At 37.6% G+C, this 60,073-nt stretch overlaps 2 protein-coding genes across 5 annotated transcripts; both read left to right on the plus strand.

Moving 5' to 3' along the window:
* The first annotated feature begins 2,162 nt into the window (after positions 1–2,162).
* On the plus strand, positions 2,163–7,738 carry LOC136229511 (protein NPGR2). 4 transcript variants are annotated; one of them, XM_066018356.1, is made up of 6 exons: positions 2,163–2,491; positions 2,970–3,275; positions 3,649–3,910; positions 5,095–6,311; positions 6,550–6,703; positions 7,288–7,738. In XM_066018356.1, exons 2-6 carry the CDS (start codon positions 3,015–3,017, stop codon positions 7,650–7,652), a joined length of 2,259 nt encoding a protein of 752 aa, XP_065874428.1. In that variant the 5' UTR covers positions 2,163–2,491; positions 2,970–3,014; the 3' UTR covers positions 7,653–7,738. The 4 variants fall into 4 exon arrangements, with proteins under 4 accessions (XP_065874428.1, XP_065874430.1, XP_065874429.1 ...); XM_066018358.1 differs by having other exon boundaries at positions 2,992–3,275; XM_066018357.1 differs by lacking the exon at positions 2,163–2,491 and having other exon boundaries at positions 2,558–3,275.
* Positions 7,739–25,545: 17,807 nt separating this feature from the next.
* LOC136230080 (rho GDP-dissociation inhibitor 1-like) lies at positions 25,546–28,665 on the plus strand. The gene is made up of 5 exons (XM_066019018.1): positions 25,546–25,951; positions 27,208–27,271; positions 27,362–27,583; positions 28,165–28,289; positions 28,453–28,665. Exons 1-5 carry the CDS (start codon positions 25,724–25,726, stop codon positions 28,519–28,521), a joined length of 708 nt encoding a protein of 235 aa, XP_065875090.1. The 5' UTR covers positions 25,546–25,723; the 3' UTR covers positions 28,522–28,665.
* Positions 28,666–60,073: the final 31,408 nt, after the last annotated feature.

Genomic DNA, 60,073 nt, shown 5'->3' on the forward strand with positions numbered 1-60,073 from the left:
ATTTATTTATTAAGGTATTGGATTAGATTATCAAGTTATTAAGGTTTTGGATTAGATTAATAAGGTTCAGATAAAACCAAGTAGAGCCATTCAAATCATCAGCCCCATATTAGAGATTCAAGTGTATCAACTTTTGATATTATAATTCAAGTGTATCAACTTTTTATATCATCAGCGAGCGGCGGCGACTCAGCTGTGCGACGACAAACCACGAACAGACCGGCGGAGGCGGCGAAGACGCGGCGACGGATTGTTCCGTGAATAGAGCGGACCGGCGACCAGATCTGCGAAATCCGAAGCACCTAGTAAGAAGCGAAGCGCGGCGGACGGCAGCAGCGTCGAAAGGGAAAGAGCGGCGGCAGAGCACAACCCAAACCGCGAAATCCCAAGCACCGAGAATAAGATCCGGCGGCAGGGAGAAGAAGCGCAACGGCGGTAGAGAGAAGAAGCGCAGCGGCAACAGTGGCGACGGAGAGAGAAAGCAGCGACGGCGGCCTAATCGCAGAACCCTAGCGGAGAAGATGATGAAAACGCGTCCTCTTATTATTATTATTATTATTATTATTATTATTATCATTTGCTAAGAAATTAACTTAAATATTAAAGCGGAAAATGAATAACCATTTTAATTTAAATATTGTATTATCTAGAAGAAAGGTATATGTTTTTTGTCATTTAATTTTAGTATCACTAATTTCAGTTCAGTAACATTTAATTCAATTCAGTAGCAGTAATTTATTATTATTTATTATAATTATAATTATTTATTATTATTATTAGAACCATTACTATTATTATTATTACAAGATTTTTATTTTTATTATGGTTAATTTTAAAGTCTAATAATATAATTTCAGTTTAATAGCATTCAGTTCAGTTTACTTAATTTCAGTCAAAATCAACAGGACCAAACTTGAACTACTTATAATTTGATGCGAAATTATAAATCAGTACTAACATTAAGAAAAAATTACAAAATTAGGTCAAATGGGAGATCCATTTATTTATTTAACCCATTTACTCAACCTACTACATATGTAGACTATTTTTACGTGACTTTTCCAAAATACCATTAACCTTTCATTTTCCTCCTTCCCTTTTCTCTTCATTGGCACACGGTTTCTCTTCCCCGGGAGATTTCCAGACCTTTGATCTTCCTCTCTTCCTTTATATTGCGAGATCTGCACCATTTCTCTTCATCACCATGTCTTTCTCTTCTTCATCTATTCATCTCTTGATTCTTCATCTTCCTATTGCTAGAAAATTAAGCCATGATTCTTCATTTTTTCTGTTTCTGCTCGTCTATTGGTTTCTTCCTTCTTGTGCAGATTGAAGAAATTGTTATTCTACGTTATTTTCATATTTTTCTGCGTTTATCATATGATTATTGACGATTATAATGGTAAAAGGCGGAAAAATGCAAGTATCTACAATTTTCTCTTCGTTTTTTTTTCTAGAAAATCACTTCGCGTAATCTGGTTTCGAAAATGTCTGCGATGAGAAAGAGCCTGAAACGGACGATTTTACTTCACGAAAATGGATTATGTGAAGTCTGCGAAGAGAAAAGTTCATGATTTTTACCTTCGTAGACTTCGCATAATCTGTTTTCGCGAAGTAAAATCGTCACATTTCTCCTCGCAGATTTCGCGAAATCCTCTTTTCGCGAAGTAAAATCATCATCTTCCTTGCATATTTCTCTTTGCAAACTTCACGAAATCCTCGTTTCACGAAGCCAAATCATCATTTTTCTTCCTAACATGATTAAAAATTTTCTGAATGTGGTTGAATATATAACATCACTTTTTAAGAAGGTGATGTATTGGGATGCCCATCAAAGTTGGTTATGTTGACTTTGAAATGATTTTAATGTTGTTATTGTTGAAATCTTATTATAAATTTTGATAATGCTATGATTTTAATGTTGTTAAAAAAATTAGCTGTAAATCTCGTTAATAACTTCACTATCAAAAAAAAAAATCTCGTTAATAAGTTCGAGAAACCACGAAGCATGATCCATCCGACGTGGCCAAAAAATAGCCAATGCCACCGTGGTTATTTTAAAAAGTGGGACCCAAAAACAGAATTTCATCTGGAAAAAGAAAAGAGTTAAATTCTGTGCAGTACTCTTTCTTTACATAAATAAATTACAAATTTCAATATTAAATATTTTCTTCTTCTGAAATTTTTAATTCCATATAACTGCTGTATCTCTCTCTATCTATCTTCTGTTTCACGATTCACTTCAATTTCTGTTCCTAGAAAAGTCTGCATTTCAAATTCAATAAAGCGAAGAAAAGAAAATTCAAAGCGACACGAACGAAAAGAAATAAAACAGGAAAAAAGCAGATTGAAGTTGGTTGCTTTTATGTTGATGGATACTTGATTTGTTCAACAATCTCAATTAAATTACAGAAAAGAAAGGTTCTATTCTATTGGATATGGGTTTTCCAAGAGACGGCTTTTGGGACTTTACTTTTTGGGAAATTCATTGGTCAGTTCTTTTTCTTTTGATTGTTCTTTATAGCCTTGAATGATGGGTTATTATTGTTCAGATTAAAGCTCTTTTTTTTTCTATTTTTGGGGTTTAATTTGGGATTTTTGTCTCCATTTTTTGAAGTGGGGTTGTTATGTTGATAGACGGTTCGCTGATTTTGAATGCTGAATTTGGGTTTTTGGGTTTCGATTATGTTAAAGTTCATGTTTTTAATTTTACAATCTGTTCTTCTCATTTGTATATTTCAATTATAATCCAGACTCGTTTATTTTTTAAGCCGATTTGGTCATGTTCCGCTAGCATTTGTCGACTCTGTGATCAGTTTCATAGTGTAGTTATTGAATTTATTGCTTTAAAGGATTTGTTTGGATGATGGTTATCTATTGAATGATTGCTCTCTACCCTTACTCTATCAAGTTCGTTTTCTTGTTTTTTTTGGCTCGTATGCTAGCATCTTACTTTGTAGTTTTTCTAGCTGCTGCTGCTTCTGCTTGAAGGTTATTGAGTTTGGTTTAGCGGTATGAAGAGCAAATTTAGGGCAAGAAGGCAAAGGAGAGACATAGTTAGGCAAGATTTAGCAAAAATAATGAAGTGCCTCTGCTCCAGTGAGCAACCAAAGGCAGGAGAGGAAATGGTACCTTCATCTGAATCTCTTGGAACCAGGGGTTCTTCATTGGGTGGTAATTCTTCTAAAAATGGTGAATCTGACCACAAACCAGATATCAGAAACATAGAGGAGGCTGAATTTACTCTCCGTGAAGGTGGTTCTCTGAACAATGAGGTTTGCTTCATCCCTTTTCACCTTGGTTCCTAGTTGGCTTCAAAATGAAAATCTTAAGCACCTGTGTTTTTTTTTTTTTTTTTTTTCAGTTTTTGATTATTACTAATCTTTTGAAGAATAATGCTGGGGGAATTTTCACTAATTTTTCAAGGGCATGAGGTTCATTTTTGCTGGCTCTATGTTGACACATATATAGTTACTATTTTACTCTTTTCTCAACTTGCCAATAGTAGATTTGCCTATCTTAGTTAACGGAATTATGCACGTGAATCTTGATTTGTAGCCTAAGATGAATGATAAAAAGTAATCAAAATTTGGGATGATATTCTTTATGTTTTGTCTTTTTTAAGATGAGGATGTCTGCAATTTACAGGAAGCCAGAGCATTACTTGGAAGAATTGAATATCAAAAAGGAAATATAGAACCTGCTTTACAGGTATTTGAAGGAATAGATATTGCTGCAACAACTTCCAGAATGAAAATTGCTCTTGCTACTCTTGCTAGAAAAAGGGATCTCCCTAAGAGACATTCACAAAACTTCGCTGCCCCAACAATGTCTATACATGCTGTTAGTTTGCTATTCGAAGCAGTCTTTCTGAAAGCAAAATCATTACAACACCTTGGCAGGTTTAATGGTATTCCCTTTTTTCCAGTTCGTCCAGATGAAAATTGCTTTCTAAAGTAAATTCTTATTTTGTGTTTTTAATTTATTCCTTTTTGTAGATTTTAGCTTTTTTTACCTAGATGTGCTGGTTAAACATTAAATTTTGGAGTTTGGATTTGTGCACCTTTCATCATATGATAACTTGTTCGTGAAATGTACACATTCTAGTTTTTCTATGTCGGGATTTTGGATTTGTGCACCCTTCATCGTATGATGTTAGATGGGTTCCAGTGATGTTAATAGCTCTGGGGAGACTGGAAGGCAATTTTATTGCAATTTTGGGTTTCTCTTAAACAGAACCAGAAAATGTTAGACTCTAGCTATCTGTATGCGGATGCTTCTAACCATGTACTAACCGCAGAAATCACATGTGAATCTTTGTACATGTAGGCATGGTGCAAAATGAGGATAATTGTTGTGTCTCGTATTCTTCTCTTTCTGTTTTTCCTATTGTAATCTCTGTATGTGCTGTGTGGGTTTAGAATTGCTTGTAGTGGTTTATCAAAACTATAGTTGGGTTGAGAAGGAAATAGCTATTTTGCCTGAAGTTCTAAGAAAAGTAATGGGGATATGTTTGTCCCATTGATGGCCTTTGCAAATGTTTGTGAGGAAACTGTTTTATTTCATAATCCCACCATTAGATGCGCCAAACGTCTGTTGCTGTGTTCTCGGACCAATAATATTCTCAAAATTCACCTGATTTTTATCTCCAATATGTTTGTTTAGTCTATCTGTCTGGTCAGCTAAGGGTAATTAAAAGACTTCTTCACTAGGCACGTATGGCTCGACATTAAAAAAATCTTAGTTCAGCCCATTCCTTTCTCCCATTCTTAGATTAAAAACATTTAGTAAATGTTTCTATTTATTAAATCTTGAATGTTCACTTACTTTTGTCTTCTGAAATATATATATGTATATAATGTTTTACTCCACCTAGAAAGTCCTATGACAGTAATTGATGTTCTCTTTGGGTGCCTCTCCCACTCGAGCAACTGGACATTCTTTTACTTCTCTTTGTATAAAATTATATTAAAAGATCAGTTCATTTAGTATAAAAATGGGAATAAAATGAAGACGAAAAAATGCAGATTTTTAGATACATAACAACCAAGAAATCACTGTGAGGCTAATAAGTGTTTCAAATTATTCTTGCAGAAGCTGCTCTGTCTTGCAAAGTTATTCTGGACATTGTTGAAACTTCATTACCAGGAGGTTTGCCTGAAAACTTTGCTGCTGACTGTAAATTGCAGGAGATTCTAAACAAGGCTGTTGAGTTGCTTCCAGAACTATGGAAACTTGCTGATAATCCGCGTGAAGCAATCATGTCGTACAGACGGGCTCTCCTTCATAATTGGCATCTTGATGTAGAAACAACAGCAAGAATTCAAAAAGATTTTGCTGTTTTTCTTCTGTACAGCGGAGGTGAAGCATGTCCCCCGAACCTCCGCTCCCAGATGGACACTTCATTTGTACCTAGAAACAATATAGAAGAGGCTATACTTCTATTGATGATACTGTTGAGGAAAATTTCCCTTAAAAGAATCGAATGGGATCAATCAATCTTGGAGCACCTTTCTTTTGCTCTCACAGTATCAGGGGGTTTAAAGACGCTAGCCAATCAGATTGAGGAGTTGATTCCTGGTATTATTAAGCGGAAAGAAATGTACTATATGCTTTCTCTTTGCTATCAGGGTGCAGGAGAGGATCTTGTTGCTCTGAATTTACTCAGGAAATTGTTACATAGATCAGAGGATCCAAACAATGTTCCAGCTTTATTAATGGCCTCAAAGGTTTGTGCGAATATCCCTGAACTTGCAGAAGAAGGAATAACTTATTCTCGCAGAGCCCTCGAGCATTCGGGAGACGGATGCGAGCAATTGGGATGTGTGGCTAACTGCTTGCTGGGAGTCGCACTCTCAACGCATTCTAAATTGGCTGTATCAGACTCTGAGAGGGTCACAGGACAATCCAAGGCACTTCAGTTCCTAGATTTGGCTGTAAAAGAAACCAGGATGCAAGATCCTTATGCACTTTATTTTCTTAGCCTGGAAAATGCAGAGCAACGGAAACTAGACACAGCACTTTATTATTCAAGATGCTTGTTGAAACTGGAAAAAGGATCCACCATTAGAGGGTGGTTATTATTGGCCAGGATCTTATCGGCTCAAAAACAATATGTGGATGCTGAAACTGCTATCACAAGTGCCCTGGATCATACTGTGAAATGGGATCAGGGAGAACTTTTGAGAACTCAAGCTAAACTTCATATTGCACAGGGGCGGTTTATGAGGGCCATCAAGAGTTATGGACAGCTTCTTGCTCTTATTCAAGTTCAGAATAAAAGCTTTGGCACTGGAAACAAGGCACTTAAGGTTTCTCATTTAATTCCCAGCCTTGGTTATTATTTAGTTTAAACATAAATAAAATTAACTTACTATCACAGTAGTTAGAGTTATCTGAAATCATTTTGTCATATATTAATAATTAGTTTTATCATCAAGTTCATCGATTAACTAACAACCTGGTTCATATGATTTACGGCCGGTGTCTAAGTGGGTTATTATAGATTGGTATCTTATATCTTATGACCTTTCTGGATAATTTTATCAGGACAATGGAAATCCAACCAGAAGTTTGGAATTGGAAGTTTGGCATGACTTAGCTTCTGTATACATAAGCCTGTCGCAGTGGCATGACGCGGAGATCTGTCTTTCCAAATCCAAGGCCATCAGTTCCTACTCTGCTTCTAGATGTCATATTCAAGGTAAATTGGCATACCATCTTTGGGATTATGAATCCTGTACACAAATCATTTTCTTTTCTCTTGTCAGTCAATACTTCAAAATAAGGGCTGGTTGAAGGTAAAAAATACTCCCAACTTATTTGATCGTTTTCAAGGAATTTCTTCAGTAAATTTGTTGGAATTTACCAATCAAATTGAAATTTTTGGGTAATTTTCATCGGTATTCACTTGGAAAAGGGCAAAACTCAGCCAGGTCCAAACAATTTGGGTGAAACTGCACTCTCGAAAACGTCAATGGTATAATTGGGCTCGCCCTAATACGTCACTTCAGTGCTATTTCTGACCCTTAACCCTTTCTCAACAATAAGCATGGCATGTAAAACCAGTTTACTCAAAAAACTCAAAATTATATGGAGAAGCTAATTACATATAATCTAGTTGGTGCCCAGGATTTTAATTTCTGTGCTAAAGCTGAAAGCTGAAACTTTTATTGTCGACCTAATTCATACTTTTATTGGTGATATGCTTCTATCGTTTCACTTAGAACTTAGAGCTTAGTTTGGTTCAGAACTAGAATTTTCATGATTAAATCATATACTCTGCAGGAAAGCTCTGTGAAAAAAGGGGTAATCTCAAAGAAGCTCTTAAAGCCTTCGGTACCGCCCTAGAGATCGATCCAACTCATGTCCCAAGCATGGTATCGACAGCAGTGGCACTTAGAAAGCTCGGTGACCAACGAAGCGAGTTAATTAGAAGTTATTTAATGGGTGCTCTACGGCTTGACAGAATGAATTCATCTGCGTGGTATAATCTCGGGTTGCTGCATAAAACCGAGGGTACTGCATCCTCCCTGCAGGAAGCAGCTGAATGTTTTGAGACTGCAATGTTCCTTGAAGAGACTGAACCAGTTGAGCCATTCAGGGAACCAACACTAGTGAGAAATTCTACTTTGTTACAACTTCATACATAATTTTTTTCTCCATTTTACCGAAATATGTATTTTGAACGAGTTTTGTATATAATTCAATAGGAATAAGAAGGAAAATCTTTTGTCTGGTATGCTGCATTTTAGTTACTGTAATTAAATCATCTGGTTAGTTTACGAGTTTCGGCTCGAAACTAAACAGTTTGTTAGTTTTGTTAGTTCGGAAGGTGATGGATGGATGTTTCTGAGAAAAGCTGTACATTTCAACTGTTAAAAATGTTATTTTGAATGTAGAATAATAATGTGCCACACATTTTGATTTTAATATTTGTAAACAATAGTCTTCTTAATGATAATTTGGGTCTACACTTTCTGGAGTTTGAAGCATGCACTATTATTATTCACGAGAAAAGCTTAGGTGTGATAAATGCAGTGACCATGTAAGGGTCAAAATGGAATTTTTTATTTTTTCAGGGTGTATTCAGATTTTTGTTTTTTTATATATATCTAGGAGAGTTTGCTTGGTTGGTAGGAACTTTTTATTTTTATTAATTTATAAAACTGTAATTGGTAATTACTGAAAATGGCAACTTGGATTCCTTAGCCGGAAGAAATTGATAATTAATGATGAAGGATATGGGTCAAAGGCTATGGTTCTAGTCCATTTGCTGCACCAGCAACTCTCTTTGCGGCCATAAGGACGCGGCCATTGTGACGGAGTCATGAGTCAACTCAGGGGTATTTAGGACATCTCATACTCAGTGACGGTAATCTATAAATTGGAAAATCCATCCTTTGGTATGTAGATGCTTTTCTCTCTCATTTCTCTATACTTTCTCTCTTTCTGTGCATATCACGCTTATACTTTTTACACTAACTTGATCGTCAGAATGTCTACTAGGGCTCGCTGCCAATGCAGTACAGACGGTCAGACCCATCGATCCCAGTTGCTCGTCATTTGGTGATGAACATGGACTTATTGATAGAGACATTTTATCCATATCTTTTATTACGATTTCCGAGCTTATTTTGTGTCTTTTATTGTCTTTTTATTTAGTTTAAATCAATTTAACCTTTGTTTTATCAATTTTAAGTTTTTAGTTTGTGTCTAGCACTTTTGTTAATATTTTCACCTTTTTCAAGTTATTTTTGATATTTTCTATACTAGATCATTGTTAATTTAATTTTCAGATTTATATTGGAGCTTAATTTGTTCCAACCATGGACTAATTGATAGTTAGATTGGATGGAGATTTAATGTGATTCGATAAGATTTGGCAAACTTTGAAGAAATTAAGGCAATCAAGAAAGGTTTGACTGAGATTTAAGAATATTATGCGCACTTGCCATCTGCCTCCTAGTTCGAGGAGCTGTAATTTCCAGCTTGTTGAGCTGACCTTGTTTGAAGCGTACAATGACCATATGCCCTCCAACTCGGCGAGCTGACATAATTCTTGTGATTTGCACTTATGAAATCAAAACAATTTTTAGTTGTGTGAATTTTAGGTTTAATTTTCTATTTAAAGACCGTTGGTTGTTCTTCTACCCTTTCCATTTGAAAGTAGTCATCACTTCCTCCGTATTCATCTTCCATCTCAAGTTTTCAATCCTTCATCAATTTCAACAAGCCATCAAGGTTTCTCCTCTGATTCAAATGATGCTGCTCGAATTGGCAAAGTTCCAAAGGCGGTTTTCTCTCCTTTGTTGTTAGTTAATTTGTAAGGTCTTTCCGGATTTGAATTGATTGTCAACATTATTATTCTTTTCCATCTTTAGTTTGAATTTGATTTTAATTTAATCTCTCTTTGTATGATTTTGATGGATTAAATCTAGTTGGGCGAAGTGGAAGAGTGCTACGGGTTTCCTTTGTGACCCCGACATGCCAAATAGATTGAAGGGGAAATTCTACCGCACGACAATCAGACCAGCACTGTTATATGGTACGGAGTGTTGGGCAGTGAAACACTGTCACACTCATAAGATGTCGGTGGCGGAGATGCGTATGTTGAGATGGATGTGTGGTCATACGAGAAAGGATCAGGTGAATAATGAAATAATTAGGACAAAAGTAGGGGTTACATCTATTGAGAATAAAATAGGAAAAACCGACTAAGGTGGTTTGGCCATGTAAGACGAAGAGCGCTTGATGCGCCGATTAGGAGGACTGAAGAGTGGCAAAGGGATGTAGTGGTGAGGAGTAGGGGAAGACCTAAGCAAACTTGGAGGAGGGTGATCGAGAGTGATATGAGTTTACTGGGAATTGAGAAAAATATGGTAGTGGATAGGAAAGAGTGGAGGGAGAGAATTTGTGTCGCTGACACGAATTGATTTCACGGTTTTATATGACGGTTCATGTTAGCCGACCCCGAATCATTTCGGAACCAAGGCTTTGTTGTTGTTGTTGTTTGTATGATTTTGATATTTGTGTACGTCTGGATCGGTGGTTGAGTTTTTCATAAATCTGAATATTAATCTGAGTTTATATAGGAGAGTCTTAATGGTATTCATACCGGAAACCGTAAGTATTGACAACACCATGTTAAACGGACCCTAGTTCCTGAACCATTTGAGTTAGTCACGGCCCAATTAGGGAATCACGTGTTAAGAATAATCATAAAATGAATTGGTTCAACCCTTAATATATTTATGCATGAATGTTCAATTCTTATTTAGGTGTTGATTATTGATTGGACTTTCTTATTATTGTGTCATCTCCATTTTCATTCATAGGAAGCAATAGTTGGTCTGGATCACTCATTAGATATAGGAGTAGAATTAGCTAGTAGACTTTAGAACTAATATACGAATACAAAAATCCAACCTTTCACCGCTTAAATAACAATTAGGAATCGAGTGGTTCGATACTTATGATATAAATTCCGTGGATTTGATACTTGCATTTCTCCAGATTATTACTTGATAATGGCAGGATGCACTTATCTCTTAATGAGTCTTTGAGCGTTAGCTTGAGGTATCATCAAGATTTTGGCCAAATTACTAGTGATAGTTTTGCAGATGATTCTAATCACGATATTGATCAGACACGTTTTTAAGGATATATATTACAAATTTATATGTTTTTCTATATTAAATCATGTGATATTACTATTTTGGGTTAATTTCAAATAAAATCCATGTGGTTTCACGTTTTTACAGATTGATACCTGTGTGTGTTTTTTTTGTTGCAAAGCAAACCCTGTGGTTGACATAGTTAACCATTTGGGTTAATTTTGCTAAATTTCGCCGATAATGACCTCATAATGAAATTTTTTAAGAATTAAAGTTGTTTAGTATCATATTTATTATGGAACTATTTTTTTATTTTTCAAAATCATCATTTTTGAAGTTTTCTCTCTCGAAACATTAACTTTCTCTCTCCTAAAAAACAACACCTAAATGACATGAAACCTACAAAATTGAAGAATTAAAGTTGCTTAAAATATCATTCAATTCTTGGTTTTTTTATTTATTTTGAGATTGTTATCGGTCAAATTTAGCAAAGTTGATCCAAAATGACTAAGGATACCAACCATGAGTTTGTTTTGTAAAAAAAAAAAACTATAGATACCTATTTGCAAAAATGTGAAGCCATATGGGTTTTATTTGAAATCAGCCTATCGTTCCCGCTTAGCAGTGAAAATAAGAATAACTTCTACATTTTCAGACTCAATAGCAATAATGTCTTAAATCCCCAAATCTAAGGCTAAACACACTTTAGAGAATACCACCCATAACTCAGGTTGAAACGAATTCTGAATGCCAATTTTTGCACAAACCCAACCATCCACACACCCAAATCTGAACGAATTAGCCCTCTAGTCGCTATATGGTTATATGTATTCAACTTACACAAGCCCACATCGAGTTTAATCCAACAAACACCACCATTGGTAAGATGGCGTCTCTTTCACTCTACATTACTCAATAAACGATTATGCCAACAAAGCCACAAAAACCTACGAATCCGATAAGGGAATTTTTTTTATTAATTCTAATAGGGAAAAGAGTTCCAATATTCATATCATCTTGGATTAGATGGACAAGCCTCTCTATGATAAGAACAAAAAGATACAACGAGACTGATTCCTCCTGTCGCACTCCTTTAGAAGGATAAAAGATCCAACATGTCACCATTATTCAGAACCTTCATAGAAGGCGAAGAGATGCATGACTTAATAATTTTGTTTGATCGACCATCTGATCGATGTTAGGAAGTGAGTAACAATCTCTAGGGCATGTGTAATAAAGGTCAGTGAAGTCCATATACATTTTGTAGTTCCCGTTCGACCTTTTTACCAGGACTATATTGGCCATCCACATAGAGTAGCACACTTCATTGATGAAGCTTGCACCATAATCCTTTTGAGTTCTTTTTCAATAGCTTTTTGTTTGTTCTTTGCGTGATTCCTTCTTTTCTAGTGGATGGGGGGCTTTTCTAGGCCCTATATTTAAATTGTGGGTCATATATTTTGGAGATATCTGCTTGATGTCTGTGGGATCCTGTGCAAAAATGTTCTCAAACTCTCACATGGTTGTTAGTAGGTCTCTTTTGAGGGAATCAGACGGTTGCTTGCCCATATTTAGTTGTCGCTCTTCCCTGATCTAAAATGTCTTTGTGCCTTCTAATGGATGGGATAGCCTCTCATTTAATTTGGCACCTACAATGTCTCAATTACCAAAGTTTGGTTTGGGGCTAAGGATGGCCAATGCACCTTCTAGGCTTCCCTCTTGTACCTTTTCACTATGATGACACCATCGTGGTAAGGGATGGACATAGTGAGCTTTCGTATATTGATGATCACATCCACTTCGGCTAGCATTAGCCTGTCAATGATGGTATTATAGTCTAATGCTATGTTTTCCAATACGAATTCAGATTTGATCGCTCGCTTTCACTTAAAGTCTTTGAAGATAATTTAGAGCTATATCGTTCCTCTATCGGGAACCTTGATATTGGTAAGCTCGATGAGCGGATATATATTTCCTCACAAGTGTCTATGAGGTATCTTCAACTGCTCGAGCGCTCGTATGGTTAGCAAATTTACCAAACTGTTTATGTCTACCATGATTATATGGACTAGGTAGTGGTTGATGGTCACAGAGACTACTGGGGATTTATACATAGGAGAAGGTATGAATTCCAAATTTAGAGTTTTTATGGAGAAGGCCATCTTGTGGAACCTTGTTAGTAGTCACGCAGAGGCCCAGTCCTTATTCGACAGATATCATGAAGATCAATGCTAATTCTTCCGGCCTTTACCGCTCCAATAAATCGGGCTACAAATCGGTCTTTCAGGTGCCTGAAAGTGTTGATTGACCCCATCGGTAGTTTTTTGTACCACTTTTGCACTATTCTTATCAAGGTTGTCAAAAATATCTTAGAAATGATAACATTTTCCTGAGTGTACATATTCATCATACTCATGAAAGAAGCACAATGCTCATTAGGGTCTTCGAGCCTGGTGTAGTGGGGTAGCTGAGGTGTCTTCCAATGCAGGGGAAATGAGATGTTTATCACCCTTTGGACCAAAGGAGTATGAGAAGGTATTTGATAACCTACCATGCCTTTACAGACTCTTTTATCGAGAAATCTCAAGAATAAACTTCCTATGACTCATCCGTCCTCGACATGGCAGGCTCACTTACTATGTTACGATTCTCAGAAGCTCTGCTATTAGAAGTTTCTTTTGGGTTAGATATGTTGTTGACCTTGACTTGTTCGTTAACGACATTGTCGTTAGGCCCGTGAAGGGGACTGTTGTCTTGCCTGATCAGCGTGTGGGTTTGGTCTCTAATGAGGTATTCTTATATTTGGTGGTTGTTGTGCTGCAACTGTAATTGAGTCTCCCTCAATTCGTAGTGGGACATGCAACTTTTGCAAGACGACTGTGAAAGTTATAGTAGACTCTATTTGTTGAAGGTGAAGAACATTTTCATGGTTGTTGGTTTTGTTGCCATCAAAGGGCGTGGACCCTCATTCTTTGGTTGAAGAGAAGTCATCGAAGCCACGAACACTTTTAGGATGCTTTCTAAGCCCTGTTGAGAACTCTAGGCTAGCACTCCAATCATGTAGGGTGAGGACCTTTTACAAGAAGGTTGCTCGTTCGATCAAGTCAAGAGAATAAGGTTGAAGGTTGTCTAAGTAGCTATCCACGCTCATCGCACCAAATTTTGTGTCTGGCCAAGAGCTCGATTATTGACCTAATCTTCAGAAATGGGCTCATTGAATATACTCTGATGCTAAAGCGATTATGAGTGTTAGTACGTCTTTTATAGGATGTCCCAAACGGTGGTATTAGACGGTTACGGCGAGTCAGTGTTAAAACTCCTAGATTTGTAGAGAACTAGGCCTGTTAGAAAATATGTCTATTTGCATTTGGATCTTTAGTTTATAGTATCCATAACATTTAGTTTTGATTGGATGGAAGTAGACAAAATATATTTTTTTTTGACTCTAAAAAATGCTTTATTGATTATCAACAGAAAGAATATCAGTCAGAAAAGGAGGCGGAACCCCCCATTCCATACGAACAGAATTAGATTCGACGGCTCGAGCTAAACAATGAGCCGCTGAATTCTCTGAACGTTTAACGAAAGAAATAGAGACATTAACTAATGCTCGTATTAACAAAATACAATCTGAAATTACTTCACCAAGATACGATAAATGCATTGCAGACTTATTTATCGAATGAACCACAGAGATACAATCTGAGCGGATCTCCACATTTCTGAAATTGTTCCGTTTTAACCAAGACAATGCCTCACGAACCGCCATTGCTTCTGCGATAATCGGCTCATATGGACCATCTAACTTCCCATTAGCCGCCACAACAACAACTCCAGTAGAGTTGCGGATTAAAAAGCCATACGAGCTATATTCATTGTTTAAGAAAACCCCAGCGTCAACATTACAAGCGAAACGCCCCTCAGGCGGACGCTGCCAACATGAAGACACGAGGTTCGAACTGCCGGGAGCAGACGACCTGATATGACCAGCACTTTCCCACTCTTCTTTGGCAACTTTTTCCCCTTCGTTAATCTATTCTGCATTTTCCGAAGAGCCCTGCCAGACCATCCGATTCCGGTTCTGCCAAATAGCCCATAACACCCACGACACCTCCGACAACAGACCAATATTTCTTCCTCCCATACAACCAATCACCCAATCTAAGCAAGAACTTACCACAGTCATTCTGTCATCTTTGTAAAAATTCTGCCAAACCGCAGCAGCCAAATCACACTTCAAAAAAACATGCCCCTCATCTTCGCCAGGTTGTTTACATACAGGACAGAAATTGGCCAAATTGCTGTGTCTCCACTCAAGGTTCGCCATAGTAGGGAGACAGCGAGATACCAAACGCCATACAAAGTCTTTCACTTTAGGAGCAAGTGCAGAACTCCACAAGGCCTGCCAATTCACCTCAGGCTGTGTCACAGGCTCCAAATGCTCCGCCCGAACCATCCTGTAGCAGCTTTTGACAGAAAAAACCCATTCCTTTCACCAACCCATGACCACCCATCATTATCACATAAATTCCTTCTTGGGATCGCGAGTATGAGCCGTCGATCCCGTTGATTGAATACGGCATTCAGTATATCATGATTCCAAAACCCCTCAAGCGTAAGGAGTGATCTAACAGTCCCATCACCAACCGTTAGGTCCGGAATGCTTTCCGGATAAGGATTTTGTTGATTAGGCAACCAGGCAGAGTTCCAAATATCAGTTGAGGCACCATTGCCAATCCTCCTTCTAAGGCCTCTCGTAAGAGCCTCCCGACCCCTAAGAATACTTTGCCACAGAAAAGAAGGATTGTGTCCCGTAACAGCAGATAGAATCGAACCAGAAGGGAAGTATCATGCCTGTAAAACCCGCGCAACGAGAGACTTCGGAGCCTGTAATATCCGCCAACTTTGCTTGGCTAATAAGGCAATGTTAAAACTTCTTAGCTCCCGAAAGCCCCTACCCCCGTCCATCTTTGCCGAACACATCTTTTTCCAATTAATCCAATAAATCCCTCGTCCCTCATTATTAGCATTATTCCACCAAAAACGACTCGTCATACTGTCAATTTGAGAGCAAATCTGATCCGGCAAGTAAAAGATGCTCATAATATAAGTAGGGATCGCTTGAATAACGGCCTTGATAAGTATCTCCTTCCCCGCCCGGGATAGGAATTTTTCTTTCCAGTTCGTTAACCGGGCTCTGATTCGGTCTTTAAGAAAACCAAAGGTTGCCATCTTACTCCTACCCACAGCAATAGGCGCCCCCAAGTACAACCCATGATCATCCACTTCTTGAATCCCCAACACCTCCTTCACATGATCTCGAGAAATCTGATTCGTATTGCTGCTGAACTGTACAGCAGACTTTTGGAAATTTACGAGCTGACCCGAGGCTCTCTCATAGATTTGAAGGCATGATTGAATAGTTGTCGCCTCCACTTGATTAGCACGAAAGAACAACAAACAATCGTCGGCGAAAAAAAGATGGGAAATCCGAGGAGCCGTCCTTGATATTTGACAACCATGAATTCTATCGACCCGTTCACACTCAGACAGGAGAACCGATAAACCCTCGGAACAAATAAGAAACAGAAAGGGGGATAACGAGTCTCCCTGTCTAAGCCCCATTGACGGCGTAATTGGTCCGATCTCCATACCCCCATGCGTGATCGTGTATTTTACTGAACTAACTCCCATCATTAACCATTCGATCCAAACCTCCGGAAACCCCAAAGCCGAAAGCATAGCTTTCAAGAAGTCCCATTCCACTCTGTCGTACGCTTTGCTCATATCCAACTTTAGAGCCGCCAAACCGTGCTTGCCCTGCCTAATGTTTTTAATCTATGAATAGACTCATAAGCGATTATGATATTGTCTGTAATCAATCTACCAGGGAGAAACGCGTTTTGCGTTTCCGAGATGACAGATGGGAGGACCTGTTTGAGTCGTTGGGCAAGCATTTTAGAAACTATCTTGAACAGAATGTTGCAAAGTGAAATTGGTCTTAAGTCGGTTACCGTCTCCACCTCTTTCTTCTTGGGAATAAGCACGATCAATGTATCATTTAAGCCTATCGGAATGGAAGAAGAGTTCAGAATCCCAAGGCACATCGCTGTAATATCCGCTCCAATAATACCCCAAAAACACTGGTAAAAAGCCGGGTTAAGGCCGTCAGGTCCCGAACTCTTGTCGGGGTGCATCGAAAAGCAAGCTTCTTTAACCTCCTCTGCATTAAAACTCTTAGAAAGAACCGAAATATCCATAACAGAAAGCCTCTTCTGAACCCGTGACAAAATTTCCTCAAACCGGCTCCCTGAACTAGTGAAAATCCCTTGAAAATAATCCCTTAGATGTTCTTCTAATCCGTCCCCCCTTCCCCTCCAAATCCCGTTTGAATCTTTAAGGGTAAAGACCGCATTATTCCTTTTCCTAGACGAAACATGTTCATAAAAATATCTGGAACTAACATCTCCCTCCCGAAGCCAGAATAATTTTGCCCTTTGACGCCAGAAGTCGGATTGCTGCTGCAGCGTAGTTCTATATCTATCAGAAATAGCCTTAAATGCCGAGATGCCAAAGCTATCAGTTCTTCCCTTAAGGCGTTGAAGGTCCTGTCTAAGCTCAGATAGTCTTTTCCCAAAATTGCTTTCCAACCCCTTACTCCATTCTTTTAAAGCAATTGAACACCTATGCAACTTTTCCGAGATATTCACACCAACCGAATCTCCCCATACCTGTTGTATCACTGACCCACATCCTTCTTCTCTGATCCAATAGTTTTCAAAACGGAATCTCTTGCCCGGCAGGCTGATTACCCAGACCTTGAACTCGAGCAATAGTGCAGAATGATCCGAACATGTAGTTATAATGTTCTTAAGGACCGCATTGTGAAACTTCTCTCTCCAACTGTTATTTAACAGAGCTCTATCAAGACATTCCTCAATCCATCTATCAGACCCCCTCCTGGCTTCCCATGTGAACCTATGACCTTTCATCGATATATTAGAAAGACCACAATCCTCAATAGCGCTGTTAAATCCCTCAATAAGCCAATCAGGGTGCCGGTTACCCCCTATCTTATCCGAATGACTGAGAAGATCATTGAAATCTCCTATGCAAACCCATGCTAAATCCAAACTTCTCCGCAAGGATCTAAGAAGGTCCCACGATTCCCTCCTCCTTTGCCTTTCGGGAAAACCGTAGAAGCCCGTAAGCCGCCACTGCCCCACATTCCGAGCCGAGACCATAACGTCAATAAAATTCGCCGCCTTATCAATCACAGTAACCGAAACAGAGTTTTTCCAGAAAAGAGCCAATCCCCCACCATGACCCTGTCTATCCACTACAACAGATTCCTCAAAGCCCAACCTCTTCCCAACATCTACTACCTTTTTTTCAGTTGCCATAGTTTCCATAAGAAATAGAAACGTAGGCTTGTAGGCCTGAATCATGTCCCTAAGGACCTCAACTGTCCGAGGATTGGCCAGTCCTCGGCAGTTCCAACTTAAGATGCTCATAGCCCCTTGCGGGCCTGGAATCCAGGTCCCGCTCCTTCTCCGATTATCATCTGTTCGGAACAGTTAGTCTCCATAAAACTGCCTTCTCTGATTCGCTGTCTCTTTATGTCAACAATGATCACATCATCATCTTCAGCTGCCTTTTTAGCAGATGCAGTATTAATAGGCTGATTAACCAGTGCTACCGAAGGCTCAACTAAAGGCCCACTCTCCATAGGCTCGCGGAGCCAATCCCTCCCAATCTGAATCCCAGACCTTCTACTGACCGCACGAAGGCTGCTGTCAAATAGACGTTCGTCCGTCAGGTCGGGGTTGTCATACAATTGGCTACAGAACTTGTCAGTGTGACCAATGGTTCCACAGTAAAAACAAAACTGGGGCAATCTTTCGTATTGAAACTGAACCCAGAACCACTCACCTCCACTCCTTTTTAACTTCTGACCCTTCCGCAGTTCATCAAATTACATAAGATGATCTCGATAGATTGATAGACTAAGATGGAAGTAGACCCATTAAAAAAAAGAAAAGATGGAAGTAGAAAAATATATAGTTTATCAAATTAACATAAGATGACCTCGATAGATTGATGGACCAACATATCATGTAAACAACAATTATCGTGGTCACTTTAATAAGAAAAATTATTACAATAACCTCATGTTATTTATTATTTAATTTCAGTAACAATCAGTTCAGTTCAGTTAAGTAGCAATTAGTTCAGTTCAGTATTCAATTTCAGCATCCAGTTTCAGTGTTCAGTAATTTATCATTATTTATTATAATTATAATTATTTATATATAATTTATTATTATTATTTATCTATAATTTATCATAATTTATTATTATTATTATTATTATTATTATTTATCTATAATTTATCATTATTTATAAATTAGATAAAAGTCAAGAAATGATAGTTTATTAAAATATACATCGTTTGATAAAAAAATAAAATTAAAGTATGCATCCATATTTGAAATTAGGAATTGCATCTTTTTTCCCTTCAATTATTAATGGACAAAACTAGATTTATGGGATAAGCTTTACAATTAATTGTAGAGTGAAGGTGTAAAAATACCCCTAACGTTTTGGGTCAGGAGCAATTTTACCCTTAATGTCTAAAATAGTGTAATTTTACCCCTAATGTTGGTATCCAAGAGCAATTTTATCTAGCAATTTCATAGGCTTTTATCGAGCCGAGCTTTTATTTGATATTCAATTTAGTTTTATCTTTAATAATATATTTATTTGTTATTGATATTCTTATTCTTATTCTTATTATTAGAATCATTATTATTATTATTATTATTATTATTATTATTATTATTATTATTAGCTTATTAATGTCGAATATTATCATTAAAATTATTTTAAGTCTAATATCATCATTATTGTTAAGTTCGGTAGCATTCAGTTAAGTTCAGTAGCATTTAGTTCAGTTGAATTCAGTTCAGTTCAGTATTCAGTAGCATTCAGTTCAGTTCAGTTCAATTCAGTTCAGCGATAAAGAACAGAGCCTAACAGTGTAACACTCACTTTCACAAACTGTAAATTTTAGAACAATAAGTAAATAAATTCCATTTAATATTGCAAGTCTCATTAAATTTATAAAAATAAATCAACAAGTTTAAAAGATCAAAACCGAACGCTTAAAATTTCTCATAAGTGCATATAAGTTAAACTATTAAAAAAATCCTAATAATGACGATTCTATATACTGGCCGATCCCGGACGAGTGTCACTAATCTTTTATTCCTGAAAAATGGAGGTGGAAAAGAGTGTTATGTCGACTTAATATGATAGTTAATTAAATACAGTGTAATCACATAACATACAATAGTTTCGTGCCTTTAATTTATATGTTATCAAGCAAAACGTTTAATAACGAAATATTATTACTCATATTATCAAAGGGCTCTGCTTATCATAGTCTAGTATACTCAATGGTTGCACTAGTATCTATATCATGAGTATACCCTATCGTAACACATACTCGGTACCCCCAATGTTATATTTGTGAGTACCCTGTCGTAACACATACCCGGTACCCGGATACCCTATTTTAACAAATACCCGATATCCTGACACACTGTCGTAACAAATACCCGGTACCCAGACACCCTATTGTAATACTCAAGTCCTGACACCCCGTCGTAACAAATATCTGGTCTCAATGTTTCACATGATCACAATATTCACTTTTCTCTTTTCAATCGTAACGAACATTTTCTATAATCCAATTTATACATACCATATATATTTCTCATTCTCATGCCATCATCACCGTTGTCATTCCCAAATATCTTCATACCGACATGATCTTCATCAATGTATCACGTACACATGCCAAACACATAAATCAATCCGGTAATTAATATCACGTATCAGCAACATACAAGCAAATGTATTTTTCTCATATATAATAAGAATGCCCCTAATTCTGAAATGAAATTGTAAATGGAATTCTACAATACAAATTTGATAAAATTAAGAGCAAAATTAAAAAGAAGATTAAAACCCCAATAATATCTAGGATGCTTACAATTGGAATTTGTATATGAAACAAAAAGTAATAATTATGTATATTTTTTCTATGGATCAAATAAATTTTACACAAGTTTTCAATCTCAAGTATTTGATCATTAATTAGAAACTCACCAAAAGAAACTAGCAAATTAATAACAATTAAATACCCTTAATGAGGATTAGCAGGAACTAATAATTGAAAACTCAAAATTGCCTCCTAGAATAATCTATATAGGAATAATCTATATTTTGTTATAAAAAAACTCGATCAATCTTGGTAATAACCTCTATTACCAAACTCTATTTAGTGATAACTTCCCAATTGTTATACAAATAGCTCGATCCCAAGTGTATTCCTATATAGAGGTTTTACTGTAGTAATTTAGTAAGATTATCCTATTTATTTATTCATTTCTTTTTAAAATCACCCGAAAATATAATATGCTCAAAAATAATTTTATAAAATAATATAACACTATATTTTATGTGGCCTATTTTATTTTAAATAGTTTATGTGTGATTTCTCGGTTCAATGGTCATCATTCACCCTATAGATGAATCATCTCTCAAATAAAATTTTCTACATACACTCGGACTTGAACTTGATGGCTGGTTTAAGCGACTTGTGACCTTCTAATTATAACTTATATTAGCAATATAATTTTCTTGAAAATATTTTTAGTATTTATTTTTATTACAATAGAAATAAATTGTCGAAATTTATTTGCTACACCAAAACTTCTTCAAAAACTTAATCTTTAAAGTAGGGGTGTTAATCGGTCGGTTCGGTCTGAAAACCGAACCGAAATAACAAAAAACCGAATAACATTAAAAATAAAAACCGAATCTAACAGAATAATAATAAATAACCGAACCGAACCGAACCGACCGAATTATTTCGGTCGGTTCGGTTCGGTTATTCGGTTTTCTTTCTTCTTTAATGTAAGCGCATTGTGCGCAAAAAAATTTTTTTAAAGAAAAATCAATCTTAATTCCAAATATAAATTAGTGTATAATTGTACTAAATTGGTAGACAAACATTAAATAGATCAATAACATAATTAGTTATGGGCAGTCCAAAAAACATCATGCTTAAAAAAGATTCTAATAATATAATAAATCAAATATAATTTAGAACAATAAACGATATACATCAATTATATAATAAATCTAATTTCTAATTATATTTAATTTATTTCGGTCTGTTTAGTTAATTCGGTAATTTTGATTTAAAAATCGAACCGACGAAATTACCGAAATATTATAAAAAATAAAACTGAAACCGAGCCTAATAGACCAAAACCCGAACCAAAAAAACGAAATTCATCGGTTCGGTAGGTTATTTCGGTCCGGTTCGCACCCCTACTTTAAAGGTAAGAATACAAATAGAATTTTCATATATGTCTAGAATAAATATTCATAAGAATTAGCTGACAGGCGTTACAAACAGAACAAAAAAGAATTTTTTTGATTATGTGTATTATATAATTTGCGCTTGTAACACATTACTCAATCTAAGAAAAAAAAAAATATATATATATATATATAAACACAACAATATTTTCTTCTTTTGACTTCTCCCTTAATTGGAAAGAGCGAAAATGCACTATAAGAAAAAAAATTGTTTGAAATTTAATTTTGAATAATGGGATAAGGTACCAAAATAGATTTATTATTTTTGGAGAAAGTATCAATTTAGGCTTCACATACAAAATACTAATAATATAGATTTAACGTTTAAAAAAGGTAACAATTTAAAACGGATTGAATACGTCATTTCTATTACTCCATTAAGTCTTGATTTCTCTCTCCACGTATAATTAGGGTTGTAATCGAGCCGAGCCGAGCTTTGGCCTGTTCAAGCTCGGCTCGCTATAAAATTAACGAGCTCGAACCCGAGTTGAGATTGCTATAAAATTAACGAGCCGAGTTCGAGTCGAGCTTTGGCTTGCTCAATGAGCTTGAGCCGAGCTTCGAGCTTGTTTCGAGCCCAAAATCCTGTTTTGGACTTGGTTCATTAAGAAAATTATCTAACCATAAATTGTTTATGAGTAAATTGTAATTATATTTGTGAAGTTTGCTCGTAAATAACTCTTTAATTATGTACATAAACAAGCTCACAAGTAAAATTTGTGAATAAATAAACAAGATGCTTACAAATAGTTCGTCTATTACTCATTTATTATGTTTGTGAACGAACTCATCTAATAGCAAATGAAATAATATTAAGTTTAGATATTTGTGAACTAACACAAAACTATATAGTTTTCTACAAAACTAAATTTGTTCATAAATATTCTAATCGAACCTGCTCGCGAGCTTTCGAGCCGAACTTTGACCTGCTCAAGTTTGGCTCGTTTACGAACCGAGCCAGTAAATCGTGTTCACGAACGGCTCATTTACAAATCGAGCCGAGTCGAGCCGAGCTTTCATCGAGCCGATCACTGAGCCGCTCATGAGCGGCTCTGTTCATTTACAGCCCTACGTATAATTGATAGAATTTAACAGAATAATATTAATAACGTGTCTCGTTCCGTTATCGAAATCTAAATTAGTATCATTTTTAAACGTTAAATTTATATTAGTATTATTTTATACGTGTAATACTTCTCAAAAACTATATACCTATTTTATACCTATTTAAATAATTAAAGAAAAACCAAATTTATTTTCTATTTGACCGTGACAACGAGAATTCTGCGTGTGCATATATATCCGCGGCGTGATTGGCTAATAGAAATATGGCTCGCATGTCTTTTGTCCGTTTTCAATATATAAATTGTTTTTTCCTATTCTGTCATTTTTGTTTCACATTATAGCCCTTAATATATCGTCACTTGGCATATTTGGCTTAATATTTCTATAATAGAATATTGTTTCCTTTTCTAAGTTTAAAAATATGGATTAGGGACCCTTACTCTCTTTCTTTTACATAATTGCCTACTTTTTTTTTTTTAACAACAAAAAAAAAAATTTAGTCCCAAAATAATTCGGGATCCGTTTACATGAATCGTCATACAAAATCGTAAAATCAAATCATATTAGCCACTGGCGGATCCAGGATTTCTGAATAGGGGGGCTAATTTTAGCCCAACATTACAAAAAAAAAAAATCATGCATATATGAAAAAGTAAAATCAAAGTATACAAAATTTTAATTGTATTGCTAAATAAATACTAAAACGTACTCGTTACATATACTATAATATGAGAAAATGTACCTATTTTTTTGACAACGGAATAGCTCTCGATAAGTGGCAAACTTAATCTTCGAGATTCCGAATTAATTTTATAAATTAAAAACCCCTAAATTAATTTCATATAATATCAGAAAATGTACCTATTTTAAACCCCTAAATTAATTTCATAAATTTAAAACCCTGAAAAAATAAACCTAATTTTAATTTAGAAAAAATAATTTACCTAGGTTTCAAAAAAAAAGAAAGGAAGAATTTACCTATATGGTGGTGGCCGGCCGGAACAAATGGAAGTGGGAGAGGCAAGCTACTGGGAACAAATTAAAGGGATCTCAATCCCTTTATTTTTTTTATTAATTTGCCACAATCCAAAACAACGATCATTTTGGTTATGAGGCAAATTAGAAAAAAAAAAAACCTAGCCTTGCCCATTGGGATGGGCTTTACGCTTCTCCTTCTTCACAGAGAAGGAGAATAGGGTTTTGGCAGCTCCTTCTAGAAACCAGAAATTAGCCCTACACAGCTCCGATGCCAGGGGACTGGAGCCCTCAAGGCACCGGGCTACATCCGCCTCTGGTATTAGCGATATAAATTCTCTCTCTTCACTCCGTCCTATCAACCGTTATATTTTCCTCAATTCCCGATAAACTCATATTACTTTCAATCACCATCTTTCAAATTTGCTTAGGCTTTCTCCTACCCCTCACTATTACATCTTATGTCACTCTTCAATCCTTCTAATCGGTGAATCAAACGCTTTTCGTCTTATATGATCACACTACCTTAGTTGATTTTCCGAATAGATGTACTTTTTTTTAATATGGTAATTATATTATAATAGGTAAAAAACCATTTTTTTAATTAATTGGGAATTGATTGAAAATTTAAAAAATTATTGTCATAATTATTTTTTATATAAATCTCATCCCTCAATTTCTAATTTTTCCAAAATAATTTAATAAGAAAAACTTGTGAATGTTTTTTAATTTTTTCTTTTGGCATGGTTGAGCTACCATTAAATAGACATAATACTTTCTTGAAAAGTGAAAACTACTTAACATTGTTTAATTGTTATAAATTATAATCATTACTTTAATGTTGCCATCCTATTCAGTTATTCATAAGATTTTACTTTTTATTGGAATTTCTATAAATTAAAATATTTTCATTTTCATTTACATAACATTTTTTTAAAATATTAAAATTCTAAATTGATGGCAGAAAAACTCAAATTAGTACAAAACCGAAGTTAGAAGAATAATGCACCTTAATTCAAAAAAAAAAGAATAATGCACCAAATAAAATATTAAGGGTCAAAAAATGGATCTTAACATTTTTTTTGTCAAAAAAAAAAAAGTCAAAATCAATTTAATTAAAATCAAATTTTAGATATACAATCAGTTCTTAATTATTTTATTTTTTTTTTGTCAAATCCTAATTTTATAAATTTTAAATATTAAAATTGATTGTCAATTTATCGAAAGTTAAAGTTGACCACTGAATTAATTAAAACCCTTAATTTTAGGTGTCATTTTGACTCTTAATTTACAAAACAAACGAGTATTCATTATACAGGGACCAAACCGTAAAAACAAAAAAAGAAAAAGGACCTGTTTTTTGTTTTCGTTATTTCAGATTCACTCCCCAAACAGTAACACTGAGCCCCCAAAAATTGGACAGAAGAATAAAAGACAATAGACAAAAAAACAAACCCACTCTGCTTCCTTAATTCAGCTTTGTATCCCAAAATCCTCTCTTTTGGATTGTTCAAGTTGAAAGGGTTTTCATTTTAAAGTGTTTTAGTCACAGCAGAGAGAGAAAGTTCAAAACTTTAAATAAAGGGTTTAGGGTAGAGAGAGAAACAGAGGAAATGGAAAGCGAGAAGAAGGGAGTGGCAGCAGCAGCAGCAGCTGGGTCATCTAATGCTGGTGGTTTTTGTGAAAAACAGGAAATGGAAGAGAAATCAGTAAGTGAAGTTGTGATTGAAGAGAATGATGATGATAATTTTGAGGAAGAAGATGAAGATATTGAGGCTCCTGTTACTGGTTTTGTTCCTGGCCCTTTGCTTTCTCTCAAGGAACAACTTGAGAAAGACAAGGTTTTTTCTTCTCTTCTATCTGTCTAAGCTTCATTCATCCTTTTTGTTTTTGGTTCACAATGATGATAATCTGAGGACAAACTATGTATGAAATTGGTTTGATTTTTCAATTTGGGGAAGCCTTTTTTTTATGCCTCTTTTTCTGTACTTTCTCAATTGCAACTAATGGAGAAGCCATTGGTTTTCTTTTGAATGTGCTTGAATTTTTTATGTGCAAAAAGCATCTGAATCCCCCTTGTAGTTCTGATTTTGGTGGATTGATTTGATACCCTAATCTTTTGTTTCAATATATATAGAGTCCCTTATCCCTGATGACAAGAAAAGTGACTTTGAATATAAAGAAACTCGGTTAATATAGGTTGTTATTCATTTTATCCATGTTTAAAATATACATTTTTAACCGTTTGTAAGCAGGTCTTTATACATGTGACGTGACTATAGAGAAACGGTAAAAAAAAAATACAATTTTGTTAACAATTAACTATATTAGAGGTTAACAATGAATTAATAGGTTGTTATTCATTTCATCCGTGTTTAAAATTTTCATTTTTAACCGTTTGTAAGCCGGTTTTTATACATGTGACGTGGCTATAGAGAAACGGTAAAAAAAAACACAATTTTGTTAACAATTGACTTAGAGGTTAACAATGAATTAATAGATTGTTATTCATTTCATCCGTGTTTAAAATTTGCATTTTTAACCGTTTGTAAGCCGGTTTTTATACATGTGACGTGGCTATAGAGAAATGGTAAAAAAAAAAAAAAAATACAATTTTGTTAACAATTAACTAATTCGGCAAATAAGTGCTTGATGCGACCAAAAATAAATGACGAGTGCTCAATCCGCCAAAATCGGAATGATCACGAGCTTTGAGATTATTTTTGCCTTTTTCATGCCCCCAAGTTTCTATGTTATCCTTGTGTTTGGATTCTCTTTTTCTTGCTGTTGTTTTTAGAATCAATAGAATCTATTGCTTGAATCTGCTTAATCTTTGGATTTATGAACAAATGTAACATAAATGCTTTTGTAGGCTGTGATTCTGAATTGTAGAGGATTTGTATTTATGGAATGTTAATTATTTTGCTTGGTTTTTACTGCCTAAATATCTCAGATGCTACTAAGGAAACAAAATTTTATTTTACAATAGGATATAAAATTTTAGGTCCAGCTTGTTGCCAAAATGGATATAAAATTATTACTACTTTCAGCATTGTATCCGTTGTTTCCGTGTTTTTGACGTAAGCTTACATTGCAGCATGATGATAGCTTGAGGAGGTGGAAAGAGAAGCTGCTTGGCAATGTCGAAACCGAGTTAAATGGTTTGTTTAATGGAGGCTTTTTAATTTCCATCTTTTGTTATGTATCTGAGTTTTTTTGTATCTTATGCTTTCATGTTTCTGGTTTATCAGGGAAAATGGAACCTGAAGTCAAGTTTCATTCCATAGGGATTGTATCTGATGATATTGGAGAAGTAAATACTCCCTTGCCTATTGGTGAAAATCAGGCTGGCCGGGTCCTTTTCACTCTCAAAGAAGGATCTCGATATCAGCTTAAGATGACGTTTAGTGTTCTGCACAACATCGTCTCTGGCCTTACCTACTCGAATACTGTGTGGAAGGGAGGAATTCGAGGTTTGAAATCGTCTTCTCTTTGCATTTAAAATTCTTGCTTCATGTTTATCTCGTCGTTAGTAAAACATTGATGAATTCTGCGGCCTTTAGTAAATAATGCCGATGAAGTCCGAGTTGGTTATAGAGATAATTTCTCTGTTCTACTTGGTCTAGGGTGCATTTGAAAACAAGACTGAGTTTAAACATTCTTTAGTGTTATTTTCCCTTTTTCAGCTTGCCTTCTTCTGTTGAGTTTCATTTCGGGAAATGAGCTATCGACGTTTTCTGTTGCTTTATTAGCAGCGAAAAAGTTTGAAAAACATATCTGAAGTCCACCATACTAACACAATTTGACTGAACAGTGCTTCAGCGAAGTACGTCGCAGATCATCCTTTTGGTTATTGTCTGAATGTGTCATAACATAATTTTAAGTTAATTTTCTTGTATGTTCTCTTGAATAAAAGCTCTGAATCAAAATGCTACCTAGTCCAAAAGAATGACCAAGTTTGTTCTTTCCAATCCCGGGCATGCATTTCATTTGTTTCGGCTGTTATTACATTTTCGTAGCGTGAAATTTATGTTCGCATTGTATTGATTGTCAGTTCATCGAAACAAAGGAATGTTGGGTACTTTTGCTCCTCAAAGGGAACCATATGTGTATTCTTTGGAGGAGGAGACTACTCCGTCTGGTGTGTTAGCAAGGGGAACATACTCAGCAAAGCTTCGGGTTAGTCCGACTGCATTTTCTTTCTTTGCTTAATATGACTAGTCGGTTTGAATCGAAATGTGGTTTGATTATCTGATAAGATTAGTCCAAATAGCATTCCAATTTGGAACACATACATACAATGATTGAACTTGACTTACATCGTTGCAACTTTTTCGTGCAGTTCATAGATGATGATAAAAGATGCCATATGGAGCTTAAATATTCATTCGAGATCAAAAAGAGCTGCTAGCCGAAATGTTCTGCAGCAAGATATTGTTTTATTATGTTTTCTGGGGTGTTTTATTCTCTGTGTCCTATAAACTACAGATACATTTTGAACCTTCAAAAATAACAATGAAGTTTTAACTTTGAGAAAACTACAATCTCTTTACAATTTCCATGCGCCAAGTCTTATCTGCGATTTCCGAGCTACTTGCAAGTCAGAAATCAAATTTATCATAGTCATGTCTATGGTTGTGGTCGAACACGGTATCAAGGAGCCTGATATCTTGTGTTGGAATAAACCAGAAATGGTTAAATGGCCAATTGAATGGTCTGGTAAATGGCTTGTTTTTTTAAGAGTAATAGCCTTGAATTAGATGAGCATGAAGCATACTTGCAGGTACAGATAAACAATCTATAAATTTAACCATTTAGAACAATCATCCAATCAATCTACAGTGATGAAAACCATTGGAGAAAATGAGGCAGCCGAAGTTACAATGTCAATAACATCAGCATTCATTTAATATCTGCATTAGGAATCAAGTTCCCTGCCTTTCTTTTCGGAATACAACGGATTTTGGATCACAACGGGCAGGGGCACGGGTGCCGGAGCACCCCGACTGCTGGACATCACCCTTTCAAGGGTGATTCAACTCCCCCCTGTTGGGTTGGAGTGTTGTCACATACGTCAGAAGGAAAGACTGAATTAGTTATTGTTAATTATTATCAGCTTTCTATTTATTATTAAGTTTTATGTCTTATTTGTTTTTTTTTGTTAGATATTTGCTTCTCTCTTTTCTTTTTTTACAATAGTCTGTTTTGGAATGTTGTGGAAGTTGTTAGACGAGTTGTTACATCACAGTTGTATTTTCTTATCTGACCTCAACTGCACTCAAATGCTATATAAGATCATACCTATGTATTAGGAAGTAACAATTGAGAATATTCAGAATTTTCTAATCTGTTCCATTTTCTTCTTTCAAGGATGATTCAACTCCCTCCTATTTAGGTGGAGTGATGTCACATACAACAGAAGGAATAGCTGAATTAGTTATTGTTCGTTGTTATTAGCTTTTATTATTATTATCAAGTTTATGTCTTATTTGTCTATTTTATTAGACATTTGCTTTTCTTTTACAATAGACTGTTTTGGATTATTGTGGAAGTTGTTAGACCAACTGTTACATCACAGTTGTATTTCCTTATCATTCTCTGAACTTAGCTGTACTCAACTGCTATATAAAGTCACACCTATATAATAGGAAGTAACAATTGAGAATATTCAGAATTTCCTAATCTATTCCATTTTCTTCAATTCTTCCATTCCTAACCCTAATTCTCCTAATTTTATATTAAACTCAGTACTACTCCTGACATTGGTATCAAAGTTTGTCTTTCATCCGGTCATTCCTCTTTAGTATGGTCAATGTTGACGGTTCAAAACCAAGACCGTCTGGACTGCCTATGCGCTCGAAATCGAGAATCCGTCTCGATTTTCTTTGATTAGTCTCTCTAGGCGTTTTGATGGCTCATATGCGAGTTTTAGCCGACTGGGCTCCGCCTAGACCGCATGGGCGTTGCCTAAGAGCCGATGTTTATTATTATTAATTTTTATTATTATTATAATTCACTTTTGAACATTGTCGTATGATTATTCGTGAATTGTGTTTATTATTTTCGGATATTTTTGTTTAATTGTTTTCTCTATATTTGTTTTCATGATATGGATTAAGGACATTGTTTCGTAGCTTTTGTGAATTATATTACTTATAAATACTATTTTTTTTTTTGGGTTGTTCAATGATATTTTTGTTGAAATGTTAATGTTTGTACATTTTTAAAAATATATATTACAAATATGCGTGTTTTTCTGTATTAAATAATTTTATATTAGGCCTAATGTTCCCCCAGCCCTATTAACTTGTCCAAATTGCCATTTTACCTCCACAACTCATCGAATGTCCTATTTACCCACTTAACTCCATAAAAGTGATATTTCTCACCCCTTACAATCCGCTATCGATGCCTAAATTGATACCATTTTTTAAACGTTAAACCTATATTAGTGTTATTTTGTACGTGGAACCTAAATTGATATTTCTCCAAAAACCATAGGCCTATTTTGGTACCTTATCCCTATATATAATGTCTTTAACTTGTTTATATTAATGTTCTTGTTATTTGTATCTTTTATTCATTCTTTCTCTTTTCAACTTTTTTAGCTAGTTAAATTTTGATTATCTAATTATTGTAATACAATATTATTGTAATAAACACATGAATGATCAATATAATTATCAAATTAAAACAAAATAAAAAGTTGATATTAAAAAAAAATATATATATTTTCAAACTCATTTGAATAAATTCTATTAATTTTGCACTATAAAGGGGTAAGAAATACCACTTTTATGGAGTTAAGAGGGTAAATAGTATCATAAGGGGTGAGAAATACCACTTTTATAGAGTTAAGGGGGGTAAATATGACATTCGATGAGTTTGGGAGGGGTAAAATGATCAATTTGGACAAGTTAAGGAGGTGATAAATACCATTTTTATGGAGTTAAGGGGTAAATAGGACATTCGATGAGTTGAAGGGGTAAAATGACCAATTTGAACAAGTTAAGGGGGTTGGAGGAGCATTAGACCTTTATATTATTATTTTTTAGATAATATAATATATATTTTAATTCAGTTTATATAACATGATTAACAAATAAAAAATATAAAAATACAAATCTTTTTTTAGCCCTTAGATGATTTTAGCTGTCTGCGTTCCGTCTAGTTACCGCCTAAGTGACGATGAACAAAATCATTTTTTGTTATTAATTTTTTTTGCTTTATTATAATTCACTTTTGAATATTATTGCATGGTTATTCGTGAATTGTGTTTATTATTTTTTAATACTTTAGTTTATTTGTGTTCTCTACTTGTTTTCATGATATGGTTTAAGACTTTAAGGATATTGTTTAATAACTTTTTGGTGAATTATATTATTCGTGAAAATTATATTTTATTTTTTTTATAAAGTTGTTTCAATGATATTGTTGTTGAAATGTTGATGTTTGCACATTGTTAAAGATATATGTTACACACACATGTGTTTTTAGATAGTATAATACATATTTTACTTGAATTTATATAACAATTTTGTTGATTTACAAATAAAATTACAAAAATACAAATCTGATTAACCCATGACTGATCCCCGATTAATCCTCAAGGCCTCTGTCCGACCGATTAACGCCTAGTATTTTTTACAACCTTGCCTAGCAGGAAGGGCTGAGAAGTGGTATCAAAATTGGATTCCCACCAATCCTAAGGCCGTTTGGAATGAGTTCATGGTAGAAGTTGAAAACCGATTCCATGAGACAGAAATAGACGATGTTGTGCAACAGCTGTCCCAACTCAAATAAGAGACAATTGTGTTAGCTTATCAGGAGAAATTTGAAGCTATCAAACTCAAAATGAAAAGGGTTTATCCTAATCACACTGAATCTTTCTATATTTCTAGTTTTAATATTAGATTAAGGACATAAATTAGATCGGCTGTAAGACCATTTAAACCCCCTACCATGTAATTAGCTATAAAAAAATCCAAGTACCAGGAAATCCATCTCAATGATGTCATGGATGCTTTGAAACCAAAACCTACTTTTCGTCCATATGTCCCTTCAAAACTATGCACAAACACTACAACTACCACACATAGATCCTATCCAAATACAAAAACTGTTGAACCAAACCATGCAACCACCCTTAACAACTTCAAAAAAGTTCAAGGGGATTGTTGGAAGCGTGGGGGTAAGTACTACCCTGGCCACCAATGCACCAACAAGAAGTTGAATGTTTTAAGTGGGGGAGGAAAAGGTGGAAGAACAGGGAAATGGCGAAGTAGAAACGAACCTAAGATTGTAGAGGCTAGCAATGATGATCAACAAAGCATCCTGCCAATTAATGCCTTAGATGGTGGGATGGCAAGTGGTACCCTTAAGCTTAAAGATGTTGGTCCCGTGTAATGTAATAGGATTAGTTCCAAGGGGGGGGGGAGGTTGGGGGGTTAGGAACTAATGTAACTTTTTCACTTAATTGCTGACTTAATTTAATTCTTTAAACAACTTCACTCAGTTTAGGTCAGCAAGGCTGAGCGCGATGCAAGACAGCTTTAGTCAGAGGCTGACTAGAACTGTTTTACTTGTGAGTTGGGAATTAACACTTAAGGTCAGCTTCCAACTCGGCACTCTGATTACTCAGCGTCGGCTTATACAGATTATATACTGAGTAATTTAAACAAGCAACACATACATAAATATATCAAGAGAAGGGATAGAAATTACTCAGCAGTCTTATCCTGGTTCGGCCTCACCGCCTACGTCCAGTCCCTAGAATCCTTCCGGGCTTTTTCAATCCACTACTGAGCTCTTTAAAGGTAGAGCACAAACCGTTTACAAAGCAATTGAGTATGCAAGAGTACCGTCCTCTATTCGTCTACTCAACCCTACTGAGCGCTATAACCGAACACTCAGATTTTCTTTACCACTGAGTACTAAAACCGAGTAGTCAGCACCACTCTCTCAATCTTTACAATTGATACAAGTTTGTTCTTACTAGATGAAGAACACTTTAGATGAATACAAATTCGATCTAGACTTTTACACAGAGATAGGATTTAGGTGTAAGTATTTGCTTTTCTTGTTTTTATGTGCTTGTATGTATACTTTTCTTTTTGTACTTCGGCAAAGGATCCAAGTGATGAATTTGTCATTTTATAGTGAAATCTGATGCTTCAATCATTTGAATTCGGATGTATCCGTTGAATTCAAACGGTCCTCTTGCGTCATTCATTAGTCAGCATACAGATTTGCAGGCCAATCCCATCGTCTGTAATTGGCAGGCGTCAGGCTTATCTTCTTCCGCCAGGTTCGTCTTCTAGCGCCAGTTTCGTCTTTTAGCCAAATGCCAGTTGACCCATGCGTCTCGAAACTGTCTCTTTGCGTAATTCCAAAGCTTCTGAATTGGCGCAGATCCTTGTCGGTTTTTATCTTTAAGTTAACGGATCATTGGTGCTGTCCTGATGAACATTTAGCTTGACTTAATAGACGTTGCCTTCGATCTTTATCTTTGGCGAGGCTGAGTCACGTTCTACTCAGCTTCTTCGGTCAGCTTCGTCTTCAAGCTTTTGTTCTGAAGAAGACTTTTCTTCTATGATGCTGAGTTGTGTTCTACTCAACTCCTGTGGCTCATGCTGACTTCGTCCTGTCTTACTTTTTATTTCTGTTCTCATTTATAAATATACTTAACATTGAACAAACACATTAGTAAAATTAAATCAAAGCACTTAGATTTAATTGTCTTAATCATGGGATTAACTTAAATAATTTTGTCAAATCAAAATCATGTGGAAAAGTGTTTCAACAAAAGACTGTTGGTCCCGTGTAATTAGTTCCAAGGGGGGTTTAGGAACTAATACAATTTTTTTTCGATTTAATTAAGCTGACTTAATATAATTCTTTGAGTTGAATAACTCAGCTTTTGGTCAGCAAGGTCGATTAATTGATAAGACAGCTTTAGTCAGATGTTGACTAGAACTGTTTTACTTGTGAGTTGGGAATTGACACTTATGTGGTCAGCTTCTAACTCAGCACACTTATTTACTCAGAGTCAGCGTGAACAATTTATATACTGAGTAAAGATAACAAGCAACACATACATATATATATATATATATATATATATATATATATATATATATATATATATATATTGAGAGAGTTCAAAGATTACTCAGCACGACTTATCCTGGTTTGGCCTCTCCGCCTACGTCCAGTCCCCAGAGTTCCTCCGGGCTTTTTAAATCCAATACTGAGCTCTTTAAAGGTAGAGCACAAACCGTTTATAAGACAGTTGAATATGCAAGAGTACCTTCCTTTATTCGTCTACTCAACTCCTACTAAGTGTTATAACCGAACACTTAGGTTTCTCTACCACTGAGTATTTACAACCAAACACTCAGCTTAACACTCTCAATTTACAATTGATACAAATTGTTCTTTTCGAATGAAGAACACTTTAGATGATTACAAGATCACTCTAGCTTTTACACAGAATAGAAAAGTTGGTGTAAGATCTCTTTTGTTTTGATGTACTTTTTTTTTTGCTTGTATTTTTCTCACTTGTATTTTCTGTAATTCGGCAATGATCCAAGAGGATTGCTTGTCCTTTTATAGTTGTATTTTAAGGATCAAATGATTTGAATTTGATTTGTCCGTTGAATCCAAAACGGCTCTTTTGGGGGACAAACTTCTGGTCAGCTTCAGATGTGCAGACCAATCTTGTTTTCTGATTTCTTCAGATGTCAGGCTTGTCTTCTTACTACAGGCTTTGTCTTCTTGCGGCAGTTTGTCTTATAGCAACGAACAGTTGACCCATGCATCTCGGAATTTGGCTTTTGCGTAATTCCAAGGCTTCAATTATTGGTACAGACAGTTGTCGGATTTGTCTTTTAGCTAACGGATCATTCATGCTGTCCTGAAAATCACTTAGCTTCACTTCGATAGTCATTTGTCTTTGATTGTCACCAAATCTCATACTGAGTTCTTTTTCACTCAGCTTCCATGGTCAGCTTTGTTTTGCAAGATCTAGTTCTGAAGCATACTTCTTTTATGCTGAGTTCCATTCAGGTTCTTTGATCAGCTTCATTCTTAAGCTGTTGTTTTGAAGATGACTTATCTTCTTTTGTGCTGAGTTGCTCTTCACTCAGCTTGTGTTGTGTTCTCATGCTGACTTTGTCCTGTCTTAATTTTTATTTCCTTTTGCATTTATGTTTATACTCAATATTGAACAAACGGATTAGTACAATTAAATCAAAGCACTTAAATTTAATTGTCTCTTAATCATGGATTAAACTTAAATAATTTTGTCAAATCAAAATCTTGTGGAAAGGTGTTTCAACAAACTCCCCCATTTTGATGTTGGCAAAATATTTAATTTATGGAACTCAGCATTGAAATTCCCCATGATTGAATTACTTTTTATTCTTCTGAAATTACTCCCCCATTAGGGTTGCATATATTGTCTTAACTTAACTCTAAACCTTCTAAGATTTAATTGAGTAATAAGGGAAGACATGTTTATACTGACTTAGTTCAATTATAGACTTTCTAAGATCTAATTCAGATGAGCCTAGGTCAACTTTTCAGAAGAGTTCAATATTTACTCAGTTTGATACATGAATAGTTTTGGTATCAGAGTTTATGTGTACTGAGTATATTTGAATTTATTTGTTTGTTCAATTTTAGACAGATCAGCATATAGTATAATAGTAAGCATCATTTATGAATAAAACAATGTGAATGAAAAGATGCTTAAGATGATATAAATGGTCAGCATACAAAATACACAAGTCAATTTCTTAAAGCTAATCTATTTTCTATTGACTTGAGCTATCCCTTTGCCTTTGTCTTTCCTCTGTTGCTGACGGCCTGAAGTTTCTCCTGCCTTTGGCTGAGTTCCATCAGCTTGTTCTTTCTCCCCCATTTTGCCACCATCAGGCGGAGGAGGGATGAAGGTTTCATTGAGAGCAGCACGAGTTAGCTTGACCGAATACGCCTTGAGACGTTTCGTGCTTTCATTTAACCCATCAAACACTGGGACTCCATCATCCAGAACTGGACCAAGGATTCGAACAGATGCGCTGATCATGCTGAGTATGTACTCCTGTGATTTACTTAGCCATGATATTGCGTCAGTTAGCTGGGCATAAGATTGATGGTACATTCTAATCACAACCTTGTCATAAATTTCACGCTGAGCGTTTATGTGACGCACATGTCTAAATAAGCTTTGAGTAGTTTGTAGGATAGTATTGGTTTTGACCAAGTCAGTTTCCATTTCCTCTTTACTCAGGTTTAGAAGACGGACAGCTTCGCTAATTTCATCCATCGAACATTGGGAAGTTGGGGAGAGAAGTTCACGAGTGCCAGTCAGCTCAGAAGTCAGCTTGATAAAATAGTGACTTAACTCAGCAGATGTAGCATAGCCCATGTTGACGGCAGGTAGAGCGTTGATTTGTCCCTGAAGTGAATTCATATGATTCACCATCATCAATTGTAGTTCGGCCAGCTTGACAATAGATTCTTGCCTGGGTTGCTGGGTTTGGACCGTGGTCATGACACTTACTAAATCTTTGAGATTTTTGATCTCATTGAGAAGCTGAGTGACAGACGAGAATTCTTGTGACTCAGCATTAGCAGACCCATCAGCATCGGCATGAGAAGTGTTTAAATCCTGGAGAAGATTTTGAGCCGAGTCAATGATGCGACGTCCAGACTCAGTTGCATGAAGATAGGCATATTGTGCCTCAGGATTTAGCTCAGTGGCCGGGATTCTAGTAGCACCAGATGGAGGAGGGGTTTGGTGCTGTCCTTAAGTGGAAGTGCCAGTATGGTCAGCAGCTGGACTTTGATTTTGATTAGCAGCAGAAACTGACTGCTCAATATTCTGCGAAATGTGATGGGAAGGAGGTGGATCTGCAGAGATATTTACCTGCTCAACATGGACTTGAGTTGGTGCAGGAAGAGGCACCTCAGGTTGAGTAGGATTTTCCTTAGCTTACTTGTCTCCTTGAGCAGCTAGGACTTCGGGCTCTTGCTCGGCTTGGTTTGGATTTTCTGGAGTCTTGGCGTGTTGCTCAGCATGAGTAATAGAAGCTTGTTTTTCTTGTGGAGAGGACTCAGTATTCTTTAAGAAGAACTTAAATTGTAGATCCGTGAGGTCAGTGATTTGATCCCTCAGAGGCGAATCATCCAGGAGGTCAATGACTGGAGATTTGTAGGCCTTCTTCTTAAGCCTTTTCAACTTGTTGGTCTTGGGAGGAGAAGGGTCAACAAGAATGGAATCAAGAGATGACTCTACCTCGAGATCAGTGTTGAGGCCTTCCATGACTATTTCTTGCTCTGTGAGCTCAGCATCAACTGTCTTACTCTGTACAGCTGGATTTTCAACTTGCTCAATATTCCCTGTTTGTTCTTGCTCAGCATGAGCTTCTTGATGTTGCTCAACATGCTCATCATTATCATGCTGACCTGCATTGTTTCTTAGTTCTTCTGCTTCTTGATCAGCATGGATTTGCTCAAGGTCAATCTCTTGGCTTCTCATGAAGTGAGAATCATCAGGAACCTCAAAGCTAAGAGGGACATCATCAATTGGACTTGGATCAGAAATTTTCTTTTTCTTCTTCAGAGGGGTTTCCTCACTTTCCAGTTCATCAGGCCCATCTTGCCTCTTTCTTTTCTCTGCTGACTTACCCTGCTCAACGTCAACTTTCTTCCCCTTTGAGACAATCCGGATTTTCTTTGGAACAACATCAACATCTTTTGAGCTGGTTTGGATTGCTTTCTGTTTCTTCTCTCACTTGGTTTGGTCATCAGGTTCAGCTATGGCGATGTTCTCTTCCTGAGGTTGCTCATCATCAACTTCCTCCCCGATTTCCTCGATGACCCCTTTTCCCTTCTTAGGCTTGATGGGTTGGTCATATACTAACCCAAACAACAATGCAGCCGTGATTTCAGTTCCCCAGGTTTCTATTTCATTAATCAAGTCGATTTGATGATCTTCGAGGATTCTGGTAATAAGAGAACCCAGCCTGAGCTTGATAGTACTCCGTTGAAGTGCTCCTACCAGAAATATGGGCATATTGAGAGGGCTGTAGGTCAGCATGTACCAAATGAAGCACTGCTCGAAGTTTGAAGCTGATGATGCTGAGTTGATTTTTGGGAAGATGAAGTTAGTCAGGAGATAGTGAGCCATCTTTTGATTTTGACCCATGCATGTACTGGGTATTTCTCCTTTGTGATTCGCTGGTTTACAGAACGTTGCAATGTGGTCAAGCTTTTCCTTAGTAGTCCTGATTTCCGTTCCGGTGTTTGGCAGATTTAGTAAGGTTGCGAGATAGGATGGGGTAATCGTTATCTTCTTACCTTTAACGAGGGTTACCAGATGGTCAGCATCCTTTCCATCAGCACAGAGGTTGGAGTAAAATTCCCGTACTAACCTAGGGTAGGTTCTACCAGGAAGTGAAAAGAGTCCAGCCCATTCATTTTTCTCAATCCATTCACAGAACGGTTGCTCATCCGTTATGAAGCTCGGAGAGAACCATCGACATCGAAGAACCTCATGATTCTTTACGCTCGGGTACACTTTAACAAAGAATTTTTCATTGGGCTGCTTGTCCTTCTTTTTCTTCTTCTTCTTTGAAGAGGTTGCGAGGTCAGTTTTAGGGTTCTTGTTTGGAGTTTGGTCATGCTGAACCTGTTCTTTAGTGGGATTCTCGCTATACTCCTGCTGAGGAGGAGACTTAGGGTTTTCGTTGGTGTGGTCATCGTTGTAACCACCATCGGAGAGATTTTGGGAATCCGTCATGATTACGAATTCTTTGAGAGGATTTTGGGTTTTTGAGAGAGAAATTTGAATGCCAAGAATTTTGAGTGTAAGGAGTTCTAAGTGGGAATTCTTCCACTATTTATAGAGGTTCAGATTGATCTTATTCGTTGAGCTAGCCGTTTTACCTCGAGATGATCAATCGACAGAGATTCTGGCATTTATGACACGTTCGGTGCATGGGTTTTCTAATTATTGCTTACGTTATCCTAGGTGGCTATTTAATGTGTGTGCTAGCATTTAATGTTTAATTGAGTTTCACTCAGTATTAAGAATGTCAGACGTTTGAGATTCTGAGTAGTCAGTTTTACCTAGGATAGTTGTTTGTGGACTTAGTAACTTAGCTTAGGATAATCACTCATCATGTATGTCTACTCAGCATAGGGTGATTTCATGTAATTTTTAACTCAGCATGCAACAATTACTAATTTATCACAAATCACTCAGCATGGTAATCACTCAACATTCAATTAAGCACATAGAATTATTGAAGAGGATTAGACATACCGATAGCTTCCCTTAATATGTTAAATTGCTCACGAGCCAAGGGCTTCGTAAAGATATCCGCAAGCTGTTCATTTGTTGATACGTAGCTCAGCTTGATCTCACCCTTGAGTACATGATATCTGATGAAGTGATGCCTTATGCTGACATGCTTCATCCTGCTGTGTTGGATTGGATTCTTAGATAAGTCAATGGCACTCTTGTTGTCACATTTGACCTCTATTGTTTCGGTTTTGACACCATAATCCTCAAGCTGTTGCTTAATCCATAAGACTTGGGCCACACAGCTTCCAGCAGCAATGTACTCAGCTTCAGTTGTGGACAAGGCCACTGATGACTGCTTCTTACTAAACCACGAAACCAGACAACTTCCTAGGAAATGACATCCTCCTGAAGTGCTTTTTCGTTCTAGCTTATCTCGTCCATAGTCAGCATTAGTGTATCCAATCAGTGTGAAGTCACTTGTATTTGGATACCACAAACCTGCATTAACTGAGCTCTGCAAATATCTGAAAATTCTTTTTACAGCTATTAAGTGAGATTCCCTGGGGTCAGCTTGGTATCTTGTGTAACAACATACTGAGTACTGAATGTCAGGTCTACTGGCAGTAAGATAAAGTAGAGAGCCTATCATACCTCGATATAACTTGCTATCTACTGACTTACCTTTCTCGTCAGCACAAAGGATAGTGTCAGTACCCATTGGGGTTGATATGGGTTTACATTCTTCCATATCAAACTTTTTTAGCATTTCTTTGGCGTACTTAGACTGACTAATGAAGATGCCATTCTTACCTTGCTTGATTTGAAGTCCAAGGAAGAAGTTGAGTTTGCCCATCATAGCCATTTCGAACTCAGTTTGCATCTGTTTACTAAACTCTTTGCACATAGAATCGTCAGTAGCACCAAAAATTATGTCATCTATGTAAATTTGTGCAAGTAGGGTATTTTTACCCTTTTTCTTAATGAACAAGGTTGTGTTAGCTTTGCCTCTGACATAATTCCTGGTCAGCAGGAAGTTGGTCAACCTCTCATACCAAGCTCTTGGAGCTTGCTTTAGGCCATATAGGGCCTTTTTGAGTTTATAAACATGGTTTGGAAATTTTGGATCTTCAAACCCTGGAGGCTGACTAACATATACCTCTTCGTTTATAAAGCCATTAAGAAATGCACTCTTAACATCCATTTGATATAATTTAAAGTTCATAAAACTAGCATAGGCACACAGTATACGTATAGCTTCTAACCTAGCAACGGGTGCAAAGGTTTCACCGTAGTCAATGCCCTCTTGCTGACTATAGCCTTGGGCTACAAGTCGGGCTTTATTTCTGACTACGTTGCCTTGCTCATCTAATTTATTTCTAAAGACCCACTTAGTTCCTATGGTCTTTTGATTCCTAGGTTTAGGTACTAAATCCCATACCTCATTTCTTGTGAATTGATCAAGCTCTTCTTGCATAGCGTTGATCCAATATTCATCGTGCTCAGCATCAGCGAAATTCTTTGGCTCATTCATTGAGATGAAGGCAACATTGCTGAGATACTTCCTAAGCTGATCTCTTGTCATCAGCTTGTTGTCAGCAGCATCAAGAATGGACTTCTCCGAATGTCCTCTTGGGATTTTTATTTCTTTGGGCAATGTTGAGTTGTTTGGAACATGTGTTTCTACAATCTCTACAGGAATTGATTTGTCAGCAAAGGTTATTTCAATTTCTTGCTTACCTTTGGTCAGCCCTTGTATTGATGACTCAGAGGCTCCATTTTGATCAGCAGAAGCTGAGCTTGGTTCATCTTCATCGGGCTGAGTTAACTTTCCTGCAGGGTCAGCTTCATCGAACTCAATATGGACAGACTCTTCTACAACTTGAGTTCGTTTATTATACACTCTATATGCTTTACTGTTAGTTGAGTACCCTAAAAAGATCGCTTTGTCAGCTTTATCATCAAATTTGGCAAGGTTATCCTTTGTATTGAGTATAAAACATTTACACCCAAAGGCACGAAAGTAGCCAATGTTGGGCTTTCGTCCTTTCCAAAGTTCATATGGGGTTTTCTTAAGAATAGGTCTAACTAAAGCCCTATTGAGAATGTAGCATGCTGTGTGGACAGCTTCACCGCAGAAATACTTTGGAAGCCTATTTTCACTCAGCATTGTCCTAGCTATTTCGACAATTGTTCTGTTCTTCCTTTCAACAACCCCATTTTGTTGAGGTGTTCTAGGAGTAGAGAAATTGTGGTCAATACCACTGGCTTCACATAATTCATCAAACTGTTGGTTTTTGAATTCTCCACCATTGTCACTTCTAATATGAGCTACTCTTAGGTCTTTGTCATTTTCAAGCTTTTTAATCAATGTGGTGAACATCTCAAATGTTTCATCCTTGCTACTTAGCAAGATGATCCAAGTGTACCGAGAGAAATCATCTACAATAACTAAGGAGAATTTCTTACCGCCCAAGCTGAGTGGCTGGACAGGTCCGAAAAGATCCAAGTGTAGTAATTCCAGTGGTCTCTTGGTTGAGACAATATTTTTACTTTGAAATGACTTTCTAGTTTGTTTACCTTGCTGACAAGCATTACACAATTGATCTTTTTCAAAATTTAACTTGGGCAATCCCTCAACTAATTGCTTTCTTGCTAACTTGGCTAGGAGGTCCATGCTTATATGACCAAGTCTCCTATGCCATAGCCAGGAGTTATCCTCCTTTGACACTAAGCATATATTTTTTGAAAATTGTTTTTCCAAACTCAACATGTACACATTGTCAACACGAGGGGCAGTTAAAATCAAATTATTTGTTTTACCCTCGAGTATCCGACACTGAGTAGCATCAAATATAACCTGTCTACCGCTATCACAAAGCTGAGCTACGCTCAATAGGTTATATTTGAGACCCTTAACTAAGGAGACTGACTCAATAGTGGGGTTACCTCCGATAGTACCTGACCCTACTATCTTACGCTTCTTATTGTCTCCAAAGCTTACGTTTCCACCTCGTTTAAGCTCAAGTGTGATGAACTGAGTTTCATCACCGGTCATATGCCTCGAGCATGCACTATCAATATACCACAGTTTTGACTTCTCCACGCACCTCAGGCTCACCTGCATTTTGAATCATTCATCTTTAGGTACCCAATTCTTTTTGGGTCCTCGTTTGTTAGCATAAACAGGTGCAAAGTCATGTTTTAACTTGTGACAACAAACTTTTATTGTGTGGCCAGCTTTACCACAGAAGTCACAGAATGTTACCCTCTTGCGGTGACTTTGTTTTTGGTCAGCACCATTGTGCTGAGCATGCCAATATACCTTAGTGGTATGTCCTTTCTTTCCGCAGAAGTCACATTGGACAATCCGCATGTTATACCAACACACATCTCTTGTGTGTCCCTTTTTTCCACAACAGTCACATTGAGTGAACTGTTTATGCTGACTAGTACCTGGGTACTCAGCATGGGATTTATTTTTTTTTGAGCCTTTAGTTTGGCTCTGAAGATTTGTAACATCCTTTCTCAGTTTCTTTGAATCTGATTGGACCTCCGAGACATACTTATGCATAATTTCCATGTTGCTATGCAAAGCTGAGTTGTCTTGGAGAAGATATCGAAGGTCACTAAGTTTGACCTCTTCAATCTCGTCACACCGCCTGCTGAGTGCTTTTATTTTCTTATTACACTTTTTAGTCAGTGTATATAAGTCACTCAGGGCGTTAATCATTTCATTTCTAAGCAAGTGTATAGATGTTACCTCATTTGAGTATTCCTCCTGTTCAGATTCTTTAGAAAGGTCAGCTTGCTCAGATCGAGTGTGGTCAGCAGCGTCGTTGGCCATGAAGCATATGTTTGCCGACTCAGTGACTTCAGCTTCTGACGATGTTGAGTCGTCGCTGTCACTCCATGTGGCCACCATTGCCTTTTTGCTTCCCTTCTTGTCCTTCTTCAGATTAGGGCAGCTTGACTTAATGTGCCCAGTTTGATGATGTTGGTCCCTTATAACGTTACAAGTATAGTTCCAAGGGGGGGGGGGGGGTTAGGAACTATTTAAAAATTTTAAGCTAGGGCAGAGTGAATAGCAAGATACTGGCTTACTCAACTAGTGACTAGGTCAGTTTCTTTACTTGAGTCAGGAGATAACACTTAGAGTCTATTCCTGAGCCCAGATATTCAATGCGCACAACTCGGCTTGACCTCTTTACTTGGTCAGTTTTTGTTTAAGCAAGCAATAAATATATAAAGGAGTTAAAGGTTAGAAATATGTTACTCAGCAGATTTATCCAGGTTCGGCCTCCAAGGCTACTTCCTATCCCCGGAACACGTTCCGAGATTTCGAATTCTCTACTGAGCTCTTTAATGGTAGAGCATCAAACCTTTTACAATCTTAGCAACTGAGTATAACAAGAGTACCTTCCTCTATACCTCTACTCAATCCTAATCTCTCGTTGAGTACTATAACCGAGTACTCAGCCTCTCCTTTCTAATCTCTAGAAATGATAAGTGTTTGTCCTAAACAACGATTGCTAAGACACATTAGATGATTGAATAATCACTCTAGACTTTTACACAAAAGATATGAAATTTAGTGTAAGATTGCTTTGCTTTTTCTTGCAGAACTTTGCGTAGAAATTTGGTCAGCGTAATGGCTTGATCAAGTTCTGTGTTGAATGAAGCAACTGAAGGGCTCTATTTATAGAGACATCTGAGGTGTCGGTCATTTCGAATTTCGAAATAACCGTTGGAGGGAAACGGCTTCCTGTCGTTGTCATCCTGTCTTGCTCAGAGCTCTCGGCCAATCAGATTTGAGTATCTTCTGTCCTCGGTCAGCTTTTGGTCAGCTCGGCAGAATGTCTCTCCATTTATGGTAAGGTCAACTAGACAACATTCTGTGTCTTCTGAACTTTACCCAAAGTGGAAACACTTTGTCTGGAAGTTGTTCTTGCTCAGCTGCTGTCTTGTACTCTTTGTCGAATCAACTCAGCAGCTTCGTCCCGAAGTTGGTCCACGAAGGTCTTCTAGATCCTTCTTCCGCTGAGCTGCGTTTTGTACATAACGACAGCGTTTTGACATACGCGGGCCGAGTTGCCTTAAACTGTTTGACTTGGGCTTTGACTTCCATATTGGGCTTTGGGCCTTTTAATCTTTGTGTCTTATAAACAATTTAACTCAACATTGAACAAACACATTAGTAGAATAAATCAAAGCATTTAAACTTAGTGTGTTTAGAATATTTTTAATTACACTTAAACAATTTTGTCAAATCAAAATTATGTGGAAAGGTGTTTCAACAAACTCCCCCATTTTGATGTTGGCAAAACTATTCAGCGAAGAACTCAGTATTGAGCTCCCCCATGATAGTTGACCTAATATAACTTAGCAAACTCCCCCGTCAGGGTTGAGCCACTGACTTAGTTTTACTCTAAACATTTAAAGGTTTAATCGAGTAAGTCTGAGGTCAGTTTTCAAATATAGGTCAGCTCATGAAACATATTCTATTTTAATCAGTGTTTAAGCGGAAGTTTTAACATTCAGAGGGAACTGAGTAATTTGTTGTTCAATGAGTCTTATAAGACAATGTTTTATAAACATACAAGTCAATGTCAAACATGTTATCAGCATTGGGTACGATCAATAAGTTTTATAAGAATTAAACCTAGTTGATATACTTGAAGATACATACTAACTTAATACTCAGCATCGTATATAATAACTCATAACTCAGGTTTGGAGAAAAAGATGCAAGTATTGATATTAATAGAAGTAGTCAGCGTATACAACAAAAGATAAACATAAACATAGAGACTACAAACTTAGCATAACTGAGCTAGCCTAATTTCTATTTCTTTTTCTTTTGTTTGGACTGACTATGCTCATGCTGTGTTCTAGCTTATTCTTTCTCCCCCATTTTGTCAGCATCGGGAGGAGGAATCCTAAAGGCGTCGGTTAAGATGGCTCTGGTCAGTTTTGTGGACAGCTCCTTAAGTCTATCGACGCTTTCATTGACGCCGTCAAAGATAGCAACTCCATCATCTGAGACCTCGGCGGGTATATTGAGTTCAGCAGCGCTGATCATGCTTACTATGAAAGCTTGAGATTTACCTATCCAGGTAAGTGCATCGGACAGACCAGCAACGACTTGATGAAAAGTCTTCAGTATGGAAGTGTCGTAGTATTGACGCTGAATGTTGCTGTGACGTACATGGTTGAACGTTTGTCTGGTGACAGACAATATCTCATTTTGCTTCATGGCGTCAGTGTCCATCTCTTGTTTGTTCAAGTTCAACAATCGAACAACCTCTCCAATTTGCTCCATTGAGCATTGAGAATATGAGACCATTTGCTCGTTGGTCTTGATTTGCTCGGTGTGAAGCTGAGCAAAGAGCATTTTGACTTCATCAGAAGTTGCATATCGCGTGTTCGCAGCTGACAAGGTCTGAACTTGACCTTGAAGAGTGTTGAGGTGTTGAACAATTGTCAGCTGGAGCTCAGCCAGCTTTGTGATAGAGTCCTGCTTAGGTTGCTGTGCTTGAATGGAAACTATGACACTCAGCAAATCCTTGAATCCCTTAACTTCATTGAGAAGCTGAGTTATGTGGGAGAGCTGAGTTGTCTCAACAGTAGAAGACCCAGCAGCAGGTGGAGTGGTTTGATGAAGGTCTTTAATTAATGTTTGCACCGAGTTGATGATTCTTTTACCAGACTCAGTGGCATGCAAGTACCTGAGAGAGCCTTCATTAACTTGCCTAGTTTCCTCAGTTTGACCGGTTGGAAGACGAGTTAGAGGAATAATATGGTCAGTGACTGGAAGTGTGTTTTCAATCTGCACTTGAGTCTCGGGTAGAGCTGATTGATCGGCAGATGTGTTGATTGGAGAAGAAGTAATTCAAATGCTGTCTGTGCTGACTGGAGCAGGAATGTCTTGAGTCAGCACAATGCTTGTAGTAACAACATTAATGGGAATTTGCTCCATTTGGCTTATGGATTTAGCGGAAGCATTCAAGTCGGCGTGTTCCTTTGGTGAAGAAACAGAGGGTTGCTTTTCAAGAGAAGCCGATGGAGTAGAAGATTGTTGTTTTCTGAAAAATTTCAGCTTGAGTGTAGAAGGATCCTTGGTCGGCTTCTGGATAGCAAAGTCAGGGACAGTTGGTTTTTGAACAGGAGGGTCAATGACAGACTTCTGACTTGCCTTAACTAATCTTCTTCTGGGAGGAGGAGTGTCAGCTTGGATAGACTCTCCTGAGTGAGAGGGAGAAGTTTCTTCTTGATCAGCATTAAGCTGGTCAGCTTGTTCTTATTCTTGATCAACATTGGGTTGGTCAGGTTCTTGTTCATCTCCAGCAGCCAACTCAGTATTGGTTGGCTCAGCTTCAACCTCACTAGCTGTCTCCTCGGCGTCCTCAACGTCATCCTGACCGCTTGCTTCTTCTTGTTCATCATCTTCTTCACTATCGCCATCTAACTCTTCCTCAACTTGTGCAATGAACTGATCATCCAGATGTACATCATCTTCTTGATGCTCAGCTTCAGTTCCTAGACACTGAGTGTAGTGAGAATCACCAGGAACGATGATGTCAGTGGGGACAGCATCAATAGGGGTCAGCGTAGAAGACTTCTGCTTCTTTTGAAGTTGCTTATCTGTTCTTTCCTCTATTTCAGGCTCATCTTGCCTGCTTTTCTTCTCAGCTGACTTAGGTCTCTCCTGACCTTTTTCAGCAGCTGACTTAGGCTTCTTGGCCTGAGGCTCAGCCTTCTTTGAAGGAGTCCCAACAGCTTTCCTCTTTCGGGCAGCTGGAGCCTTTGTCCTTTTGCCTTGCTTTGGAGCTATTTCCTCAGCTTGTTGTTCAACAGCAGCTTTTCCTTTCTTTATTGGCTGATTGAACTTCAAAGCCCTCAGCGAAGCAGCGGTTATCTCAGATCCTCTAACCTTAGTTTCCTCAAATAGATCAATTTGATGATCTAGGAGGATTCTGGTGATGAGCGATCCCAGCCTGAGAGTTCCAGTGCTCCTTTGGAAGCCAACAATCAAGAATACGGGCATGTTGATCAGCTTATATGTCAGCATATGCCATATGAAGTATTGCTCAAAATTTGTTGCTGAGGTGGTACAGTTGATCTTGGGATAAATAAAGTAGGTCAGCAAATAGTGAGCCATCTTTTGGTGCTGACCCATAGAGGTGCTGGAGATTTCTCTAGAGTGGCCAGCGGGCTTACAGAAGGTGGTATCGTACCCAGTTCCTTCGTGATCCCCAGATCTCCTCAGTTTTGTTCCCTCATTCTTTAACTTCAGCAAGTTAGCAAGATAAGTAGGGTTTATAAAGATGGTCTTTTCCTTTACCACAGTTACCAGATAGTCCTGGTTATCATTGGCAACTCGGAGGTTGTGGTAGAATTCCCTTACTAGGTCAGGGTAGGTGTGATCTCTAATGGAGAACAGCTCGGTCCAGCCATTCTTCGATATCCATTCGCAGAAGGGTTGCTCGGATTTTACGAAGTCTTCTGAGACCCATCTAGAGAAGTCTATTTTCCATTCCCTAACGTCTTCGAATACCTTGGTATAGGTTCTGACCTTGGTCAGCTTTCCCTTAGAGGAGGTAGCTTGGCCAGCTTTCCCTTTGCTTGGCGTAGTGACCTTTGTGGTTTCAGGCGAAGTAGTTTGCCTGGAGGGTTCATCGGAACTGGTCTTAGGGTGACCGGCACCGTAGATGTTGACGGAGACTCTAGTCATTGTTTCAGAAAAAAAAATTGAGAAGCTTTGAGAGTCTTAGAGAGAGAGAGAATGCTTTGCCAGAAAAATTCGGTAAGTGTAGAGAAAATAAAAAAATGGGGATTTACCCATTATTTATACGGTGAAGAGTGGATCTTATCGAATCCATGTGTCAGTTTTGCCTTGGGATTGTCAACCGATAAAGATCCTGGCTTTTATGACACATTCGGCGCATACGTCATCCTAGGTGGCTATTCACGTGCTTTTGCATTAATTACAACGGATCTTATACTCAGCGTTTAGAATACTAAGCGTTTTAAATTATAAGTGGTCAGTTTTATACATACGGATGATTTCTCAGTTTGAGATTACTACTCGGTGTGCACATTTACTCAGTATTGATATATATTGCGTTAAGTACTCAGCATAACAATCACTCAGCATGCATTTGCATAAATCATTTAGCATAGGAATTCACTCAGCATAAATTTACATTTAGAACAGGAATTTACTGAAGAGGATTAAACATACCAATGGCTTCTCTCAGTATACTGAACTGTTCACGAGCTAGTGGCTTTGTGAAGATATCTGCAAGCTGCTCATCCGTTGGGACGTAGGTCAGCTTTATCTCACCCTTGAGTACATGGTCTCTAATGAAGTGATGTCTTATGCTGACATGCTTCATTCTGCTGTGTTGAATTGGGTTCTTTGATAGATCAATTGCACTTTTGTTGTCGCATTTGACCTCAATTGTCTTTGTTTGAACACCATAGTCTTCAAGCTGTTGCTTAATCCATAGGACTTGAGCAACACAGTGACCAGCAGCAATGTACTCAGCTTCAGTGGTAGACAAGGCTACTGACGCCTGCTTCTTGCTGAACCAGGATACAAGACAGCTTCCTAAGAAGTGACATCCTCCAGAGGTGCTTTTTCGTTCTAGCTTGTCTCGACCATAGTCAGCGTCAGTGTATCCAACAAGTGTAAAGCCATGAGTGTTGGGATACCATAAACCTGCGTTCACTGAGCTTTGCAAATATCTAAGGATTCTTTTTACAGCTATGTAATGAGATTCCTTAGGGTTAGATTGATATCTAGCATAGTAGCATACTGAGAACTGAATGTCCGGTCTACTTGCTGTTAAGTAAAGTAGAGAGCCTATCATACCTCGATACAATTTGCTGTCTACCGACTTACCATTCTCATCAGCGCAGAGGACAGTATCAGTGCCCATGGGAGTGGATATTGGCTTGCAATTTTCAAGATCATATTTCTTCAATATCTCCTTGGCATATTTAGCTTGACTGATGAAGATGCCATTTTTCCCTTGTTTGATTTGAAGTCCAAGGAAGAAGTTGAGTTCTCCCATCATCGACATTTCAAACTAGTCTGCATTTTCTTGCTAAATTCCTTGCACATTGACTCATTAGTAGCGCCGAAAATAATATCATCAACGTATATTTGAGCCAGCAGGGTATCTTTACCCTTTCTCTTAATGAATAAGGTTGTATCAGCTTTGCCCCTGACATAGTTTCTAGTCAGCAGGAAACTAGTCAGCCTCTCATACCAAGCACGTGGTGCTTGCTTGAGGCCGTACAGAGCCTTTTTGAGTTTATAAATGTGGATTAGGAATTTAGGATCCTCAAACCCTGGAGGTTGATTAACATAAACTTCCTCGTTTATAACTCCATTAAGGAATGCACTCTTCACATCCATTTGAAACAGTTTAAAGTTCATGTAAGATGCATATGCACATAAAATTCTAATAGCCTCTAGCCTTGCCACTGGGGCAAAGGTCTCACCGTAGTCAATCCCTTCTTGCTGACTGTAGCCCTGAGCTACAAGCCTTGCTTTGTTCCTGACTACATTTCCTTGCTCATCCAGCTTGTTGCGGAAGACCCATCTTGTTCCAATGGTCTTCTGACTCCTTGGATGTGGCACTAGTTCCCATATATCGTTTCTGTTGAAACACCTTTCCACATAATTTTGATTTGACAAAATTGTTTAAGTATAATTCAAAATACATATTCTAAACACACTAAGTTTAAATGCTTTGATTTATTCTACTAATGTGTTTGTTCAATGTTGAGTTATAAATGTTATAAGTCATAAGGATTGGAAGGCCCAAGCCCAATACGGAAGCCAAGGCCCAAGTCAAACAACTCAGTACACTCGGACCGCGTATGTCAAGACGTTGCCGTTTTGAAACAAAACGCAACTCAGCAAACGGAAGGATCTAGAAGACCTTCGGGAACAACTTCAAGATGAAGCTGCTGAGTAGTCTCGACAAACGTACAAGACAGCAGCTGGCGAAGGAAAACTTCCAGACAAAGTGTTTCCTCTTTTGGCAAAGTTCAGACGACACAGTATGCTGTCCAGTTGACCTTACTATAAAAGGAGAGACCATCTGCTGAGCTGACCGAGGACAGAAGATACACGATTGTGATTGGCCGAGAGCTCTGAGCAAGTCAGGATGATAGCGACATATAGCCGTTTCCCTCCAACGGTTATTTCGAAATTCGAAATGACCGATGCCCAGACGTCTCTATAAATAGTGCCATCACAAGCTTCATTCTGTACAGAACTTGATCAAGCAGTTACGCTGACCAAATTTCCACACAAGTTCTGCAAGCAAGAAGCAAAGCAATATCTTACACTACAATTTCTTATATTTGTGTAAAAGTCTAGAGTGATTGTTAAATCGTCTAAAGTGTCTTAGAACATCTTTGTATTAGGACAAAACACTTATCATTTCTAGAGATAGAAAGGAGAGGCTGAGTACTCGGTTTTAAGTACTCAGCGTGAGATTAGGATTGAGTAGAAGTATAGAGGAAGGTACTCTTGTCATACTCAATTGCTGATATTGTAAAGGGTTTGAGGCTCTACCTTTAAAGAGCTCAGTAGAGGATTTGAAATCTCGGAACGTGTTCTGGGGACAGGACGTTGGCTTAGAAGAAGCCGAACCTGGATAAATCTACTGAGTGAAGTATTTCTTACCTTTAACTCCTTATTTATATTGCTTGCTTTAAATAATCAAAACTGACCAAGTAAAGAGGTCAAATTGAGTTGTGCGCGTTGAACGTCTGAGCTCAGGAATAGACTCTAAGTGCTATCTCCTGACTCAAGCTAAGAAACTGGCCTAGTCACCTGTTGACTAAGCCAGTATCTTGCTGTTTACTCAGCGCCGCTGGTCAAACCTTTTTCTTTAGAAAAAGAAGTCTGCCCTAATTGCGAAAAAGTTTAAATAGTTCATAACCCCCCCCCCCCCCTTGGAACTATACTTGCAACCTTACAAGGGACCAACAGTTTCTTCTGAATTGGTCAAGTTCCTCTTGCATTGCGCTCATCCAGAATTCATCTTCCTCAGCATCAGCGAAGTTCTTAGGTTCCTGAACTGAGACGAAGGCCATATTGCTGAGGTAGCTCCTGAGTTGATTTCTTGTCATCAGGGTATTCTCAGCGGCATCAAGGATTGCACTCTCTGAGTGTCCTCTTGGAATCCTTATCTCCTTGGGTAGATTGATGTCTTGTGCTGTCTGTGTTTCAACAATTTCTGCAGGTGAAGACTGGTCAGTGAAAACAATATTTGGTTCACTTTTACCTTTGGTCAGCCCTTGAGGGAATGGCTCAGCGGTTGTATCTTGATCAGCGGGTGCTGAGTGTGGATCATCCTCGGTCAGCGGCAGATATCTTCCTGCAGGGTTAGTTTCGTCGAACTCAACATGGATTGTCTCTTCTAAAACTTGAGTTCGTTTATTAAAAACTCTGTATGCTTTGCTGTTTGTTGAGTAGCCTAAAAAGATAGCTTCATCAGCTTTTGAGTCAAACTTAGCTAGGCTATCCTTAGTGTTTAAAATAAAACATTTACAGCCAAAGGCACGAAAGTATCCAATGTTGGGCTTTTGTCCTTTCCAAAGCTCGTAGGGGGTTTTCTTTAGTATAGGTCTAACAAGAGCCCTATTAAGAATATAACACGCTGTGTTAACAGCTTCTCCCCAAAAGTACTTTGGAAGCCTATGCTCACTCAGCATTGTCCTGGCTATTTCAACCAAGGTTCTGTTCTTCCTTTCAACAACCCCATTTTGTTGAAGCGTTCTAGGAGCAGAAAAGTTATGGTCAATGCCGCTGGCTTCACAGAATTCAACAAACTGTTGGTTTTTGAATTCTCCACCATTATCACTTCGGCTGTGAGCCAGTTTTAGGTCTTTATCATTTTCAAGTTTTCTAACCAAATTTGAAAATGTCTCAAAGGTCTCATCCTTGCTACTCAGCAAGATGACCCAAGTGTACCGAGAGAAGTCATCTACAATGACCAAGAAAAATCTTCTTCCACCCAGACTCAGCGGCTGGACTGGACCGAAGAGATCCAAGTGTAGTAATTCTAACGGACGCTTAGTTGAGACAATGTTTTTGCTATGAAAAGATTGTTTGGTTTGTTTTCCAGCTTGGCAAGCGTGGCATAATTGATCTTTTTCAAATCTAAGTTCAGGAAGTCCCTCAACCAATTGCTTTCTTACTAATTTGGCCAGGAGGTCCATGCTTACATGACCAAGTCTCCTGTGCCACTGCCAGGAATGTTCTTCCTTTGAAACTAAGCATACAGTTTTTGAAAACTTTTTCTCTAAGTCTAGCATAAAGACATTATCAATCCGAGGGGCAGTTAAAATTAACTCATTTGTTTTTCCCTCGTATATTTTACATCCAGTAGCATCAAATATAACTTTTCTCCCATTGTCACATAGCTGAGCTACGCTGAGTAAGTTATATTTGAGTCCGCTGACTAGGGAGACTGACTCAATAGTAGGATTACCTCCGATGGTTCCTGACCCTACTATCTTACCCTTTTTGTTGTCTCCAAAACTTACGCTTCCTCCTCGTTTACGCTCAAACGTGATGAACTGAGTTTCATCACCAGTCATGTGCCTCGAGCATGCGCTGTCAATATACCACATCTTTGACTTCTCAGCACACCTCAGGCTTACCTGCATTGTAGCTAGTTACTTTTAGGTACCCAATTCTTTTTGGGTCCTTGCTTGTTAGGTTCAACAGGTAAAGCATCATATTTTATTTTATGGCGACATACTTGAACAGTATGGCCATTCTTTCCACAGAAGTCACAGCTGACTTTCCGTTTAGGATTTCTCACTGGCTGGTCAGCACCCCAGTGCTGAGCGTGCCAGCACACCTTTGTGGTGTGTCCTTTCTTCCCACAGAAGTCACACTGGACATTCCGCTGGGGATTCCATCTCTGCTGACCAGTACTTCGGTACTGAGCGTTCAGAGGAATATTTCTTTTGTTTTGAACCTTTAGTTGGTTCTGGATATTTGTGACGTCCTTTCTCAGTTTCTTTGAATCTGATTGGACTTCAGAGATAGACTTATGTATGATCTCCATGTTATCATGCAAAGTTGAGTTGTCCTGAAGAAGGAATCTGAGGTCACTTAGCTTAACCTCTTCAACCTCATCACAGCGCCTGCTGAGTGCTCTAATTTTCTTATTACACTTTTTGACAAGTGTATAGAGGTCAGTCAGGGCATTACCCATTTCATTTCTGAGCTGGGAAAGTGATATTACCTCATTTGATTGATCCTCATCATCAGATGCAATGGAGGGGTCAGCATGCTCAGAGACGCATGGCTCAGCAAGTTCGTCAGCCATGAAGCATATCTTCGCTGACTCGGTGGCCTCAGCTTCTGTTGATGAAGACTCATCACTGTCGCTCCATGTAGCCACCATTGCCTTTTTGCTGTTCTTCTTTTCTTTCCTCAGCGTGGGGCACCTTGACTTGATATGGCCAGTTTGATGACATTCAAAGCATGTAATGGGCTTTGAGTTGTCCTTCTTGTATTTGCTGTCGCTGGACTCAGCTTTATACTTATCAAACTTTCTGTAAGGCTTCTTAGAATATTTGTCATTCTTTCTGAACAGCCTTTTCATCTTCCTTGTGAACATAGCCATCTCCTCATCATCTGTTGAGCTCCCATCAGTGGAGTCAGCTTTCATGACAAGAGATTTTTGCTTCTTGTCTTCAGAATTTTCCTTCACCTCGAAATTCTTTATCGAGATCTCATGGGTCAGCAGCGAGCCAATGAGCTCATCATATTTGTAGGTGGTTAAGTCCTGAGCTTCCTCAACAGCGGTCTTCTTTGCTTGCCAGTCTTTGGGAAGGCTCCTGAGTATTTTCTTGACTTGTTCTTCCTCAGTGAAGATCTTCCCAAGTCTCTTGAGCTCATTGATGATGTTGGTAAACCTTGCATTCATGTCAGATATTCCCTCATCATTGTTCATTTTGAACAGCTCGTACAGTCTCATTTGCTGGTTCACCTTAGACTCCTTTACTTTATTTGTTCCTTCGTAGGTGACCTCCAGCTTCTTCCAGATCTCTTGCGCCGACTCACAACCTGAGATTTTATTATATTCTGCAGCATCGAGCGCACAGTGAAGCATGTTTATAGCCGAAGCATGATTTTGTAGCTTCTTGAGATCATCCTCTGTCCATTTGGCCTCAGCTTTAACAACTGTTTGGCCAGCCACAACTTCGACATGTACAAATGGACCTTGGACTATGGATAGCCAGGCACTCATATTTGTAGCCTGAATGGAATTTTTCATCCTATTCTTCCAGAAGGTGTAATTAGACCCGAAGAATAGGGGAGGCCGAGTAATGGACAGCCCCTCAGGTAAGATCTGAGTTGTTTGGTTTCTTGGGAGAAATCGAGTGCTGTTTTCGCCCATAGTGGGGATCAGCTCAAGGTGGTTAAACCTTTTACAGTGAGCTTTTAAGCTCTGATACCACTTGTTGGTCCCTTATAACGTTACAAGTATAGTTCCAAGGGGGGGTTAGGAACTATTTAAAAATTTTAAGCTAGGGCAGACTTCTTTTTCGTGAGAAAAAGGTTTGGACAGCGGCGCTGAGTGAATAGCAAGATACTGGCTTAGTCAACTAGTGACTAGGTCAGTTTCTTTACTTGAGTCAGGAGATAGCACTTGGAGTCTATTCCTGAGCTCATATATTCAATGCGCACAACTCAGCTTGACCTCTTTACTTGGTCAGTTTTTATTTAAGCAAGTAATAAATATATAAAGGAGTTAAAGGTTAGAAATATGTTACTCAGTAGATTTATCCAGGTTCGGCCTTCAAGCCTACGTCCTATCCCCGGAACACGTTCCGAGATTTCGAATTCTCTACTGAGCTCTTTAACGGTAGAGCATCAAACCTTTTACAATCTTAGCAACTGAGTATAACAAGAGTACCTTCCTCTATACCTCTACTCAATCCTAATCTCTCGCTGAGTACTATAACCGAGTACTCAGCCTCTCCTTTCTAATCTCTAGAAATGATAAGTGTTTGTCCTAAACAACGATTGCTAAGACACATTAGATGATTGAATAATCACTCTAGACTTTTACACAAAAGATATGAAATTTAGTGTAAGATTGCTTTGCTTTTTCTTGCAGAACTTTGCGTAGAAATTTGGTCAGCGTAATGGCTTGATCAAGTTCTGTGTTGAATGAAGCAACTGAAGGGCTCTATTTATAGAGACGTCTGAGGTGTCGGTCATTTCGAATTTCGAAATAACCGTTGGAGGGAAACGGCTTCCTGTCGTTGTCATCCTGTCTTGCTCAGAGCTCTCGGCCAATCAGATTTGAGTATCTTCTGTCCTCGGTCAGCTTTTGGTCAGCTCGGCAGAATGTCTCTCCATTTATGGTAAGGTCAACTAGACAGCATTCTGTGTCTTCTGAACTTTACCTAAAGTGGAAACACTTTGTCTGGAAGTTGTTCTTGCTCAGTTGCTGTCTTGTACTCTTTGTCGAATCAACTCAGCAGCTTCGTCCCGAAGTTGTTCCACGAAGGTCTTCTAGATCCTTCTTCCGCTGAGCTGCGTTTTGTACATAACGACAGCGTTTTGACATATGCGGGCCGAGTTGCCTTAAACTGTTTGACTTGGGCTTTGACTTCCATATTGGGCTTTGGGCCTTTTAATCTTTGTGTCTTATAAATAATTTAACTCAACATTGAACAAACACATTAGTAGAATAAATCAAAGCATTTAAACTTAGTGTGTTTAGAATATTTTTAATTACACTTAAACAATTTTGTCAAATCAAAATTATGTGGAAAGGTGTTTCAACAGATGACACTCAAAGCATGTGACAGATTTGGAGCTGTCCTTTTTGTATTTGTCACTGGGCTCAGTTTTGTACCTGTCGTTTCTTCTGAATGGCCTCTTGCTGTTCTTTTCATTCTTTCTGAACAACTTCTTCATCTTCTTTGTGAACATGGCCATTTCCTCATCGTCCGATGAGTCAGCTTCGGTTGAGTCAGCTTTCATGACAAGTGATTTTTGTTTCTTGTCTTCTGACTTTTCTTTTGCTTCAAAATTTTTCATAGAGATCTCATGAGTCAGTAGAGATCCGATCAGCTCGTCATATTTATATGTGGTCAAGTCTTGAGCTTCCTCCACGGCAGTTTTCTTAGCTTGCCAATTCTTTGGTAAGCTTCTCAAGATTTTCTTCACATGCTCTTCTTCAGTGAAGTTCTTGCCGAGCCTTTTTAGCTCATTTATGATGTTGGTGAATCTAGCATTCATTCCGGAGATGTCTTCATCATCGTTCATCTCGAACAGCTCGTATAATCTCATATGTTGGTTCACCTTTAACTCCTTGACCTTGCTTGTACCTTCGTAGGTTACTTCAAGCTTTTTCCAAATCTCCTGTGCTGACTCGCAACCTGAAATATTATTGTATTGTGCAACATCTAACGCACAGTGAAGCATATTGATAGCCAAAGCATTGTTTTGTAATTTTTTAAGGTCATCTTCTGACCACTCAGTTTCACTCTTAACAACTTTCTCATTGTTAACAGTTTTATATGGCACATATGGGCCTTGAACTATTGTAAACCATGCACTCATGTTTGTGGCTTGAATAAAGTTCTTCATCCTATTCTTCCAGAATGTATAATTGGATCCAAAGAATAGGGGAGGCCGACTAATTGATAATCCCTCTGGGAGTATCTGTGTTGTTTGGTTCCCGGGAAGAAAACGAGTGCTGTTCTCGGCCATTTATCGGGATCAGCTCAAGATTGTTAGATCTTTGAATAGTGAGCTATTTAGCTCTGATACCAAAGACACCCTGCAGAAGAAGAACATCATGATCTTGGTTGATAGTAGGAGTACCCACGACTTTATAGATAAAAAGTTGGCCCAAGATCTGAAGTTACCCCTCCTCAAATTGAAACTTGTAGTTGTTACTATAGTTGGTGGCAGACAATTGACTGTGAGCTATAAATGTCAAAATTGCAATTGGACCATGCACCATAACAAGTTTGCTTTTCCTTTAAAGGTATTAGAGCTAGAAGATTATGATATGATCTTGGGGGATGATTGGATAAGGACAAACATAACAATAGGTTATTGGTGCACCAAGGTAAGAAAGAGATTGAGTTAAAAGGGATAAAGGAAGAAATGTCCTTGAAATTACTGTCTCTTAAATCCATGAATAAGATGATCACGAAAGGGTGGAAAGGAATTTCTTCAATCTTGTTTCTAATATTTGTTGATGAACAACCACACGACCCCAACCTAATTCCAACAGACTACCTCCCTAAAACTCCACCAACCTACGTACCTTTACTCACCTAATACATCCACTTATTTCAATCACCTACATCTTTACTTCCTAAAAGGACCCATGGTCACCAAATTCCTCTAAAAACATCCACTAAGCTAGTGAATGTGAGACCTTATAGGTATTTCTATCACCAAAAGAATGAAATTGAAAAACTAGTTGCATAAATGCTTCAGAATGGTGTTATACAACCTAATCATAGCCAATATTGTGTTACTAGTCAAGAAGAAGCAGGGCACTTGGAGGTTTTGTGTGGACTACAAAGAGCTAAAAAAAAGGAATCGTGAAGGATAAGTTTCATATTCCGGTCATACAGGAACTCATTGATGAACTTAGGGTTGCTAAGGTATTTACTAAGCTTGATCTAAGATCTGGATACCATCAAAATAGGATGAGACCTGGAGATGTGCATAAAACAACTTTTAGAACTCATACATGCACTATGAGTTTCTAGTGATGACTTTTGGTCTCACAAATGCACCAACAACATTCCAATCCTTAATGAACACAATTTTTCAACCCTACTTAAGGAAATTTGTTTTAGTATTTTTTGATGATATTTTAGTTTATAACAATTCAGAAGAAGAACATTTGCAACATTTGGAGTTGGTTTTTCAGCTCTTAGAAGCTCATCAACTCTTTGTTAAGGGGTCCAAGTGTGAAATTGTCGTTCTCTTTGTATCTTATCTAGGGCGCGTAATTTCCTATAAAGGTGTTACGATTTTCTTATTTTAGGTTATATTATTTAGGTTTTTTTATTATTTAAGAGTCTTTAATATTTAGGAGTCATTTATTATTTATTATTCAGGAAGATGTGTTCTTATTGTTATTTATGAGTCTTTTGTTGTTAGGAATCTTTAGTATTTATCATTTAGAATCCTATTGTGGTAGAATCCTATTTGGGGAAGGATACTTTATGTGATCAGGAATCATTATACCTCTTTAAAAGGGGATGTTTATTGAATAAACTGAGGAGAATTTTAAATCAAAAATATCAAGAAGAGCGGGTGATCTCTTAAATAAAAAAACTCCACCATCGTTACATTGAGAAAAAAAAAGATCATCCAAAGAAGGGAAGAAATACCAATAAAGGAATCACATCTGATTTCATTGTGGAAAGACTCGTGACGAGATCCTATTCGTGGACCCATAGCAGAAAGTGTTGCCACTGATCCAACTAAAGTTACTGCAATGACTAATTGTCCTTTACCTACAACTCTTAAAGGGCATAGGGTTTCTGGGTTTGACATGGTACAAGCGGTTCATAAAGGGATATGGAAGCATTAGTAAGCCACTAACGGACCTACTCAAGAAAGATCAGTTTATATGGTCTTCAGCTGCTACAACAACCTTCCAGGATCTTAAAACACTAAACATTGAGGCTTTTGTGTTAGCTCTACCAGATTTCAAACAACCCTTTATGCTAGAGTGTGATACTAGTGGATCTAGTATTCGTGTTGTGTTGATGCAACAAGGTAAGCCTATCTGCTATCTATCTGAGAGTTTTAGCCTTAGAAATCAAACTCTCTCTTCTTATGAAAGAGAATTTCTAGCATCTTGCAAGCTTGTACAACGTGGTGACATTACCTAGAAAATTCCTTAGTTATTATTAAAACTGACCATGAAAGCATTAAGCACTTGTTAGAGAAAAAGCTACATACCTATCTGCAACACAAAGGCATATCAAAGCTCTTAGGATTGGAGTATACTATTCAATACAAGAAATGATCAAAAAATAAGGTTTTAGATGCTTTATCCAGGCAAATGGAAGACACAAGCAGCATTCTAGCCCTATCACTAGCCATTCCAACATGGTTCAAAGAGGTCCACTTATCAAATGAAGGTGATCCAATTACCTCCAACCTACTTCAATAACTCATCATTCAGCCTTCAAGTGACCTTAGATATACATTACAACAAGGCATTATTAGATTCAAAAAAAAAATCTATATTGGCAGCAAACTTATATAAGAACAAGAGTACTCAGTGCTTGCCACAACTCTTCTATTGGTGGTCATTCAGGGGTTAAAGGTACTCCTACAAGACTACACCAACATTTCTACTGGCTAAAGATGCAGGCAGATGTCACTAGATGGGTGTCTATATAGATACATGCTCGAGATGCTATGTGGATCGCTCAGCCTATCTATGGTTACTATGACCTTTGCCCATTCCTCAAAAAGCATGGAAGAGTGTGGCAATGGACTTCATTGAGAAATTGCCAAAATAAAAAAAGGTTTGACACTATCCTTATAGTAGTGGATAGATTCACTAAATCCGATCACTTCATTTCTCTCTCTCACCCCTTAGAC

This window comes from Euphorbia lathyris, chromosome 5 (genome assembly GCF_963576675.1).
Source record: "Euphorbia lathyris chromosome 5, ddEupLath1.1, whole genome shotgun sequence".
NCBI lineage: Eukaryota > Viridiplantae > Streptophyta > Magnoliopsida > Malpighiales > Euphorbiaceae > Euphorbia > Euphorbia lathyris.

Bases quoted from the DNA above. Each gene is read 5' to 3' on its own strand.
- LOC136229511 (XM_066018356.1), top strand. From the start codon at position 3,015: ATGAAGAGCAAATTTAGGGCAAGAAGGCAAAGGAGAGACATAGTTAGG. The intron at 3,276-3,648 runs GTTTGCTTCATC...TGCAATTTACAG, and splicing joins GTGGTTCTCTGAACAATGAG to GAAGCCAGAGCATTACTTGG. The intron at 6,312-6,549 runs GTTTCTCATTTA...TAATTTTATCAG, and splicing joins CTGGAAACAAGGCACTTAAG to GACAATGGAAATCCAACCAG.
- LOC136230080 (XM_066019018.1), top strand. From the start codon at position 25,724: ATGGAAAGCGAGAAGAAGGGAGTGGCAGCAGCAGCAGCAGCTGGGTCA. The intron at 27,272-27,361 runs GTTTGTTTAATG...CTGGTTTATCAG, and splicing joins TGTCGAAACCGAGTTAAATG to GGAAAATGGAACCTGAAGTC. The intron at 28,290-28,452 runs GTTAGTCCGACT...TTTTTCGTGCAG, and splicing joins CATACTCAGCAAAGCTTCGG to TTCATAGATGATGATAAAAG.